A 72089-nucleotide genomic window follows, 5' to 3' on the forward strand; every position below is an offset into this window, starting at 1 on the left:
CCATTTTTCTTTTTTTCCTTTTGCATTTCTTTACTTAGATCTTTTACTCCTCCACAATTCCCCCTTGTGTATGTTGTAGCCTACTTACCTCTTCTATGTGCCTATCCATGTCCTCAAGGTCATAATTCATGTTCAATTCTTCAGAGGCTATATAGTGTTCTGTCTCTTTATCAATATCTTTTTTTTTTTTTTTGCTTTTTGGAGGGGGGAAGGCAGGGCAGTTGGGGTTAACTAACTTGTCACATGGCTAATAAGTGCTAAGTGTCTAAGGTTGGATTTGAATTCAAGTCCTCCTGACTCCAGGGTTGGTACTCTATTCACTGCACCACCTAGTTGCCCCTATCAATATCTTTAGAAGATATGAATATGTTTCTTAAGGAAGAAGCCTTCAATAGACATCTAGTAAAACCCAATGCAAGAATCCTCCCATAAGCATCCTTGCCAGGACATGTTGCCAATCTCTGCTTAAACTCCACTCCACCCCCAAGATATGAGAAGCTTACTATTGATTATTAGAGCAACCCATTTCATTTTTGGAAGGCTCTAGCTGTCAGGAAATTTTTCCGTACATTAAGCCAAAATCTGATTCCTCTTTTTTTCCCTCCACCCACCTCACTATTTTTATGCCAGCCTATGAGAATCAAACATAACAAGTCTAATCCTTCTTAACATGTGACAGCTATTTAAATACTTGTAGACAACTATCATATCCTTCCTAAATCTTCACATTTCCAGGTTAAACCATCCGAAGTTTTTCCAATCAGCCCTCAGTATTGTAAGGATTCCTGTATATTCTACTATCATACCACCACCTTGGCTCAGGCCCAAATCATCTCCTGCCTGGACTACTGTAATAACCTGCTAATTGATCTCCTTACTTCAAGTCTCTCCTCAATCTCCATCATCTTCCACTCAGTTGTCAAAACGGTCACAGGTCTGACCATGTCACTCCTTCCCTATCCAATAAACTCCAATGGCTCCCTATCACCTCCAGGATCAAATATGAAATCCTTTGTTTCTCATTCAAAGTCCTCCATAACCTGGCCTGTCTTACTTCTCCAATCTTCTTATACCTTATTCCCCTTTGTTTACTCTGTGATCTTTTGACACAATAGCTTCCTTGCTGTTCCTTAAATATGATAGTCCATCTCCCCACTCAGGCCATTTTCACTGACTGTCCCCCATGCCTGGAATTCTCTCCTCATTTATGCCTTCTGCCCCCCCCCCCTTCCTTAAGTCACTTTCTACAAGATGCCTTTCTTGATCTTCATTAATGCTAATATCTTCCTTCAATTGGTTATCTCCAATTTTCCTGTCCATATCTTGCTTGTGCATAATTGTTTATATGTTATCTACCCCATTAAAATGTAAGTTCCTTGAGAACAGGGACTGTTTTGAATTTGCACAGTACCTGAAGTAGAGCAGTGGATAGAGCACCAGGCCTAGAGTCAGGAAGACTCATCTTCTAGAGTTCAAATCTGGCCTCAGGCATTGCCCTGGGCAAGACACTTAACCCCATTTGTCTCAATTTCCTCATCTGTAAAATGAGCTGGAGAAGGAAATGGCAAACCACTCCAGTATTCTTGTCAATAAAACTCCAAATGGGGTCACAGAGTCACAACTGAAATGACTAAACAACAAACTGACATATAATAGGTGAATAATAAATGCTAGTTGACTGAAAGACTGACCACTCTCTTCAGGACAAGCTCCAGTTTTACAGCCTTCCACCTAGAAGTAGAATGTTGACCTAGAACCAGGCACAGTAATCCAGGTAGTTCTTCTCTCCTCAAGGCAAAGTATAACCGATTGCTTTCTTCCAGAATTGAGAGGCAGTATAACACAGGGACTAGATATGGAGAATTATTTGGAGTCACAAAGAACTAGGTTCAAATCCTACCTCAACGATAGGATTACCTCAGAGCCATTCTCAAACCTGCTGTTTATATTTAAGAAATCAGTTAACACTACAAAATAGGATTTGATTTATCATCTTATTGATTATCTAGACCTAAGAAAGTGTGGGAGAAAATGGATAATACAGAATAAATTTTAAAATGTGTCAAACTTTTTTGAGAGAGCCAGTTACTAAACATTTGAATAATAAAATATAATAAAAATAAAATAAAATGAGTCCTATCATTTTTTTCTGATCCTACATCACAGTCATTTCCAGACCCACCATTCCCTCCCTCCCTGTAGCCCAGCACTGAACCCTTTCCAGTAACAAAGAAAAACAGTTAAGTATAAGCAATGACCACATCCAGCACTATAACTATTGCCCCACAAACTCCTCTCCCCCAAACTGTCTGTCCTTTGTCGATATGGAAGAGAGAGAGGTCTGGCTCATTAACTGTCCTTCAAAACCAAGATTTTGCTCATTACAATGACTCAGAGTTTGGCTTCCTTTAGAGTTCTTTTCATTTATATTATTGAAGTCATTGTGTATATTATTTCCCCTCTCATGTCTCTCTGAATTTCTCTTATTTGTCATTTCTTACAGCACAATAATTTTCCATTACAACTGTATATCATGGTGTGTTCAACAATTCCCTCATCAATGGGGTCCCACTTTGTTTCTAGGTTGTTGCAACCATCAAAAGTGCTGCTATCAATGTTAGACACACATGAAGTAGTAACTGAGTTTTGAGTTGGGTTCTGAAGAGAAAAACAGTCTAGTGAGGAGAGGAGGGTGTGTCCAGGTGCAGAGAGGTTATCTTTCTGTATACACAAGCATCCTCAGCATAAAGTGGTCTCCCCTCACCAGTGTTACATTTTGCAATTGGATACTTCAATTTTGCAAATATTTATCAAACACCTGCTGGGACAGAGCATCCCACTTCAAACACTGGGGGCAATACAAAATTTAGAGAAGACAAAATGTCCTCTGAGAGCCAACAATCTAATGAGTGATAAGATATAAACACAAATCTTGCTAATGTACATAATAAAGTGCATTAGAGATTTACAAAATAAAGTTTAAATTGGATTATAAAAGGGAAGATCATTCCATTATCTACAGGGGGAGAATTAGAGGAGATTTCCTATGAGAGATAGCCTATGAGTTGAGGTTTAGAGGATTAGTAGTAATTCAACAGGCAAAGAAAGGGAAGAGGTACATTCCAGATATATAGAATAACAGAAATGATGTGCTGAGAGCATGGAGCAGAGGAAAATGGGAGAAGCCTTGAATCATAGGGTGGTGCCAGATGGTGGAGGACTTCGAATGCCAATAATGACAGAATAGCAGCATTCATCATTATAACCAAACCTCAGTGCTAACATATAAAACCTTGCTTAACATAATCCTCAGCCAGGATGTAAATCAGAGAGTCAGTAACAATCTGAGCTCATGCCCCATCAGTAAGTACTCTGGAAATTATTCTGCTTAATATTCCACTTAGAGCATTGTTTCTATGGAATCCACTGCCTCCTGCATGGCTATTTTGCCCTACATGTGCCTACAGAATCAATTCATGAATTAAAGGGGCAGGGGGAGTATGTCTGTATTTTATGATCAAATATTTAACTACTAAGCCATATGCTCTGTAAAAGCATAGAACAGTCTCATGGCTCTTTGCAAACCTACATAGTACCTTCCACACATGAGACAATATGGTGTAGTAGTTTGAGTACTAGACCTCAAATCAGAAAAAACTGGGTTGAAATTTCACCCCAGGTATCTACTTAAGTGAATGTGGGCAAGAACCTTAACCTCTCTGAACCTTCATTTCCTTATCTCATAGGTTTGTTGTGAAAATGTGGATATACTGCTTTATAAGCGCATTATATAAATTGTGGCTACTGTTATTTTAGCAGGTGTTTAATCTGTTGACCTTTGAACAAATCATTTTTAAACTCAGAAGAAATGTAGTAGCTGCTAATCACAGCAATTTTATATTTTGGGTGTCTACTCTAGGACCTAAGTTTGGCAGTTGAGGATCAATCTACCTGCACCTTCTAACACGTAGACTTTTTACTACAGGAAATAATCCACAACAGATCAGTGTTATCACCAGGAACCAGTTTGCTATGAACCCCACCTGCAGCAAGAGGCCATCAAGTCCACCACATGCCTGGTAAACACTGGAAAACTTTCCTCTGAGCCATGAGGGTTCTGTAAGATCACAGAGATCCTAGAATCCAACATGCCCAAAATGGAAGCAAGACTCTGGAATCTGGAGAAGATGTTATTAACAACATAATTGAGGGCTGTCGCTGATTGGTTCTGCCATCTGAAGCTAAAGATACTGAGACATGAGATGGTCCTAGGTTAGTTCCCACAGTCCACAAGAGCATGTGGAGATGAATAGTACTGACTCTCAAATTCATCCAGAAAGATTAGTCATTCTAATGAACCACAAAACTGATTTATTACAGTCATGGGAAACATAAAGGCCCTGATTAAGTGACCCAGTGCCAGTTGTCTTTGTTTCCAGTTCTGGAACCCTTGTCACATAGTAGGGACTAAGCCAATGACCACTGATTGATAAATTGACTAAATCTTCCTTCTTTTTGAAAAAAATCAATTTTTATTACCATATTAATTATGCTGTGGAAGTAGACACAAACCAAAAGGGAAAAAAACACAAAAAATACAGAAAGTGAAAAACAGTATGCTTTGATCTGCCTTCTGACTCCACCTGTTCTTTGCCTACAGGTGGATAGCATTTTTCGTCATGAGTCCTTTGGAATTATCTTAGATGACTGCATTGCTGAGAATAGCTACGTCATTCACAAGTTGATCATTGTACAATGTTGCTGTTCTGGTGCTACTCACTTCACTTTGTATCAGTTCATATTAAGTCTTTCCAGGTTTTTCTGAAATTATTCTGCTCATCATTTCTTATGGCATAGTAATGTTCCATTATAACTCTATAACCACAGCTTGTTCAGTCATTCCCCAATTGAGGGGCGTCCCCTCAATTTCCAATTCTTTGCCACCCCAAAAAGAGCTGCTATAAGCATTTTTGTACAAAAAGATCCTCCCTCCTCCCCCCTTCTATTATTTCTTTGGGGTACAAACCTAGCAGCAGTGTTGTTGTAAATCCTCCTCCTTGAACCTAGAGACTTTGGAGCTACAGACTGTGAAGGGTTTTATTGCAGGATCATAGCTATAGACCCAGAAGTGACTTTAGAGGTCTGACTCCTTCCTTTTATTTATTTATTTTTTTAAAGCAATCAGAGTTAAGTAACTTGCTCAAGGTTACACGGCCAGTTATTTCTGGGTGTGGTGCTGAGTATCCAAGCCCAGATTTGATCCAGGTCATCCCGGCACTGGAGACGGTGCTCTTACTCGCTGTGCTACCTGGCCGCCCCCTAACTCCTTCCTTTTAAAGATGAGGAAACCGAATCTCATAGAGATGAAATGAGCTGTCCAAGGTCACAAAGGTCCTTTGGCTCCAGGGCTCTTTTTATGATGCCATCTTACTTCTCATTAAAAAAGCTTACAGTATAATTTTCTACAACATGTTTTTATGAATGATGATTTAAATCACATCTTTCATATGATGATAGCTACCTCTCGTACTTTTCAATTTAATAAAGTAAACATTTATTAAATACCTACTGTTTGCAAGACCCTTGGAATACAAAGATTAAAAAAAAGTCTACCATCAAGGAGTTTACATTCTCCAGGGTAAAGAAATTATGTTCCCTGGATTCTGAGACTGGTTGATACACTAAGAGTTGGGTTGTGGAAAGGCCCGATCCTTATCCTCACATGAGTCACTGGAGAGATAAACAGGAGCACAGGAAGGAATGACTTTTCATTCAAGGCCTAAGCTGGGCCCACTTTCTTCCTTCTTCCTCATTCTTTCTGGCAGCCTTTCATGCAATTACATACACAAGTCAGTATGGATACAAGATGCTCTTCCTGCTTTTCCTGAATGGAGCCCATCTGGGGAAGAGAAGCTGCATCTCCATGGCTATCCAGCTGTTGAAAAGTAGCTTTGATGCTTTTATGTTGCAGCTGTTCCAAGCCAAAGTAATCGAAGCTGGGACTCAAGAGGACCAATTGTTTCAAGAATGAAATAGCAAACAGTTGTGTAAATATCCTGCCCTAGTTGAACTCTCAGATTTATCAGTAGTGGAATTTTCTCTCAAAGAAGGTTCAGGGTTATTCTATGTCACTCAATAAACATTTATTAAGGGCCTTCTGTATACCAGGCACTGTGCTAAATTATGTCTAGGGGGAAGAGGTGGGGAGGGATTTGGACTAAGGGGTAGAACTGACAAGGAGGGATATCTTAGTTCAAATAGAAAAGAACTCTTTAATAATTTGAGCTGTTCCAAAATGAAGAGGGTTGCCTTTATAGGTAGTGAGCTCCCTGTCATTGGATATGTTTGAACAAAGGCAAAATGACCACCTATTATGGATACCGTAGATTTTATTTCTGCACTAGGTAAGAGGTTAGACTAGCTAACCTCTGAGGTCCCATTGAACTTTGAGCTTCTGTGACTTTTCCTGAGGTCCCACACACTAAATTATTTTTGTGTTTGCTGAATGGTCTTACAGCCATATAAGAAAGGGCAAGGGGAGAGGAATGAGGAAGAGGAAGAAGAGGATAGGGAGCAGGCAGTTGAACATATATTCCCAAACCATAAAGCCCCATTTCCCAAGATAAAAAGAAAACAAACTGTGGCCTTTTGTGCTCCTCCTGCCCTCCAGCCACTCCAGAGTCAAAAAGAGAAAACAGACAAGAGAATTAAACACACACTGTGTTCTCTTTTCTGGTGTTATGTTTTATTATTACTTTAAGATAGAGAAACCTGGGCAGGGTGGCTAAGGAGTATTGGCAGGATGAGAAGTGGAATTTGGAATATAAAATTTTGGCACTAGAAGCTACCTTAGGAAATATCAATCAAACACTCAGTCGACAAGCGGGTGAGTGCCTACTCTCTGCAGGCGCTGCGTTAAACACTGAGGAGATTCCCCCACCTAAAAAACAAACCCCAAACCAACAACCTGAAGGATAGAATGTTAGAGCATCAAAAACTAGAAATGGAAGGGACTTAGGGGTCATCTGACAAGAGCAGAAATTCAGGCCCAGAGAGTGATGGTGGCTTGCTCAAGGTCACACAACAATCACCATGTCTTATGAGTCCCAGGGCAGCATAATTCCATAGACAGGACCCTACGTCTTCCTCTAAGCAAGCCCTGGGTCCTCAGGAAGCAGGGTGCTTTCCATGGCCCTACTTGCCTATCTCCATTTCCATGGAATATACTTCTCATGTGGGCTTCTCTTGTCTCCAGGTTATAAGGCACAAGGACCTGCTGGCTATTTCTGACTGAGGGAGACTTGGAGTGACAGGTGAGGGGGAAAGGCAGTTGGCTGGTAACTGCTTCCCATCTGTATAGCTCTTTATTATTTCTAGGCACTTTAAGGCTTCATTGTATTCCCCCCAAAGCCCTGTATGGGAGGTAAGACAAGTAAGAAAAATGAGGCTCAAAGCAGGGACTAACCCAATAGAGGCTTGACTTAGGAACACCCACACACAGAAATACTCACTAGAGAACTGCCAACTAATCAATAAGCATGAATTAAGCACCTGCTAAATGCCAGGTAGTGTAATAGTCATGGAGATACAAAGACTTACACAAGTATATACGCTTTGCATATTCTCCAGGGAAGGAGCTAAGTGGTTAGGTCCTGGACCTGGAGTCAGGAAGACCTGAATTCAAATATGGCCTCAGACACTCACTGGCTAAATCACTCTGTACCTCAGTTTTCTTAACTATAAAATGGGAATATACCTCCCAGAATTGTTAGATAAAATGAGATACATTTGTAAAGTGCTTGGTGCCTGGTACATAGTAGGCTTTTTAATAAAAGTTTGTTTCCTTTTCCCTCCCCAGAGGTTATCCTCTCAATTCACACTCATGGGCTACGTCCCTCTGTGGGCTGCTACTAACCTTGAGTTCAGAGGCATTATGGGAGTCCACACTCTCAGATCTCTGATGAGCCCCCACCTGTAGCCTTACCCTTAATAATCAGCCAGTCTAATCCTTACATTTTAGAGAAAAAGAAACTGAGTCCTAAGGACTATATCTAGTCCATAATCACAGAATTAGTAAGTGATAGAGCCAAGATCTAGGTCTTACAGTTCAAGGTCACTACTTTTGCCACTCCATCATGCCACACCACGCCACTTCATGCCACACCACACCACCACTCATAGCTACAGACACAGACACATAGACAGACACAGATCAACATAAAGAAACATTACAGAGACACAAACATATAAATATAGGGACTTGCACACATACACACACACAAGTACCAACCTAGTTCATTTGCACAGCTCAGTTGCTATTGAGTGTGGTGTGAAGGAGTTAATGGGGTGAATTTTGTCATATATCAGAAAGGCTGAGGAAAGAAAAGGGACACTCCTCTGCATTTTCATTAGAGATTTTAGTTACTGAGCGTGTCAAGGAGACCTAGACTGAAGCCAGCTGGCCAGGCTTGGGCAGTGACTATCTATTGGTGAAACGTGTTCTCGATCTTCTCTTTGACTCACATGTGGAAATCTGCCAGGACAAGATTTTTTTTCCTAGCCAAAAAGAAAAAAAAAACCACCTCCTGGAGTTTCCTCTATCTGTAATTTATGATCATATTTTAGAAAGTTTCCTCCCTCTCATCATGGTAATTTTGTTCTGGAACTTTTGCTAGCTTGAGAGACCTTATCCTTTCATTCCCAGGACCCCTAGGCCCAAATCTAAGGGAATAAGTTTTAAGTTTCTACTGAATATTAGCCTTGGATCCAAATCTGAGGAACAACCACAGCTTTCCTGAAAAACATGGACATGGAGTAACTCCCACATCTTATGGGGAAAGAACACTGACAGCTCAGCTCCAGACAAATTCAGGAATGATGATTGTCATCCTGAGGACCCACTTAACCCTCAGCACCAGTGTAAACATGGATATACCCAGAATCCCAGGGAAGTAAAGGGACCCATGCACTCTAGGCTACCCCAAACTGATTTCCACAACTTTAGTGGATAGGATCTCCATATGGATATGGAAATCGGGTTTTTATAGGCTTTTATTGATAATATTTATTAATAATAATAATCTTATTGTTGGGCTTTTATATTATTTTATAGGACTAGGCTCCCAGTATTTAGAGCTTAAAGCGACCTTAGAGGTTATCTAGTTCAATATCTTCATTAATAGATAAGAAAACTGAGGCCCAAAGAGGGGAAGTAGCCCAACCAAGTTCACATCAAACTTGGTCCTTTGAGCCTAGACCATTTCATCTCCCCTCCAACCTCTTCCCAACCCTGAGGGACTGAGAATTATGTTTCATATTTCACTGAAAAAATGTGTAGAGTGCTCCCTCTTCATCCCTCTTTCTCCTCTCAAGTCATTCAGATGCCTACTGCAACCATCTCCTCCTTCACCCCAGTCTCACACGAAGAGGTGGTCCCTCTTGCTAAGGCAAACCCTTCTACATGCAAAATGATCCCATTCTATCCCATCTTCTCCAGCAGATCACCACCTTTTTCATCTCCACTCACTTGTCTTCAATCTCTTCCTCTCTGCTGGCTGCTTATATCCCCTCCTCCCTTTATCTGTCCATCTCCACTAGCTTTCATCCCATATTGCCTCCCTTTTGTGGCTAAACACTTGGTACCTCCACTTCCTTTCCTCTCGCTCTCTTCTTAAATCTTTACAGCCTGGCTTCTGACCTCAGCACTCAACTGAAGCTACTCTTTCCAGAGTTACTGATGATCCCATAGCCTAGAAGGACTGGAATTTAAGAATGCTTCAAAGAATCAAGCTGTATTAATTGACTCTGCATTTTTTTATGCATAAGGCAAAGAAAATAGAGATAGTAGGATGAAAATATCTGTCTATAGTTACTGTGCTTACAATGCATTTGCACAGATAAGAGAAAGTATTTATTATCAAATATATTTCCTTGTAATTGCTTATTTAGGAATTACATTTTGCATACTTTTCATCATGTATTTGCTACAAGTGAGCCTTTTGCAAATGATAGTCCTGTCCTGTATGTAACATCATTTTGTAAGCCTCATTTTGAGTGAAAATAGTCCTTAACTTCAAGCATAGCTGCTCTAACCTTTGATTTGCTGGTTAGACAATCTCCAAGAAGCACCTCACTTCCCTTTGGGGTCCATTCTCAACAGCGGTTTGAATTACAAGCTTCTTAATACATTATCCAGCTGTCGATGAGGGCCATATCTAGAACACTGCAGAAAAATGCATAGACCATCTCCTGCTTGCCTCTTTAACTGAGTAACACCTTGTCATTTGGTCAAGAACTCTAACTCTTAACCTTATTTTTATTGTAGAGTAGGATAGTATCCAGCTTTTGCTTTGGGTTGTTGTTGGCTAGAATCTGGACATCTGGAAGGAGGGAACTCATAATAGTTATAGATTTGGATCTCTTACACTGGTATGAAGTCACTGTAGGCTTCTCTGTCCATTTCAAAACCAGACTTTCATGCAGTGGCCCTGATGTTACTTAATTACTTCTAGAAGTTCTCTGGTTTTGATGAATAGTCCCAACTATTCTGCACCCTTGCTTTGCAAGTCTCAAAGAAAAGTCAATGGATATAAAATAATTGCCACAGGTTATATTATGGGGCAGCTAGATGGATAGAATGCCAGACCTGGAGTCAGGAAGACTCATCTTCCTGAGTTCAGATCTAGCCTCCGACACTTACTAGTTGGGTGACCCTGGGCAATTACCCTGTTAGCCTCTGAACCTCATGTGTCAAATAAGATGATATATATATATATATATATATATATATATGTAATAAAATACAAAATATAAAATCCTCCATTTGGCATTCAAACCTGTCCCACTCTGACCTTTCCAGACTCCTCCACTCTCCCTGTGATAGTGACAGTGGCCTCTTTGTCACTCCTTGAACAATATACTCCATCTCCCCACTGATTGTCCTCCATATCTGGGACTCTCTCCCTCTTCCTCTCCTTCAAGTCCCAACTAAAATCCCACTTGCTGCAAGAAATCTTTTCCAGTCCCGCTCAAGGCCAGTGCCTTTCCTCTGTCAATTATCTCCAGCAGCTTGTCTCGTACAGCTTATTTGTACATGGGTCTCTTTGTGGATGCCTTGACAACAGGGACTCTCTTTTGCCTTACTTTGTAATCCTAGAATCTAGTGCAATGTCTGGCATATATTAAGTACTTAACTAATGCTTACTGACTTCATAGAAAAGTGGGAAACAATAGGTGTGGAGTATTGCAAAAACTATCGGACATAGTTGATATATTGATTGATTTCATTGAACTGCTTTTCTTCTCTTTGCTTTTTAATCTTTCTTATAAGGAAGAGATCTCTAGGTTAGGGGAAAAGGTATATATTTAGAAATGAATTTGAAGTCAAGGTAAAAATCATCAAAACAAAAATTGAAAAATCAAACAAAGAAAAAGTTTTTCCTCATACTGAACCAAAATCTCCCTGGTATTTGTTATATAGAATGGCTTTCTGGGAGGTAGAAGGGGAGGGATACTGGGGAAAATTATAGTGATTAAAAAATAAAAGACATCAAAAAAATTTTATTTTTAAAAGTAGAACTATAATAACAATAATATATTCAACTACACTCTTTTTCCTTTCAGGAAGCTTTTGTTATCAGGTTCTGCTCTCTTTCTGGGTCCACAATCCCTCCCTGCCCATACACAAATATCCCCTAAACCCACCAGACTAATTGTTTGCCTGAAGGGAGACAAGGAGGCCCATCTCCAGTATGGATGAGCTCCAAAATCTGGTTCTTCATATATACATATATACACACTCTCACACACACACACATTTATACATACACATACACACACATATATGCCTCAGTAACAAAAATGTCAGAGCATGTTTAGTTCACTGGAATGTACAGAAACTCCCAGACAGCCCTCAGGCACTGGGGAAAGGCGACAGAGGCTGCCTGTCCTGGGTGGCCTCAGACTCAATATTCTTCATCCTTTACCAAGCTCTGTGACACTCTTTCTTCCCCATGAGACAGAATCAGAGGCTTTGGCTCCTGGGGAAATGATTTCAGGCATGAGAGAAACACAGGAAATCATCAAAATTAGACAGCCTCTGACTCAGTCCTGTCCCCTCCTTCTTTCCCCTTATCCCTCAGCTATGACAATTAAAGAAGTATATAAGATGTTAGAACCAAGAGGGGCCTTAGAAACCATCTCCTGCTCCCCCAGATTACAGAGGCCAAACCTGAGAACCAAGAAGGGGAAGTCACTCGTCCAGACTGTCAGTCCCACCACCCCTGGTGCCTCATCCAAGGTTATTTCTACCACTCAGTGCTGCCTCTGGAGATCTGGAACATTTTGAGTCAACCGGTGACTAAACAACACCAATTGGACTTTTTCAAGGGAGGATTGGTTCTGAATGCTAATCTCCTAGCTGGGATCAGGGAAGGGAATCCCCAGGAAGGAGAAAAGCATGGAAGGTACCCTAAAAATCACAGGATTTAGAGATGGAAGGGATTTCAAATATAACTAGTCTAACTTCAGCAACTCTGATCCCACTTTACAGATATAGAAATGTTGCTGTTCTTGTTGTCTGATCTCTTTGAAGAGGACCAATGACATCACAGGGCGATGTCTTGACTTGCTCCTGAATTGGATTTAAGTGAGGCAGAGTTGCACAATATCATCAGCTTCACTCTCTTCCTGAGTCATCAAAGTCCAATGACAGGACAAAAGTCAAGATGACTGGCAATGACCGGGGATATAGTTGGATGACTTTGGCATCTTCAGTGTTTGACCAACCTCTAGGCATTCCACAGTGCCTGCTTCAGCTGCCTTCATGGACCTTGGAACATTGTTCCCATCTGCCCATTCTGCTGAGGGAAGTCTTCACATGCTTGGGACAGACAACTCCCCCGCCCCAACTCATATATATGGGTTTGAAGCCTGTCCGTTACTCTCAACCTGGTTTAGCCCATCTGGCAGAAAGTTATGTCTGCTACTCATACTACGGCTTCTTGGAGCCACAGATAAGAGTTGGAAGGTGGATGGACACCAAAGGTGGGTGAGCAGCTCTGAAAGGGTCCAGCAAGCCCTCATACCAGAGGTGCTAGGCCTCCCTGAACACCCCATGCAACCCATAAGGCATATGAAGAAATAGAGGACCAAAGGAGGGAAGATGAGGTCACGCAGGTGAGCCAGAATCCGGACACAGGTCCTCCAACTTTCTGTGCCCTGTGAGTCTTGGTGGGACTGTGGTAGTAATCTCCCTTCCTGGATGAACGCAGGTCCCTTGTGGCCAAGATAAAATTAAGGTGTAGACAAAGCAATTAAGTGTTTACTATGTGCCAGGCACTGTGTAGGCATGCAGATACAAGCAAAAGGAGAGAGAGCCTCTGCTTTCAGGGATTTCTAATAGAGGAAAAGAACATGTGAAGGAGTGAGCATAAAAAGGACAAAGAGGAAGGAGAGGAGCTGGGTTAAAAGAGAGCATGGCAAGTCTGAGTACTGCTGCAGATAGTGGTTCTGGCCAGGAACTCAACAAATGAGCTGATCTGTTTCTTTTGTAGGTTCCTAGAAAATGTGTCTTATAATTCATAGCCTTGGAAAAGAAGAGCAGTATTTTATGAATTTGGAGTCCTGAGGACCTGGGTTTGAATTTTGCCTCAAGGCCCTAAGTCATCTGTGTGGCCTAGGGCAAGTCACTTAACCACTCTGGACCTCCATTTCCTCATCCATATAATGAAGGGTTTGGGTTAAACAGCTTCTGAGATTCCCTGCAGCACTATGTGTATGACCCTATGAAAAAGCAAAAGATCTTTTGTTGAATTTCTTTTTTCTTTTTGAAGGGGGAAGGCAGAGCAATTGGGGTTAAGTGACTTGCCCAAGGTCACACAGCTGGTAAGTGTTATCTGTCTGAGGACAGATTTGAACTCAGGTCCTCCTGACTGCAGGTCCTGTGCTCTAGATATAGCCACCCCTCTTTTGTTGAATATTGATGTCCATGAATAGCAAGTGTAGCAGGTTGATAAATAACATTGCTTTACCTGTGTATAGAACTATTTAATCAATGTAGAATCACAAAATATCATATTTCAAAGGGACTTCAGAAGTCAACCAGTCTAAGCCATACCTGAGCAGGAACCCCTTCTACAGGAGCCCTAACCAATGGTCTTTGAGCCTCCACCTCTGCCAGTGACAGGAACTCAGTACCTCCTAAAGCAGCCCAGTCTAATCTAATTGCATTGCCTAGAATCTAAATCTACCTCCTTGTAACTCCCCTCCTTGGTTCCTAGTTCCACACTCTGCAGCCAAGCACAAAAAATCTCTTCCCTTTTCCAAAGAATGCTCTTCAAGTGCTTGAAGACAGCTCTGTTCCCAACACATCCTCCTCAAGTCTTCTGGAGATTAAGCATTTCCAGGACTTTTAATACACACATAAAATAATAATAAAATATGTGGTATAGTAAAGACAGAGCTGGCCAGTTAGGAAAACTAGGTTCAGGTCCTACTATTTGAGTTCCTTTGTGACCATGGGTAAATCACTTTCCTGTCTGGGCTTGGGTTTCCTCACCTATAAATCAGAGGTCATAATGACTGCCCTGTTTCCCTCTCAGGGTTGTTGCAAAGCTCCAGGGAGGGTAACAAAATGAAAGCAGTTTGTAAAATGTAAAGGGCTCTCTGATTGTAAAGGGCGCACGAACACACACACACACACAGTCACACACAGTCATATATACACACAATCACATACACATGATCTGAGTAAGGAAATTCCAATATGCAAAAAAAATCAGCTCTAACAGTACAAACTGGGGTGATTCTTAGTATGTGAAAGCATTATTCATTTCACAAAGAGATTCACCACAAGGGAGCTGTAAATAAGGTATCCCATTAATTTGCAACAGGAGAAGCAATATATGGCACAACATAAAAACTCACTGGCCTGGGAACTGGGAGGCCTGAGCGCTAGTTCTGACTACCAGAAATGTGACTGTGTGAGCCCCAAAATGCCCCTCACATCCATGAACCCCGGTTTCCCCCCTTCCAACCAGAAGAAGTTGGCCTAGACAGTCTCTAAAGTTCCTTCCAGTTCTGAGCACTAGCTTTCACTCTCCCTAGTGTCTCCCTGGGGGCCCCTTCTCTGCTGCACTGGGGAGATTCTTCATGGTCAGAGACGAAGGCCCGGCAGAGGGCGCTCCGGGAGAGCCCTTCCAGAGAGTCTGTGGAGCGGGGAGGGGGAGCCAGACATCATTAGAGTGGAAAATATGAGGCCAAGCTGCTACTTTTATGAGTCCCAGACTTTGAAAAGCAAAAGTGCTGAGTTGTCTTCCTGAACCTGATAGAATAGGACCCGGCAGCTGCCCAGTAATTTCCAGGAAACCATCAGCTAAAGTGCTGGCAAATACTCCAGGGGAAACTGCCTGGAGTCCAAGCCCAGTTTTTGCTGCACTGTAGGCTCTGAGAGTGTATTTATGTGTGCTCATGTATGTGTGTGCATGCACTATGCGGGGGCCTCTCTGTGCACACATGCATAGGGAGGAGGGATGTACTTGTGCTTGTGTGTGGGGCACACATATGTGCTGTACATTCTGGGTACAGATGCTTAGGAACGGACTGGGTGCTTTCACACATGTGCATGCACACATGTGTTGGCTCATGGTGCATAACATGTATCATGTATATGCATAGATGGTGCATGGTATGTAGGGCATTATATATACCTTACACATGTGGGCATTCAGGTATGGAGAAAGAGTTATGCGTATTTGTGTGCGAAAAAGTATCTGACTCAATATATGATGTCCTTTCAACTATACTACAATGCATCTACATTTTCTGTATGTCCATGGATATGTAAGCATGTACACATGTGTATCCAAGCATGTGTGTGGTGCGCGCGTGTGTGTTTGTACGCGTGTATGTTGCATGTGTGTGAGATCTTCGTGTCAAAGAATCCCTTCTGACATGAAGGACCCATATACACTTTGGAGACGTCTTGCTTATCTAATTTATTGTTCCCAACACAAGTGGGTCATGGGGACTGCAGAAGTTGATATTTCCTCCATGGTCACAACAAAGTCATTCAAGCTCAGGTTTACAAGAACTCAGAAGAGAACAATTTTATTTACATAATTGAGCACACACTAAGGACTCATTTATGAGCTGATAGAAAAATCTAGAGAACACCACCCCACCATCCCCAATGGGTCACAGTCCTCGGAGAACCTAGACAATACCTGTGACCTACAGTTCTACCCTAGGTGGGTCCCAGCAAGAGGGAAGGTTGGGTTCCCTCCTCCACTCTCCTTTCACTACCCTTTCACCAATAACTCTCCTACCATTTGGGCTTTGCCACCAGAACAGGGACAGCAGAAATACATCTGGTCTCAGGGGTGCTTCCTTCTCACCACTCTCACTTTCTCTACTGTTCTTCAGCTGCTCCACATGTCTTTGATCTCTTCAGCTGAAGGCAACAGTGAGACATCTCTTTCCCACCTCCAGAGCCTTCAGACTATTTAGATCATGGTTTGTTTTATTCATGGCCCCCACAGCTTCACTTCCTACAAAATGGTCTTTTGGGGTCAATGTAGGAAAAACTCTTTTTGGGTCCACTCAAACAGATTGTTGTTTTCCACTTTGGGGAGTCCATAATTATTCAATGCCTCCTTTTCCTGCTTGCCAGAATGTGTGTTTCCCATTCATATCAGCCCTTCTTACCAAGTCTTCAGAGGTTTAGAAAGGCAGTCCTACTCTCTTTACATTTTTCTTTCTATCTCTCCATCTTCCTGTGGGCAGTTGGGTGGGTTCATGCAAATTACCTTGGGATGCTTCTTTTTAAGTTTTCTAAAAGGGAGGTAGAAAAGCAGAGCTAGAAGCTTCCACCAGCTACTCCTGGTACAGACCTTAATACTCAGAAAGAGAAGGGTAGCCTCTCTCTAGATGTGTACTAAAATGTACATTTATAAGTATGTATGCACAAATGCATATGCAGATTTTTTTGTGAAACAGATACATGAATTTTTGGGACCACATTTGAACACGTGTGTTTCTGATTCCCATCAATGGATCTATTCATTCTTAACCATCAGAGGAGAACAGTCCATCCTAAACACAGTGCCTGGCATATAGTAAGCACTCAATAAATGTTTACTGATTGATTGCCCAGACTATTGTCCTTCAGGGGGAAACACCAATGTCCCTATGCTTCACTCAAGGCCCTTTCTATGTTTGTCTCCAATAGGAAGTTTCAGGACTGCTCCTGGAAGTTTGTACATACGCTTTTCTTTATGAAAATCAAAGCAAAACCAAACCACTGATGATATCATAATGTACTTCTGACTTCAAAAGAGGACTCCAGTTTCTGTAGGAGACTGTCCATGGAGATCTGTCTTGACTTCATGATACATTTTTGGTTTTTAGATGGAACACTTACTGTACAAGATGCCATAATACCCCAAGTAGAAAAGAATGCATTTAAATTAAGAGTGATTTCTGAGCCAGGATCATCCAGCCAACCAATATGGAGAAGAGATGATCACATCCATAAGTCTTTACAGGAAATGCAGTCTGCTACCAAGAGTTATTATGATGGTATAGCATAAAGCAAGCTGGACTTCACATTAGGCCAAATCCTATTCTTTGACATTTGCCATGTGACCACAGGCAAGTTACTAAAACTCAGCTTCTTCCTCTGTGAAATAGGCACAATAATAAATTCTTGCACTACCTACCTCACTTGGTTGTCTTAAAGAAAGTGCTTTGGTAACCTTAAAGTCACTGTAGATACTGCTAAATGAAACAACCAGATATTTTGGAACTCTAAGTATAAATGGTCTGTCTGATTTCCCTAGAGCTTGTCATAATGGTTTTTAATTCCTCAGAAAACATTTATTAAGTGCCTACTCTATGCAAAATGATTTCATTGCATACTAGTATGAACTTTAAAATAAATCTTGAAGGGCAAAGAATGTCTTTCTATCTGCAATATTCTAAACTCTATGGATCTGAGTTCTATGGGTCTTTTTTCTTTCTCTTTTTACAAAAAGACTGCCCTGGAGACCAAAAGAGTAGAGTCCAAAGGAAAGCCTTCTATATATCTTGCAGAGATTCCTAAAGCCTAAGTCCAGAGCAAGCTTTTAAGTGGGTAAGGTCATCTCCCCAACATTCATGTCTCTGGGCAGATTTTATCTCAAGGTTGTATTCATTCAACAAACGTGTTCAGTGCCTAGCCTGTTCCATGCATAGTCCTTTCCTAAGATCCAAAGAGAATCCTGAGTTGACTAAGACATGCTCCCAGCTCTCAATCAAATTAGCAGCAAGGATAAAACATGGATGCAAATAACTTCAATATAAAGTAGGTTTTAATGTGTGCTTAGGAGAGGTACAAACCAGGCACTACAGATATACAGAAGAAATAGAAAGAAGTTCTGACTGGATGGGGAGGGGAGGTGATGAATAAATTTCAGAAAAGGTTTCCTAGGGGAGATAATCTTTGAATTGAGTCTTGAATGATAGGTTAGATTTCAAGAGATGGAGGTGGGAGAAGGCATTCTAGGTATGGAGAATGACATGAGCAAACATATAAAAGCCAAAAAAAAAAATTAAGAATGTGCTTGGAGGCAAACTGAACGACTTTCCAAATTATCCAACAATGAAACAACCTGCCATATGAAGTAATAACTTCTGGTAGTGTCCACGCAAGCACTGGATTGTCAGGGGTGCTACCAAGGCAATGCCTGCATTGAATGTAAGGATGGGCTGGATGAGAGAGCAGAGTGTAATGGAAAGGACCCTGGGTTTGGAGTCAAGTCACCTAGATCCAAATCCCTATTCTTCTGTTTATGAACAGTGTTACCTTGAGTAAGTCACTTCTCAGTCTCAGCTTTCTCACCTGTAAAATGGGCGGATTGGAGTCAATCACCTCTATGATGCCTTCCAGCTCTAATCCTATGATAATCTGATTTCAGAGGCCCATTTCATCTCTGAGTCTGCTCCCAAATCTAACATCTCCTCCACATACAAAGATTTCTTGTAGAATGTAGACCATGAGACCCTTTCTACTTTTCCTAAATAGGTGCCCCACCTAGCACAGAACAGAGAGGTGCTCAATTATCAGAGCTCACTATAGCCACAATGACATCTTAATCTCTTTATAAGCCACATCCTGTTTTTGGTTTACTAAGTTTATGGGGAGGGGGAGAGTGGGAGGAAATTTACCAGAGGAAATAGTTTAATTTTGGAAAGTACCAAAAACTCATGTTGAATTTCTCAACTTAATTTGGGGGGTCCTTAAAATAGAGGGTGGTAAAACAGGAGAGTATCAAAGACCTCAGAGAAGGTATGGCTTATAGAACAGAAACTGATTCCCACAGGAATGACTCAGCAGAAGCAGTGACACTCTTAGGATGTCCCCTAATAACCATAATTCACATTTCTATAGAGTTTTAATATTTACAAAGGGCTTTCCTCACAATAGCCCTATGAAGTGGGTAGAGCAGACAGCTAGCATTATTCCCATTTTACACATGAGGAAACTGAAGCTCAGAGAGCTGAAGTGATTTGCACAGGGTCCCAGAGCTGATACTTTCAGAACCAGAACTTGAACTCAGGTCTTCTGACTCTAAGTATCTTGACCACAGGTCTAGCTAGCACTCTTTGCACTCTACCACTGATTGTCATTGTAGGAGGGCATGTGAAATTGGAAAGACCAGTTCACCTGGACTGGCATAAAGTGGGAAGGTCTAAGGACTGAAGAACCAAAACAATTGAGAGATAGCAAAGTTTGATCCCCAAACCCTGGCTTTTTTGTGATCCAGTAGGGGTCCAATCATATTTTATAACTTGCCATGTTACACTTAGAGGCATAACTATTTTAATAAGCAGGACTGTAGTGATAAGGCAACATTTAATTCAAAAGAATGAATTTATATGGTTAGAATTTTAGGCATGGATGGGATGCACATTTTGAGGTGACAACTTACCAGTGCCCTTCAAATCCAACAGTAATTGATAACTTACTTCAACCCTTATTAGAATATAATGATCTTAAGGACAGGGATTCTATGCTACAGCACAGACTTGCATGTGGTAGGTACTTAATAAATTTAGAGTAGATGAATGGATGGATGGATGGATGGATGGATGGATGGATGGATGGATGGATGGATGGATGGATGGATGCTGATCCAGCCCAACCAGCTCTGTACAAAGTTGTGAAATTGTCTACATTTGGTTTTAGATACTCTTCTATCCTTGTTTATATGCTTCTCCTGTCCCTTCCAGAAACTAGGAGTCAGAATTCTAATGTCTGTTAGAAGGTAGCTCTTTCACCATCCTGCCTAAACTTTAGACATTTGTTCACTCTATTTCCTAAATCTGGAAAACTCTTCCTTCCCAGTGTAACCTACTTGTTGAAACCTTACATTTTCAAGACCCAGCTAAAATCATACTTTACCCAGGACATGTTTGCTGATCCCTCCACCTAGAAAAATAGGAAATTTGCTTCCTATTAGTTATGTTATCTTAGATTATCAACCTTTCTGAGCTTCAGTTTCATAATCTATTAAATATAGGATAATACTACTCACTTTGACTTCTCCACAGGACTTTTGTGAGGATCAGATGAGAGAATGGAGGTATTTTGGATACTCTAAAGGGTTGCAGCAACAAAAGGTACTAATATTAGACTTAGGGTTCTAGTGAGTCTAAGATCCTAGCAGTCCCTTCCTCCCACCCTTCACAAGCTGGTCCTCCCTAAGAACCCTTCTATGTCACAGACCTTACCTTTGTCCCTTTCCTTTTCAGCTTCCTTTTAATGTATCGTCCTCTCTCATTAGAATGTAAGCTTCTTGAGGTCAGGGACTGACTTCCTTTCTGCTTGTATTTGTATTACCAGTGCTTAGCACAGTGCTTGCCCTATAATAAGCACTTAAGTGCTAGTTGACTAACTGGGTTAGAGTTAGTGACACATAAAACAAAAGCATTAGACTAGAATTGGGATTCTGAGGTCCATGAACTTATTCTTTAAAAAATAATATTATAGCTGTATTTCAACATAATTAGTTTCCTTGATAATCCTTGGTATCTTATTTTATGTATTTAAAAATACTATTTTGAGAAGAGGACCATATGAGTTCCTTGACTGTCAAAGGAGTCCATGATACAAAATGTGTTAAGATTTTAGGAACCTATATTCACAGGATCATTCTGACCCTAAAATTGAATGCAAGGTAAGGTCTTGGGGATATAAAAACCAAATGACATACTTCTTGACTTCTAGAAACTTACCTTCCTTCTATTAGAGAGGGATGATATGAGTTATTTTCTGGTAAGTAAACACAAAATAATTTAAGGAGGAAGAAAGCATAGAGATAGCACTCCAGATGAACAAGTCAGCTTGGAATTTGAAGAGATGGAGGAGAGGAGGGAAGGTATCCTGGACATTGGGCACAGCTTATGCAAGGGCATAGAGCAGAGACAGGAAATGCAATGTCAAATTCAGGGGACAGCTAGTAGACTAGTTTGGCTAAAACACAGAATGTGTGCTTGGGGAATAAAATGAAATCTATTGAAAGGTAGTTAGGAGGAGCCAGGCTATTCAAGGCTTTAAAAGCCAGTTTGTACTTCATCTGAAAGAAAAAGGTAGTTGGGAGACAGCAGGTCTGTGTCCCTGGATGGCAGATGATATGGAACAGAGGTAGGGGGGAAGAGTGGAAGGGGAGAGGAAGGTGTAAGACTGGAAAGGGAGGGAAAGGAAGTTATGGAGGACCTTGAATGCTAACCAGATGATTTTATATCTGACCCGGGAGTCTTAAGAAGAGCCAATGAAGGTTTCTGAGGATGGAGAAACATTGTAAGACTTGTGTCTTAGGAATGCTCATTTGTAGTGGTTTGGAGGATCAGTTGAAGAAAAGATGATCTTCCAACTCTTATATTATATGTTCTAATATTCTATAGTCTAAGGTTCCTTCTAACTATAACATTCAATGTCTTAATATTCTGTGTTCTTAGGTCCATTTCCAGGTCTAACATTCTATGATTGTATAACCTTGATATTCTGTAAATAGGCTATTTATAACTCTATCTTAAAAGCAATTGTTGCTTAGGAGTGAATATTAGAAAGTTCATTTCAGGGGAAAGGAAGGAAGGGAGGGAGGGAAAGAGAGAGGTAAAGAAAGAGAGAGAAAGAAGGAAAGGAAGAAAGAAGAAAAAAGAGAAAGAGAAGGAAGAGGGCAAAAGAAGGAAAGAGTGAGAAAAAAGGAAAAGAAGAAGAAAGAAAGAAAGAAAGAAAGGAAGGAAGGGAGGGAGGGAAAGAGAGAGGAAAAGAAACCAGTTGGCAATCTGTTTATGTTCTGGAAAAGATACACCATCCAGTTCCCCATAAACACTTTTTATTTGGTTTGGTTTGATGAATGTTTTTCATCTCTAGTGGATGTTGAAAGAACCCAGGGCCTTTGGAATACCAAATGGATTCTCTCTGACCTATTTTCTTCTCTGTTCCTATAAGAAATGGAAATGGTCAAGGTATTTTGATGACCTTCCAATATCTATTGCCTTACACACTAATGAAAATTGAAGACATCATTGTAGTTCCAGAGATATGATGTGTTTGTTTGTTCCTAGTTTCCAAAATAAACATAGAATGGGGATCATTACCCTGGCTTTATTTATTTATTACAAAGCAGACAACATTCCCAGTTAAATGCTAGGTCTCAGAGGCGGGTGCAATTGTATTTCTTAACCCAAGGATTTTCTGATCTGATGAATTCACAATCTCAGTCTTCTATGATTTCAAAGAATTATGTAAAATTCTCCAAAATTCTCCATCTCAAAAAAAATTATTTAATCATGTTCATTTTTTAAAGCCTCCATAATAGTCCTCCTCCAGGGGCTGTGGGAGATGTATTGGACCCCTGAATTAAAAGGATTGCAGATTTACAGTTGGAAGGAATCTTAGAGGCCATCAAGTTCTCTATCCACTAAGATGGTGCCCCCCCCCCCAACACTCATACAGTGCTTGTGTGTGTGGCAACTAGGAGGTAGTGAGCAGAGTATTGAACTTGGCATCAGGAAGACTTCAATTAAAATTCTGCTTCAAATATTTACTATCTCTGTAACCCTGAGTAAGTCACAGCCTCTCAGTTTCTCACCTGCAATTCAGAGATTATCAATAATAGGACTTCTTGCATAGGGTTGTTGTGAAAATTAAATGAGATAACATATGTAAAATGTTTTGTAAACCTTAAGAGTGCTATAAAAATGCTAGCTAACATGATGATAAATTTTTTTGCTTTTTTTTTGAGGGGGGAAGGCAGGGCAATTGGGGTTAAGTGACTTGCCCAAGGTCACAGGGCTAGTAAATGTTATGTGTCTGAGGCCCAATTTGAACTCAGGTCTTCCTGACTCCAGGGCTGGTGCTCTATTCACTGTGCCACCTAGCTGTCCCCAACATGACCATTTTTAAGGTTTGCAAAGCACTTTTATATATATATAATTTTTTATTTATAAATAAATATTTTATATTTTATTTACATATATTTTACATATATTTGCATATATTTTACATATATTATCTCAAAGGCTATGCCAGAGGAGCTCAAGGTGGGCCAGTATCTACCAAGTAAAGACTTCATAAACAGGCCTGATGACAGGCTGGATGTCTGTCCTTTAAGTTCAGCTAAGTGTGAAAACAGCCTCAGAGAACTGAACTCTGGGTGAATTTATTTAGCCACAGGCTGTCATGATGACCATCTATTAAAGTTTGGGGGAGGGTAAGGGGATGGGGAAGTGTTTCCTATCTGCCTAGCCAACAGGAAGATCCACACTAATTTAACCATGGCTCCTTGGAAGTATTGAAAAACATAGATGGGGAGACAGAGAGGGCACTGGAGTCAGATGACCTAGCCAGGGGTGGAGAACTTGTGCCCTTGAGGCCACATGTGGCCCTCTAGGTCCTCAAGTGTGGTCCTTTTACTAAATCCAAACTTCATAGAACAAATCCCCTTAATAAAAGGATATATTCTGTAAAACTTGGACTCAGTCAAAAGGCCTCACCCAAGGACCTAGAAGGCCACATGTGGCCTCAAGGGCACAAGTTCCCCACTCCTGACAGTTCAGCTAGTAAATGACCAATTTTCTTGATTCACTCTCTTGACAATAAGTCATAAAAATAACTGGAATAAACTTTAAAATGTTTGTCATGGCTAGAAGAACCTGAAACATTTGCTGGTACAATCCCAACATTTTACAGATGAGGAAACTGAGGCCCAGAGAGGGGAAACAATTTTGCCCAAGATCACAGGGTTAATAAATGCCAGGACCCTGCAGAATCAAGTTCTCTCCTGGCTCCTAGTCTAGTGAGATCTGCATTGCAGTCAATTGCTTAGGCAACGAGCATTTGCCGAGACCCTACTAGGTTCCTGGAGCTGTGTTTAGCGCTGGTAATACACAGCAAGGTAAAAAGCAGAACGCTCTCTAAAGGACGTCACAGTCTAATGGAGAAGACAACCCACAAAGAACTAGGTAGGAACCAGACAGAGGCAGGATACGCCGGAGATGGCCTCAGAAGGAAGGCACTATATAGATAGATTAAGGAAGGCTCCTCGCAGACGGTGGAACTTTAGTTGAAACTTGACGGAAGCCAGGGAAGCCCCACAAAGAATCAGTTCGTGGAAAGGGGTATTTCCCTGGGGGTGGCAGGGAGTTGCTATCCACTAATGGGGCCAACACTCCCTCCTCCACATTCCCCAGCCCTTCCCTAGGGTCCCACCAGGCTCAGCCTCCCCTTTTTCAGGCCGCACCCTCCCGGAAGGGGGTTGAGGTGTGGGGGGAGGGGAAGGTCCACGGGAGAATCCGCCACGAGCTGTGACAGGCAGAGGGCTGAGATGCAAATGCTCCAGGTAAGGCCGATCCCTGTCGGGGCAAAGGGTTGGGGTGACAGCTCCCTCGGGACTCCTCCTTAGTCTCCCCTATCTGCTCTCAAGGCCATTTCACAACAGCTGGCCTTCCCTTCAATCCCTCCTACTGCGCACGACTCCCCTCAACTTCCTCTCAATTTCCTTCTTACATCTGGACCCTAGTGGTCGCTCCCAGAGGCCACACCTGGACCCATGTTCCCCGGTTGAAGGCGTCCTCCTACACATCTGGACTTCTGCCTCTCTCGCTTGACTTCCCTAGCTGCTGAACATCTGGTGTTCTTCCGCCCACTGTCGACCCTCCCCCCGCCCCCCTCTCAACTTCCAGATCGTGTCAGAGTGACCTCAATCTTTGATCCTGTGTCCTCCCCGAGACTGGTCTCCTGAGCTACCCCACTCTCGATGTGGATTAGGGCAGCTCCTGACATGTGGTTAGGACCTCCCAAACCGGCAAAAAAAAATAGGCTGAAATAAAACGAGTTGGTTTTTCTCATCGCCTGTGAGAACCCTCTTCACACGATCACAAGGACGAATAATTACTCTGCGCCCCCCACCCCCACACCCACCCCCAGCTACCTCAGAATCTTATGTTTCAGCTACATGAATCTTTAAGTTTTTAGAAATGGGAGGAACACTGTCAGTCGACTGAAAGGGAAACCAAGGGTCAGAGGAAGGCAGAAATTTGGCCAAAATCACAGGGGGAACTAGAGCCAAAACTGAGAATGGAGCTCACTACCCCCGCAGTCTTCCCTCCCCTGTGCCACAGGAGTGTCTCTTGTCGTTCAGCACTGTTATTACATTGTTAAAGTTTTTCCTATAATGATTTAATACATTTTATCACATATATTACTTAAATACAAGATGTCCCCAAAGTCTTAGTGCAGTTTGAGGCTTTGATAGCCATCAAAGCCATTCAAGCTTTATTGTATTTATTGCATTTACTGTATTTGAGTAGATGTTCCAAGGCGACGCATGTCACATTACTCACAAATCAGGAAACGAGGCAAACAGGGTTAAATGACTTGCCCAGGGTCACACAGCTAATAAGTGTCTAAGGCTGGATTTGAACTCAGGTCTTTCTGACTCCAGGCCCAGCACTCTTATCTACTGTGCCACCTAGTTGCCTATAGGCACGCTACTATAGGCACGTGTACAAAATTCTGATTATCAGAATTGGAGAACCAATAAAATTAAATTGGCACATCACCCCTATCAGCTGATCGAGAGAGGATTTTCAACTTGTTCTACCACTTGAATTTTTTAAATAGAACACAATGTTAGATCAGTAAAGTGCATTAGTACATAGAATGTTAGAACATGGAACAATAGAGAAGGAGGGGACTTGAGGAGGCTGTGACTGAGAAGTAAGCAACTCTTCAGGGTTCCGTATAGCTCCTAAGCCCAGAGGGCATGAATAGAGCACATTCCCCCTGGGGAAGATGCCAGGACAGACGAAAGATATCAGGTGATCATAATATCTACGTCAGACCAACGTTCCTTAGCTCTGCAACTCAACCTTTCTCCAGAGGGGTTGGTTCAATTCTCCAGCTCTGAAGAGTTGCTGTGGACCCAGTGTGACCTCTGCCACCTCAAAGCCATGCTGCTTTCAATGGGAACGGGGAGGAAGCACTGTCTTCATCTTTGTCTGGGTTATTCCCCCTCCTCCACTCCGTGAGAAGCATTAGAAAACAATGTACTCCCCTCTGAGGTTTTGTACTTTTTTGGAGAAAAAAAAATTAAGATTTTAATCCAGAAAAACAAAGTAAACAACCAAGGGAGAAAGTGTTTCAGTCAAACTGGACAGCTAGATGGACCCTGAACTTGACATTCTATGTCGTGTGTGATGCCCAAGCCTGTCTCCCTCCACGCCTGGAATGTGCTCCCACTTCATCTTTGTCTTTCAGAGTCTTTATCTTCCTTCAAGGCTGAGTGCAGGTGCCATCTATGTTAAGAAACCCTCCTTGATTTCCCTGCCCAACTTCCTCCTCAAATTTTCTTCATGCACTCTTAAATCTTGTATTCCATTTATCTGCATACATTTTATATCCACACCTCCTTCTATCCCCAAAGAATGTAAACTCCTTGAAAACAGGAACTGGTTACTCTTAGCTTCTGTATGCCCACCCATAACACAATGTTTATGCTTAACAAATGCTTGCTGAATTGAATTCAAACAGAAAATATTAGAGTTATGAGAGATTATAAAACAAAATGTCATTGTGGGTAGGGACAATCATTAGAATACATACTGTCAGATCTGGAAAGGATCTTATGATATAGAATATTAGAACTGAAACAGACTTTAGAGAATGACTGTCAGACCTATAAAGGACTTGAGAAAACAGAATGTTAGAATTTTAATGTTAAGCACTCAATCCAGAAGGGACTTTAAAATACAGTTACTCACAGAATCACTATTTTAAAATATTCTTACTGCTACAGCCCCACTGGTGAGATCACCTTGGCTGGAAAGTTCTCTTGGGTTACCTACTGGGTAGTTACCAGGAGTTCTGGCCTGATGTTGTCTGGGACTTTCTTAGCCCAGCTCCTGTTCAGGGGAAATGATTCTGCTGAAGCAAGGAGGGGCTCTGGTCGAGGTTCTCAGATGGTACGACTCTGTTCCTAAAGTCTATGACAAATTTCTTTGTCTTTTTTTTTTTCAATCAGGAGGACTGGACTTTTTTTTCTTTTTTTAACCATTGCAATTCAATGTCCAGGGGACTTTTCCACCCAGCAGGGTAATTTCTTACTCATACTCATTCAGACTCCCTCCCCCTTCCCCCCATGACATTTCACCATAGGCTAGGACTCATCAAGTGGCTGAATAAAGACATCAGCATCTCACCTCACAAGAGAGAAGGTGACAGGAATCACCTCTCCTCCAAGCACCTGCTTGCCTGCTCCCTGGGACTGGTGGGAATCAGAGGACCTATCTCCATTTGCCAAGAGCTCTGAAGATGGCAGAGAACCCTACTGATAATGCCTCTGTGGGCCCCCGGCTTACCCCTGATGAAAATGAATTCCCCTTTGGATACCCTACCAGTATTTGCCAAAGGACCCCTGAGCCCAAGTACTTGTGTTGTGGTTGCCACAATGTTCTGAAGAAGGCCCAGCAGACCCCATGTGGCCACCGCTACTGTGCTGCCTGCCTCTCCTGGATAGTGAGGTGAGGGGGGAGGGGAAGGAACAGAGGAGGAACGGTTTGGTCTGTCTCTCTGGGTCTGTCTATCTCTTTAGGATGCTGGGTATCAGGGGAAGGGGAGAAAATGGGCTGGCTTAAGGTTTTGACGGAGACAACGCGTTGAAGAGAGACACTGGTCTCCTTCCCCCATTCTACATACTTGAAATACATACTACATACATGCTTGAAACCAATACTGTAGTTTAACATTCCATGTTCTATATTCCAACATTCTTTGTCTTTCAGCTGCTTCCAGCTTTGACATTCTGTGTTCTAACATTTCATATTCCAAGGTCTTTTTCAGCTCCATAATCTAGGAAATTCAAATGTCTCTGAGAAAGGGAACTCACTGACTTTTATTCATACTCAGATATATAAATGTCTGGTATTAGCTGTCCTCCTCAGAGCTGAAGTCAAGAGATCTGTGTTCTAGCACTGGCTTTACCACATACTGTGTGGCTATGAGCAAGTCATTCCAATTTGCTGAGCCTATTTCCTCTTGTTACAGTTCTGATAAACAAGCGAACATTCAATGCTCTAAGTAAGGTCTCTTCCAGCTCTAACGGTCTATTTTCTAAGGTTTCTTTGTATTCTGACTGTGTTCTAATGTCTCTCTAAGCTCTAACATTCTGTGTTTCTATAATTCTATGGAGTGATCAAGAGCCAGTCTTGATTCTGTGCTCTGTGTTATGAGTTTAAACCTTCAAGTTGGATAATAATAATAATAATAATAATGAATATTTATATAATGCTTACTATGTACCAGGCACTGCACTTTACAATTATTATCTCATTTGATCCTAACAATCCCATAGCGCTTTTTGGCCCAGAGTTTTGTTTCATAGCTTTGGTGCTTTTAAATCTTGTTTGGACAGGGCCTGGAGTGGTAACCCATCTTTTATTTGTTCCAGAGAATGATTTCTAGGTTTTCCAATTTGGGATCAGGACAGGTAATGAGAAGGACAAGCTGTCAATGTATAAACCAAACTTGCTGCATGTATTTTGCCAGGATCAGCAAGAACCCTATATGTTCAAGATGCAAGGAAGAGAATCCACAGGCTGTGGGAGATGAAAGTTTCTTATCAGAAGAGAAGGTATGCTCATGTAAAAAAGATCCCTATGCTACCCTTGTCTTGCATGGTGAAGGGAATGAGATAGGTCTTCCTTATCCCATCAAGAGTCACAGTGCCTAAACTGTCACTATTTATTCCTTTGATAATCAAAGGTTTTTTGTCCCTTATTAAAATACGAAGACCTCTGGAGGGGAAACACATCAAAAATGAATGTTTAGCTGAGAACAAAGAACATTTGAGAATGGGAGCGTGGTATTGGTTTCCTAAAAGAGAGAGAGAGAAAGTACAAAGAGAGAAGGGAGCACTGAAGGGGAGATGAGACATTTATAGCTGCTTCTCAAGGGAACTTTTCAAAGTTTATTTGTCTTAAGAGCAGGCAGCGTCTTTTCAAATAATCTGTTCCAACTCCCTCATTTTGCAGATGGGAAAACTGAGGTCCAGAGAAGTGACATGGCTTTCTCCCTCCTCACTATCCTCCTCTGCACACACGTTAGAGTTCATACATTAGCCTGTTTGGAATATAGCTTCTTGCACATAACTACGGCCCGTGTCCAGGTTACCCCAGAGGAGGCCAGATTAATAGACAGTGGAGCTTAGAGTTAAGTGGGAGAGGGGACTCTGACAGAATCAGAAGTAGGGTCTGAGTCTCCCAATTCACACACCAGACTGCTAGCAGTGCTCTGCTCCCTCCCCATGCTCTGGACAGCCATCTTATGTCATATTCTTTCAAAGCCTTTCTAGAGGACTCAAGACATTCATGTGTTAAATTATCCCCATGCTGAGGACTAAGTGACTAGTAATGGGTTGTTCTTCCCAGGTAACCCAGTTGCATTTTGACAAGGGCCTCCCCCAAAGGTGACACTAATGGGGGGAAACCCAGGCACTGTGGTCAGATTGGTCAGAGAGATATTTTGAGTGTGGGGGTAAGGAGGAAAGGGATAGTTTTTGAAATAGAACCCAAATGACACTCAAGTTCATCATTCTGGATTGAGTGAGTATGAAGGAAACCAGTGGTGCAGTCTTAGTCACAGACTCTGGGGAAGTACCAGGGACTTCTCTGGCTCCTGACCCAGGCCTGTACTTGGGTGACACATTTAAGGATTTGAAGGCAACAAAACTATATTACAGTATTTTGCATGATGGATATTTCTTGGTCTCTAGCCTGTGCCTTAGAACAAGACACAAAATGGAGGCCATCTCCTCCAACTGCCTCATTTGACAGAGGAGGAAAACTGAGGCTGAAGCAACTTTCCAATGTTAGTTACTCGCTAAGAAGTAGCTGGAGTAATCTTTAAAGCCAGGGCTACTGTCTATAAGCTCAATTCTTCCCATTACAACTTCTAAGCACAGAAAAGTCCACATACATGTGGCTCAGACTAACCTCTCTGTGAAAAGAAATAGCTTACCAGCTGGTTATCAGTCTGTCCTTATCCTCCTATCTCATTAAGCTGATTCTGTTCTAAAGTGTACTTAGGATTCAGGAGGTGATTGGCTGAACAGAGGACACAGACATGGAAGGATTCATTTTAGGCCTTGGTAGAAGCTTAGTTTGCCTGAAATGATGTTCCAGTAGCTGATAGGGTATACATTGTGTAGAGATGTGACCAGGCCAGGTGATGAACTGCTTTTTTCAAGATAGCCCATACTGTTCCATGTATCTAAGACATGTGACTCTTCTTCATCCCCGTCCCCACTTCGTGTGGCTCACAAAAGAGACAGTGTGGTACAATGGAAAGACCACAGGATTTGGAGTTCAAATCCTGCCTTTGCCATTTGCTACTTCTAGAATTTTGAGCAAGTCCCTTTCCCTTCTCTGGACCTCAGTTCTTTGATCTAGAAAACAAAAGAGTTGGACTAGACCAAAGGTTCATAACCTGTGATCTGAGCTTTTTTAAAAAATATATATTTTGATAACTATTTCAATAGAATTGGTTTCCTTTGTAATTCTATGCATTTTAAGCATTTAAAAATAATAATAAAAAATATTATGAAAAGCTACCCCAGAGTGCCAAAAGGGCCCATTACATACACAAAAATGTCAAGAAGCCCTTGACTTGAGGCAGCTAGGTGGCACAGTGGATAGAGCACTGGCCCTGTAGGCAGGAGGACCGGAGTTCAAATCCAGTCTCAGATGGTGACACTCAGTAGCTGTCATTTAATCCTGATTGCCTTGGGGGAAAAAAAAGGAATCCCTTGATTATATGATCTCTAAGGGCCCTTTCAGATCTAAATATCATAAAATGGTCAAATGATGTTGAAAATTTGTTCGCAAAGTCGAGGAGCCTTGGCTTCCATCAGGGAGGGCACCAAGTGGTAATGGAGAGCTCTAGGATGGCCATTAGAACATTGGAATCCTGATCTTCCAATTCAGTCATTGCCTAGTTGTGCAATTTTAGACCACTCTCTCTCTCTCTCTCTCTCTGGGCTTCTGTTTCCTTATTTACAAAACTGGGCAGTTAAATTAGGTGACCTTTTAGGTCCCTGTGATTCAGTTTCCCACATTGGGGCTTGGGGCATTGGAATGGACAAGGTCAGGACTGTCCTCTGATGGTCTTCCAAAGTTCTCCCTCTGAAAACTCAGTTGAATAGTGAGAAATTACTTTGGTCAGATTGTCCAGTTTAGTTTTGTTTGTCATTAAATTGTTTCAGTTGTGTGATCCATTTGGTGTTTTCTTGGCAAAGAGAATGGAATGGTTTGCCATTTCCTTCTCCAGCTTATTTTATAGATGAGGAAACTGAGGTGACCAGGGTTAAGTGACTTGGTCAGGGTCACATAGCTAGTAAGTGTTTCAGCTTGGATCTGAACTCCCAAAGACAAGTCTTCCTACCTTCAGATTTGGCATTCTATCCACTTCACTACCTAGCTTAGTTTTAGGCAACAATTAAAAATCAGTCTCTGAATTAGAAAAACAAAGGTTGGACATTCTCTGATCACTGCCCCGCTAGAGGCAACTAGGTGGTGTAGTTGATAGAGTGCTGATACCAGAGTAGAGAAGACCTGAGTTCAAATCCTGCCTCGGATAGTTCCTAGTTGTGTGACCATAAATAAGTCACTTAACCTCTATATCTCTCAACTGTAAAATGGAGATAATAATAGCACTTATCTCCCTGGATTGTTGTGAGGATTAAATGGCATAATATTTGTAAAGCCCTTAGTGCAGTACCTGGCACATAGGAGATGCTGAATAAATGCTTATTCCTTTCCTTCCTCACAGGCAAGAGTACCACACATGGCCCTAGAGAAAGCAGAGGGAAAGAGATAGGAAGACTTGAGAGATTGTAGGGGGAAAGAGTTTATGTAGAACAGAAGGGAAGCACATTTAGGCAGAGCAACTTCTTTTCAGAGGTTTTTAGAACCAATGTGTTGTGGCAGAAAGAGTGCTAGATTTAGAATCTGGCTTTGAATACTACTTCTGCTACTTACTATTTGACCTTGGGAAAGTTACTTTATCTGTTTTGGCCTCAGTTTCCTCATATATAAAATTATGAAAGTGGACTAGATCTCCAAGGCCCCTTTAAGCTTTAAATCTCTCCTAGGATAAGTATTATGTCAGTTCTTAAGTATGATATAGTTCTCTGTATAACAAGATGTTTTTTCTACCTCAGTAATTAAACTCCCTTAGACAAGATTTTTGGGAGCAGGGTCTATTCTAATAGTGCAAAGCATTATAATGAAGTCTAGTAAGCTATTCCACCAAACCTGACTTGTGATTGACTCCATGGGAAGACTGTAGTATCCTAGGAGCATGGGATGGTAGAGTGGGAGTGGAGCTTAGAACACAGGTTATAACAAAATGTTAGAACTAAAAGGGACTTTAGAACATGGAATGTTACAGCTGGAAAGGAACTTAGAATGTGGAATGTCAGAGCTAGAAGGGAGCTTACAACCCACAATGTCAGCATATAGAACAAAGGGCTTTAAAATAGAATGGCAGAGCTGGAAGAGAGCTTAGAACCCAGAATGTCCATGCTAGACGAGAGCTTAGAATATGAAATGTTAGAACATAGAATATCAGTTCTGGAAGGGATTCTGGAGTTTGTTTTGTCTAACCCCTTAATTTTATAGAAGGAGAAACTGAGTCCTCTAAATGAAATGTCTTGTCCTGGCTCATTCAGAGATTACTGCAGAGCCATGACCAGAGATTACTGCAGAGCCATGACTAGAACCTCTCTCTCGATTTTCCTTCCACTTCATCAGGTCATTTTATAGAGGAGAGGAACATTTAGCCAGACCGTACAGGATAGGTGGGATTTTGCTGGGCAGAGGAGAACAAGGTTGAGCTTTCAGGGGTCCGGGTGGAATACCAGTGAAGGTACACAGCTCTCCTGGAGGTCCTTTGCTCTTGAAATGGCACCAAGTTAACTCCACTGGGGCTTCCAAAAAGGAGAAGTCCTTACAGCCTTTGGCAGTTCCCAAACAAAGTAAACAACTCTGGAGATACAAATTCTCAGGCAAGGGACCAAGGAGCCCCCTACACCCACTCCACTCTCTTTGGGGACAGGTACTGTTGCTAAGTCTGTACAAAAGCAGTACTGACACTCCCTTTACTTTATAATACTAGTATTCATGAAGGCAACAGCCCTGCCCTAAGCAAGGCACTCCTGGTCAACCCCCTCCAGCAGACACTGAAACTGTAGCTTTCTCCAGGACTGCTAAGAACACACCGGTTACCTGTCATTCAGAATAACCTAGACAGAAGAATAAGTGTTTTCCATATGTTCTTGTGTGTGTGTGTGTGCACGTGCATGCATGTGTGCATGTGTGCTTTCACCTTAGAAAGTCCACCCAGACTTTTATTTTTAGTGATTTCCAAAATGGCATTGGGCACAACCCCCATTGACATAATGGCAGTATCTGTCCTGGAAAAGATCCAGAAGCCTGAGGCCCTTTCTCCTAGGGCAAAAAACTCGATGTCTTCAAACTTCTTTTTTTTTTTTAAGCAATTGGGGTTAAGTAACTTGCCCAAGGTTACATGGCCAGTTTTTTTGTGTGGGTGTTAAGTATCTGAGACTGGAACCGATCTGGGTCCTCCCAACTCCAGGGCCAGCACTCTTACTCACTGCACCACCTAGCTGCCCCAGTACTCAAACTTCTACACCCCAAATATTATCAGAGTTAGAAGAGTCCTTAGAGATCATCTGGTCTAGAGAGGAGGAAACTGAAGCCCAGAGAGAAGTTCACAAAGCTAATAAATCTGGGACCCAAATTCAGGTCTCCTGAAACTCAGTCCATCAAACTAGGCTGCTTCCTTTCAAAACTCTGTCTAAGACAACAATATCACCAGCAGCAGCAGCAACAATCATTACTGACACAATAATAACTGGTTCTGGAGTTTCCAATGCATTTTATACACGTCTAAGGCTTAGAGTGGCATTGTAGTGTAATACAAAGATCATTGGCCTTGGAAATGGGCTCTGATACTTACTGAGTGACCCAAGGCAAGTAACTTCCCTGTGCTTCTATTTCCTCCTCTGTAAAAAGGGGGGGGGGGGGGGGGCGAGTTGCGTGTGATTAATATCTATATTATTTACCTCAAAGGGAAGTGAGGAAAAAATTTTATAACTTGAAAGGGCTTTAAAATGTGAGATATTATTGTAATCTACAGCTCAGAAAGGTATGTAAAATACTCAGTGTTTACTTGAGTACATACATGAAGTATCTTCCCAGTAGAATGCAGGTCCATCAAGGGCAGGACCTGGTGTCTGTCCTGGAAAGGATCTGTCCTGGAGAGGATTCAGAAGCTTGAGGCCCATTCTCCTACGGCAGTGTCTTTAAATCCCCAGCACCCTGTGCACCTGTATACAGCAAGAACTTATAAATGTTTGCTCAATTGAACTTTAAATTGTTGAATCGAGGTAGGTAGCACATTTTCCAAAGAAGGAAACTGAAGGTCTTGCCCACTGTCACATGGCAGTGCCCACAGTAGAAGCCTTTCCCCTTCAGATTCAGTGCCCTGCCACCCTGCCCTGCCCTCCCCTGCCCCACCCTGCTGTGCCCTGCCCCACCCAGCCCTGCCCTGCTGGGGACTGAATGTGTATCCTCCACCCGGCCCTGCTTCCTCTGTCAGGGTTCTGCTAAGTATTCAATGTGATGCAGAGGTGTTTTAAATAATATAAAAGCATTCATGCAAGGGGTTATATTCTTGTAATGGTTGCTTCTATTCTCCAGGCTTTTGTTGATGCTGCTATTAATAAGGAGATCTCTGAGCTGAGCGTGCATTGCGTGATTTCTGGGTGCAGCTGGACTGGCCTCATGAAGAATTTTGAGGTTGGTGGAGTGTGTGGGTGGGTGGTTCAGCATAAGTTCCAGAATTCCAGGGTCTCATAATAGAAAGGGATCTCAGAGATAATCTAATTCAGTCCAGTCCTAAAACAATTCCCATCTACAGTGGGCAAGTAACTGTTACTCCCAGCCTCCTCTTGAAGACCTCCAGGGATGAGAACCTCCAATTTCCTAATACAGCTCATTCACCTTTGAGGTGCTTCCTGCACTTTTCACCGCTCACCCCAACTGTCTATCAGTGAAAATAGCTAGCATTTACATAGCTCATTAGGATTAGCAGCTTTATGAGCATTATTTCATCTGACTACCACAACAACCCCTACAGGTGAAGAACGTGAGTTTGACAAAATTCCAGTGACTTGCCCAGGGTTACACAGCTAGGAAGTATCAAGGGCAGAGTTTGAACTCAGGTCTTCATAACTCCAAGCCTAGCAGGCCATCTAGCCACCATCAGAGAAACTCCTGAATGCTAACTGCTAGCAAAAGCAGAGGAAGGCGGGGTAACAAAGTAGACAGCCCTGGACTTGGGTTTAGGGTTAGGAAGACTTGATTTTTAGCCCCTCCTCAGACACGTACTGTGTGACCCTCCATATGTAACAAAACCTTTCATCTGGAAAATTTCAGGGCTGGACTTAATGACCTCTAAGATCCCTCCCAACTTTAAATCTATCATCCTATGGGAATTCTTAGCCTTGTCAATAGGAGGCTTCTTTTTGGCTCAGAGTAGATGTATGCACACATTGATTTATCTAACCTGAAGGGTTTAGGGAAAATTCACTTGGGTACAGACATGGATCACGTAGGAGGTTGTTTCCCCTGCCTGGAATCTCTCCCTTTCCTAGCACTTATCCACACCCTATTCAGAGATTGAAGTCCCCTATTCCATTCTCCATCCCAGTGCATAACTCCTCCCTACAACATCCCTCAGCAGTCCACAGTCAACCTCTCTCTGACCCTTTCCAGGGACATGGAACTCACTGTCTCACAGATCATCCTATTTGCTTGTCTACAGGTCTAATTATTAGCAAGTTCTTCTTTAATCTCAAGGAATGACATTCTAATAGTAAAATTTAAGCTAGTATTAACATCATAGGGAAACTTGTAATAGGCAGGCCTTCTTGGAAGTCCTCAAATCATACCATATAGACTAAACTGAATTATCTATCAATTAGAATTATTTGTCAGTCAGCAATCATTTTGAAAGCACATACTCAAGTGTCTGGTACTGTGCTAGGATACAAAGACAAATATAAAATAATATCTGGCCTTAAGGAGATTGTAGTCTATCAGGAAAGACAGCAGGCACATTTAATTATTGTTGTTTAATCATTTCAGTCACGTCCTAATCTCTGTGAACCCATTTGGGGTTTTCTTGGCAAAGATACTGGAGTGGGTTGCCATTTCCTTCTCTAGCTCATTTTACAAATCAGGAAACATAGCTAGTATCTGAGGCTGGATTTGAACTCAGATCTTCCTGACTCCTGGCCTAGACTTCTAGCCACTGTACCACCTAGTTGCCATATACATGCTATATACCGAACAGAAACAAGGTAACCTTGAACAGGAAGGCACAGTTCTTGCAAACAGGGTGCTTAAGATTAGTCTTCAAGGAAATTATATATTCCAAGAAGTGAAGGTAGGAGGGAGACCTTTGCAGGCATGGAAGATAACCAGTGCAAAGTTGCAGAGAGGGGAAATTGAGTGTCTTGTGTGAAGAAAAGCAAGAAAAATAGGTTATTATGTTTCACAAATCTGGAAAGGTAGTAGCCAGGATGTAAGGAGCTTTAAATGCAAAACAAAGGAGTTCATATTTGATCCTAGGGGAAATAGGGAGCCACTGGAGATTATTGAGGCATCTTGGTAGTTCAGTAGATAGAACACTAGACCTTGAGTCAAAAGGACCTGTGTCTAAATCTGGTCTCATATACTAAGCAGCTGTTTGGCCCTGGGCAAGTCATTTAATTTCTGTCTGCCTCACTTTCTTCATCTGTAAAATGGGCATAATGATAGCACCTATCTCCCAGGGTGGTTATGAAGATAGAACAAGATAATATTTGTAAAGTGCTTTGTAAAGTTTAGCATGCTATATACATGCTGGTTATTAGTAGTTACTATAGTGATATAATCAGGCCTGTAGTTTAGGAGATTAGCTTTTCTGACTGTGGAAATGAATTGGGGTGGTAAAAGACAGAGGCAGAAAGATGAATTAGGAGGCTCCTTCCATAGTCCAGGCAAGATACAGTAAAGTAGGGTGTTGGCTGCATGAATGGAAAGAAGGGGCCATGGGGGAAAATGTTGTGAAGCTAGAGAGGACAAAATGTGGCAACTGTGATTAGATATTTGAGGTCAGTGAATCCGAGGGATTGAGGCCGATACCATAGTTACCAACCTGGGTGACTAGAAGGATAGTATGTACTTAATAGATTCTCGTCCTGGTTCTGACACCAGCTAGTTGTATGACCTTGAACCTTAATCCCTCTATGTACCTCATTTTCCCCATTTGTGAAAAAAAAAAGCATTATGGACTAGAATATTTTAAGGCCCCTTCCAGTTCTAAATTTTATGTTCTGTGTTCTGATGTTCTGTGTTCAAAGGTTTCTCCCAGCTTTTGTTATTTGATAACCCCCTCCCCTTTTAAAAATACTTAGCTCTTCTACTAGTCCCCAATCCCTCAGTCTGATGTTACCGCCTACTACATTTTTTTTTTATTTATTGGTATCTGTGGTTTCCTGTTTGAAAAGGTAAGAGGCCAAGCCTTCTTGCTCAGGAATCAAGCTCTGAGGCTTGTGTGCCATAAGCACAGTACCCAAGAAAGACATTTTTCCTGCATATGCTCCAGGTGGCTTACAAGAGAAATAATACTCACAGGTAGCTGCAGATGAACATGTAGCACTCCAGAGAGCATGGCCACGGGAAGAGCCAAAGAATAGGGAAGAGAAGATGGGGCCCACGGGAGTATTTTGCTCTAGCTAAAAGTCAGAATTTCTTTGGTTTGGTTTAGAGCCCTCCTGAAAGATTATAATAATTTGAATCAAAAGCTACACCATTCTCCAAAGAAGGCTGCCATGTCACTTCCATACTGAGGAAACTTTAATGGCTCCCCATTACCCAGAGGATAAAAATCATTCTCTGTCCTTCCTCTTTCCCTTTTTTTTAATGATTCCATAAACTTTTTTTAAGGACACATTTGGCTCACTCTTTTCCTCAAAAAATTTTGACCCCCAAACTTCAAATATATCTCAGGATATAAAGGAACAAGTATTTCAGTGTTTTCTCCTCTTCTCTTGGCAGAGACAAATGATCTGGGGTCTAGGGTTAGAAGGGATCTTGGAGATTCTCTAGATAAGCCCTCTTACAGAGGAAGAGCCTTGGCCAGAAAGGTCATAGGGTCATGGATTGAAATCCTAGATTAAGAGGACTCACCCTTCACTTTAGAGATGAGGAAAGTGAATCCTGGAAGTAAAAAGACTTGCCCAAAGTCACACAGACAGTTAATGTCAGAGGTGGGATTTGGGCTCAGCATCTCTCACTCCAGAGTCATTGTTCTGCCTCCCCTATGGGAAGATAAAGTCCCTTTGCCACAGATCACAAATAACTAGTGTCGGAGCCAGGACTAGAAATCAAGTCTCCTGACTCCCCTCTTTCCAATATAACACACTGCCTCATATCTGGCAGGTACTTTCCAAAATGTGTACCACTATCATTTTTGGAGGCCTGTGGTACAACAGATGAAGAATGGTGCTAGAGTTAAAGGCCCTAGATTCAAATCCTGTCTCCCATACTTCCTACCCACGTGACCTTGAGCAAGTCATTTCCCTCTGAGCTTTGGTTTCATCATCTGTAAAATCTAGGTATTGGATTAGATAGCCTCTAATCTACTTTTCTACTTGAGTTCTGTGATTCTATGATTCTGTTGCCTACCAGATGAAACATATACTCCTTCCTCTTCTGGCTTGTAATGCAATGCCCTCTCCAGTCTGGTGCCAACCTCCCTTTCCAGCCTCATCTCATATTATTATCTGTCACTCACTCTAGACTCAATCTAAATTTAAATTACTCTGGCCCCCTGAATATGGATCAAGCTCTCCCACTGTGATTCCAGCAGCTCTTTCAAGATGCTCAGTAGAGATGGGTTTCAGGCTTTCACCTGAAGCAGTGCCAATGATTTTTGGAGGGCACAAAAAGGTGCCTTCAGAATTTTGTGCAGTGACTCGGGGGCAAAAACACATTAGTGCTGCTCACGTTGCTGGCATCACCTCTGGAGGAGGGTACTATCTGGATTAGCCTCCAGTGGTACCTACATCTGTCTCCACTACCTGCCAGGATTGGCTGAGGCATAGCAGACTTTCTGCTTTGGCTCAAACCCCGCCCCCTCCGACTGCCCTCCTTCTCTGCCCTCCTCTTCCCTCCCAGTCCGAACAGCTGTTTTGAGCTCCCTGCTGTTTTCGGCTCCTGCGTTGGGAACAGCATGTCCCTGGAAGGGGGAGCCAGGCCCACGGGGAGGCACCCAAACACGGTTTCCTGCAAGTTAGGCTGGGCTGGGTTCCACATCCTTACCCATTTTGCTTAATTGTCCACAGAGCTTTTTCCTTATTCCACTTTTGAAGGAGAACTAAGTGTTGCTACGGATTAGTTCAAATTAAAAGCCTATAAAATATTTGGTTCCTTTTCTTTCCTCCCCACCCCTTCCATTTAAATCCTTGTTTAAAATCTGCCCCAGAGGCTCCTTGTCCACAAATATTTACAGAGGGCTCGCTATGGGTACAACCATGTGTTGGGCATTATAGGGGATACAGATGAGATGTGAAAATCACAGCCCCCCTCCCTTCTAGGAGCTTACAGACTGTCAGAGAGACAAGACATGCTCATGGAAAATTAAACAAACAGGCAGACAGGGTATAATCTAGTACTCAGTGAATGCCACAGTAAGCACTATAGGAGTTCAAAGGAGAGAGAGAGCTCAGTGGGGTGGAGGCATGGCTGGTCAGGGATGACTGCACAGAGGATGTGGCATCTGAGCTGGGCCCTATAGAATGAGTAGGGCTTGTCTGGACTGAGAGGAGAGCATAAGAGGTGGAGGGAGGCATCATGGGAGGTGGATTTCAGCAGATAGATGGGAGCTAGATTATAAAGGGACTCAACATCTCTAGAGTTCCTATCAGTTTTTAAAGCACTTTTACAAGTATCTCTTATTTGATTTTCACAGCAGGCCTGGGAGATGGTTAGGGCAGAGACTGTTATCCTCATTTTAAAGATGTGGCCTAGGGAGGTAACTGTAAACTTGCCTGAGGCTACACAGCCTCGGCTGTGGCAGAGTCAGGACTTACTCTATCCACTAGATCAGAACTTGCTGGAGAAGTCAGATCCTTGAGCATCCAGACATTAGTATCTCAAAGAGCACTGAATGAGAAGTCAGAAAAAGACTAGCTCGAATCTCAGCTTGTCTATTTACAAATAATAGGTTTGCAAAGCACTTTACAAAACATTATCTCATTTGATCCACATGATAACCATATAAGGTAGGCACTGTTATTTTACCCAATTTACAAATGGGGAAACTGAGGCAGGTAGCCGTGAAGTGATTTGCCCAAGGCCACACAGCCAGTAAATGTTCATGGTAGGATTTAAACTACAGTCTTCATGACTCCGAGTCCATTTCATCACCTAGATGCCCGTAAGATCTCTGAGCCTTCAACAAGTTCCTTTCCATCATTGTGTCTCAGTTTCTTCATCTATAAAATGAAAATTGGACTAGATGATTATTGTTGCTATTCGGTTGTTTTAGTCACATCTGATTCCTTCATGACCACATTTGGGGTTTTCTTGGCAAAGATACTGGAATGGTTTGTCAGTTCCTTCTCCTGCTCGTTTTATAGATGAGGAACCGAGGCATGTAGGTTAAGTGATTTGCCCAAAGTCACACAGCTAATAAGTGTCTGAGTCCAGATTTGAAGTCATGAAGATGACTCTTCCTGATTCCAAGCCCCAGTGCTTTATCTACTGACTAGATGATACCTTAAGTTATTTTCTGTGATGACTGACTCTTGGTTATAAACCTGGTATTAGCAACCCTGTGTGTCTTGGGTGCAAGACACAACAAATTGTCTAAAGATGACAAGTATGGGATGGGAAAGAGGGAAGGCATCTTTGTTCCTAATTTTCAACAATTTTCTTTTCCACGATCCCTCTAGTGAAATGGTCTCATTACAGTCTCCTTTTCACCTATGAACAGACACATGTATGTGGAGGAATCTCCTTGAAGGACCACAAGCAGACCGCAGCCAACGTCAGCACAGAAGAGAAGGTAGATAAGAACATTGAAATGCCTTTTTCTCTTCCTTGGATCCTTCACACTGCCAGCCTAGGGCTGGACATCCAGGGAGCACTTGCTCACTGAGAGCTGCCTCCAGCTTGCCGCAACCATTTCTGGAGGGAGAGTTTCATAATGATTCGGCCTGTGTCGTGAGGGAGTCTGGAATTTCCAAAAATGCAAAAATAGTAGCTCTTTCTGGTGATTGCCACAGACTGGGGAGGATTTGTGAGAAAATTATCCAAGTGATGGAACTTTGTTTTTTCCAGGATGATTCGGAGCCAGCAGAGGTCCAGAGTAGGTGCTCCTTTGCAGACATTGGCTGCTCCTTCAAGGTAGGCATCATTTTGAACTTGGGTTCCAACATAAGAATAGATAGGCTGAACAAATAGCATTGACCACCAAGCCCGATTTCTTTCTCCCCAAAGCTTCCTCCCATCCTTCTTTCACATGCCACCAGATTGATCTGAAAGTATAACTTTGATGATGTTCCTTCATTGAGAAAGAACCTTTTTTAATGTTTCCCCATTGACCACAAGATCAAAATGACTATATTTTGTCTTTCTATTTCTTTCTCCTTTTCAAGTAATTCTATAAATTCTTTCTTTGAAGCCATAATTGGCTCACTTTATCCCAGAATTTTGGGTGGGATTTCCCAAATATCTCTCAGGGTATCATGATGAAGTCTCTCTTCTGGGAGACAGCACTTTGAATATTTGAAAGCAGTGCTCATGTCAAGTCCTTTTATCAGTAGGCTGAACATACCTGATTCCTTCAAATGGCCCTTGTGGCATATTCACAAGCCGTTTAATGTTTTCAGTACTAGTCTGGAGTCAGAGTTTAATCAGAGTCAGAGTATCTGGGCTCAGACTCCAACTCTGCTACCTACTACCTATATGACCTTTGCTAATGTCATTTAACTTCTCTGGGCCTCGGTTTTCTTATCTGTAAATTGGGTAATTTACTATTACTCTTTCAGATCTTTTGCAGCCGTGACCCTCTTCTAGCATCCCTTCACTTTATCACTGTCCTTAAAATGTGGTACCCAAGACTAAACTTGGGTGGTAAATAATACTCTAAATGTTGAGTTTATTTAAGATTCCACTACTGCTTTATTATCTAAAAGATCCCACATGGCATCACTGCTTTGTTCTAATTGTCTCATTTTGGTGGGGGGGGTAATCTTTTAAAGATCTTTTAAATAATGAAAACCTTTGGTCCATCCATGTCTGATGTGATGTTCTGTATTTGACATTCCTAGAATTTAACATCAGAGTGTCTCACTCCCCCTTTATTCAGACATTCTTCTGCATGTTTGATGATCTCCCCCCCCACCCCATTTCAATAAAAGCCCCTTCCCTTTGTAACTTTGGAAGGAGACACAAGTTACTGAGCTACCTCTGCCCTTAGGGTTAAAGCAGCAAGCTGTTTCTCTGGGGATCTCCCCAGACCTGAGTTGTCTCTCAGTCTTCTCTTGACCTTGACCACCTCCCTTGCCTCTCTCGACAGGGTAGCCAGGAGATGGTGAAGGAGCATGAGGTTTCCTCACTGAGTGACCACCTAAGGCTGCTGTTACAGCTCGTGAGCCAAGTGAAAGCCCAGGCAGATCCCAACAGAGGGAAAAGTAGATCAGGCCTCAGTCATACCACACCAAATGTGAATCCCCTGGAGCGAAACCTGTCCGACCTACAGCTGCAAGGGGCTGTGGAGGTCAATGGTGACCTAGAGGCCGACTACTTCCATGCGGCCTCCGATACTGAGGAGGAGCTGGCCCTTCAGAGGTTCATGAAAGAGAAGCTACTTGCTGAGCTGGAAGAGAAGCTGCATGTGTTTGAGAATATTGTGACTGTCCTGAACAAGGAGGTGGAGGCCTCGCACCTGGCCATTGCTGCCTCTGTGCACCAGAGTGGGCTGACGCAGGAGCTCATCCTGAGCTTAGAGCAGAGGGTGAGATGCCACGGGCAGCCCAGTCCCACAGTCTGGGCCAGCCAGAGACAAGCTAGAACAGGCCAAGTTCACTGGTTCTAGACACAGAAACATTTGTTAGGTGCCAACAAGGTCTTGTGCCAACCACTGGGGGAGACCCAGAGATAAGGCAGACCAGGGTTTATAATCTAGTGGGGGAGATAAGATATGGACAGAAGTAACAATTCTATGAGTGTGTATACACATGCATACGCCTGTATGTAAGCAGACGTATGTTTATATAGTGTATGCCATTGTAATTAGTATGTGTTATATATTATATTATTTGCATGTTACTAAGTCTAGCAATGGAAAAGATTGCTGGATTTGGAGTTAGGTGATCTGGGTTAAAATCCTGATTTACCTTGCGTAAATTACTTAACCTCAGTTTCCTCATCTGGAAAATGAGGTGATAGAATTAAATCTAACATCCATTCCAGCTATAAAACTAAAATCCTCACATGATAAAGTTTATATTATTTTAACTACATATGATGTCTTCTCTCATCCCCTCAGTTGGAAACCCCTTCCCCTCTCCCTTCCTAACACTGACTTTACATAGTACTTTCTTTTTGGACATTTTTAAAGCATTTATCATGTAGTATCATGTATAATAGTTATGCTTTGGGGCAGCTAGGTGGTACAGTGAATAGAGCACCAGCCCTGGAGTTAGGAGGACCTGAGTTCAAATTTGACCTCAGACACTTAAGACTAGCCATGTGACCTTGGGCAATTCACTTAATACCAATTACCCTGTATTCCCCCCTCCAAAAAGCCCCCCCAAAACAAAAAACAATAATTATGCTTTAAATTCTATTAAACTATTAATGCCCTGAGGAAAGAAGCATATTTTATCTAAACTTTGTGTCTTCCCCCAGTCCATAACACAGCAACCTAAATACATGTAGTGCTTGTAAAATAGTTGGTTATGTGACCCTGGGTGAGTAAGTCACTTCACTTCTCCATGCCCCAGGTAATCCCCTAAAACTTGTTGCAGATGAGCTGCCTCTCTGAATGGACAGAGTGAATTTCCTTACTTAAAGTTTCCTACACCAATGAAATCCAAGGCATAGACTCCCAAAAAGTTATATAATAACTAACAACTGGAATGATACAACTCTTGGAGAAGTTGGGAAGAAAGTACTTTTCAAACCTTAGAGTGCTCCTACTATGATACAAATTAGGCTCTGTGTGTGTCAGAATAATAACAGCATATGCATCTATGATGATTGAAGACTCATCTCCACAGGATTATTTTAAGGTATATAGTGAAGATATTATTCCCATTTTGTGGATGAGGACACTGAGTCTCAGAGTGGGAAAATGATTCTCCTAGGGTCACACAGCTAGAAAGTAGCAGAGATAAGACTAAACCTAGGTCAGATCCAGCACTTTTTCCATTCCACTTCTAATAACTCACATTTTCTTGGTACTTAGCTCTTTTTTTCATAACAGTCCCACAGGTATTATTTCCCCTGTTTTTCACATGAGGCAGCTGGGGCTCAGAAAGTTAATTAAAACCTGTCCATGGTCACATAACAGGTGAGAGCCAGGACTTGAACCTAGGTATTTTCACTTCCAAGGACAGTATTTTTTTCCCACCACCTTGTTGTTGACTTCTACTCTGCTCCCAAGAAGCCATGGGGCTCACCAGATAATGGATAGTATTGGAATGTCTCCAGAGTTGCAGAGGTTGATCTGGAGTGGGGTCCCTATATTCCAGGTCATGGATTTACAACAGACCCTGGCCCAAAAAGATCTTGCCCTGACCAAGTTGGAGCAAAGCCTCCATCTCCTGGAGGAGGCTTCCTATGATGGTGTCTACCTATGGAAAATCACCAACTTCACCAGGAGATGTCATGATTCTGCATGTGGAAGGATGGTCAGTCTGTTCTCACCAGGTAACAGCTTCATTGTTTTTTAGTTTGAAACACAGACACAGGCATCTATCTTAGTGCTTCTAAAAGAATAAGGGCTCACATTCCCATAGTGCATTAGAGTTCACAGAGTGCTTTCCCCACAACGACCCTATGAGATAGATGATGCAAATATTATTATACAGATGAGGAAACTGAGGCCCAGAGGTAGTAAATTATTTACTAAAAGTGATGGAACCCTAACTCAGGCCTACCTAAGTCTTCTGATTCCAAAATACCACACTGCGTCATCAATAATAATAGAACAAACCAAGTATCTCTGAAGTGCTTTTCTAACATATGTGGACATGTCCACGGTGGCGTTAATTGGAACATATGGACAGAACAGAGCATGATGATGTTTTTCACTGGGAATGTGCTTGGTATTTGGGGAAGGAGAAGGAAGAGGAGGTAATCCTTAGCTAATAAGTTTTCCCAGGAGTAAAATTTGTCCCATTAGAAATGTGGTTAGTGAAATGTTTATGGACTGGCATGATTCCAGCTCACTAATTGGACATCTACACCTACTGTCCCATGAGCTTATACTTTAAACTAAACATGTTCAAAACCAAATTCATTACATTCCTCCAATAATCCCCCTGTACGCTACTGCTAAAAAATAACCCTGTTTCTTCTTTTCATTTCCCTAGTTTTCTTTGTAGTGCCATCCTCCCAAACACCCAAGGTTAACATTTCAGGGTAATTTCTGATGCCTCTTCCTTTTAGTTCCACATCGAGTCATTTACCAAGTTTTATTGATCTATCTTCCCCTTCCCTATCCATATAGCCACCACCCTAGTTCAGACCCTCTTTACTTCTCACCTGGACTATTACACTAGCTTTCTGATTGGTCTCCCCATTTCTAGCCCCTGCCCCTTCCAATCCATCCCACATACCATGCTAGATTAATCTGCCTAATATGAGGCTCTGATGGCCTCATTCCCTTGTTCAAGATTTTCAGTGGTTTCTCATTGACTATAAAAGTCAATAATTCAGAGATTGACCTTCAAGGTCTTCTAACTGAATTATATTGTTATGAATCTGTTGTATTTGCAATCCCATTTCTTCCAAATGTAATATATGCCTTTCCTATCTAGTGAGTCATCCCTTATAACAAAGACAAGAAAAAGAAAGAGATAAAGCATTTCAGGAAAAGCTAACAAAGATACCAACCAAGTTTAACAATATATGCAATATACCATACCCATAGTCCCCCACCTCAGAAAGGAAGTGAGGGTGATACATTTTCTAAAGTCTTCTCCAGGACCAAGCTTCTTGGTCAATATAATTATAAAATCTCAGTTTCATGTTTTTTATTTGTTTGTTTTTTCTTCATTGCTGTAATTGTGTTTATTGTTATCCTGACTCTGCTTATTTTATAATTTCTGATGGCATTAGTAATATTTCATTGCAGTATAAATGTTAAATAATAATGCTACCTTAAAGAACCTGAGAATTTCAGAATTTCAGGTTATATACTACTCCACTGCTTTGTCTGTCCTCTGAGCAATGTAATTGATCGAGTCCTTAGACTTACAGACATTTAGAGCTAAAAGAGTCTTGGAGGATCATTGAATCCAACTCTTCCATTTTTTATAACTTAGATAAGTTACATAACTTTGGGTGAATGTTTCCTCATCTGTAAAATGGCCATAATAACACTTTCACCATCCACCTCACAGGGCTTTTGTGAGAAAAGCAATATGCATTTTCTAGATGAGGACACCAAGATCCGTAGGGAGGACATGACTTACACAGGCTAATCAGTGGAAGAACCAGAGTCTTCTCACTCCTAGCCTATTGTCCTTCCTACTATACTATACATATGCAGTCTGAATGCTATTGTCTATATCTCTGTGCTTGTATAGATGTATTCATATGTGTGTATGAGTACATATATTATATATATGTTTATATAATGAGTGTGTGTATATGTGTGCTTTTATGTTTCTCTCTAAAACTAGGGAAAATATTCTAGGAAAAATATTAAGCACCAGGAAACCTTAGCTTTAGAAATGCCCCACTGCTGTCGCATACAAATATATGTATATATGTGTGTGTGTGTGTAGATATATATACGTACTACATACACACATTTTGTGTATATGTCTGTATGTGCATATACACATGTATAGAAATATATTAGTTTATATACATGTACTAATGAATGAGCATACGACTTTGTATGTGTGTATATACATATATGATCATGTATGTGATCATAGAGCTGGAGCTGAAAGAAGTCATCTTAAATATAATCTAGTCCAACACCTTCATCTTCAAATGGAGAAACTAAGGCCCTGAAGGGTAAGGGACTTATCTATGGTCATCCAAGTATAGTTGTAGCAGAATAGGGATTCAGCCTGAGTCTCCATTAATCTAAATTCACGACCCTTTCCACTGCTCTCTGCTCCCTATATATGTATTTTTATATAGAAATGTGTATGAGGGAACCTGTAAGCATGCGTGTGCACAAGTCCATGGTCCTGCCAAGAGAGCTAAGGGCAGCTCCAAGCTTGGGGTAGGAGGCCCCAGCAGCAGGGACGGTACAGCCTCAGACAGGACACAGCTCTAATCCCCACACACACAGCTTTTTACATTGAGTTTTGCCAAAAAGGGAAAAGACAAACTGTGCCTCAGGCTTCCTGCTATTCAAAAACTAGAGAGAAGAGATGAGTCAAACCCTCGCCTGGGTCTCTCCTCTGGCCTCCTCGCCTCCTCCCTCCCCAAACTCACCAGAGGTTCTGCCCCCAGCCCTCCAGAAACTGCTATTTACAGTGACATCTGTTGGAATGTTTCTCTAACCCAAGTCCAAGAGGCCCCATGCTGTCTTTCTCTCAGGCTAGTGCAACAGCCTCTTTTCCAATCCATTCTTCATTTAACTGCCAAAGTAATCTTTCTAATGTATAGGTCTGGTCATGTCACTCCCTTTCTCAAAAATCTTTAATGGTTCCCAATAGCCCGTAACATAGAAATCCTTTAGCTTGGCATTTAAGACCCTTCCATTTAAGGCCTTAAGCCTTGGAACTTGAGATTTGTCTGGATCTCTCCTTTCCTCTTTGTATATGTGCCATACCACTGTACCCCTCCCCCCTTAATTAGATTGTAGGCTTCCTGACAACCAGGATCTAATTTCTGTATCCCTGCCCCCAAGCACATCTTCTGTGTTATATGTGCTTAATAAATGTCTGCTTAATGGTGCAATGGACATAGGTCTGGACTTAGAATCAAGAAGACCTGAGTGCAAATTCTACATCAGATACTTTCTAGCTGGGTGACCTAGGCAAGTCTCTTCTGTCTGCTCCAATTTCCTTATCTCTAAAATGGGGATAATAATAGCACTTACTCCCCAGGGTTGTCAAGTGAGGGAAAGCACTTTGTAAAATTTAAAGTGCTATGTAAATGTTAGCTATTATTAAAATTAATTTTGCTTTCTTATGGGAGATTATTTGAATATTATTGGAAGGAATATGGGAAAAACAAACATCCACAAAACTAACCCCATACTCCTTTCTTGATTTCAGCTTTCTACACTGCCCGATACGGCTATAAATTATGCCTTCGGATCTACCTGAATGGAGATGGGACAGGAAAGGGGACACACCTTTCACTGTTTATTGTGATCATGAAAGGGGAATATGATGCTATCCTGGAGTGGCCTTTCCGGAATAAGGCAAGTGGTATAAGAAGTGAAGAGGGTCTGGGAGCCAAGTAACCGGGGTTCTGGCCCAGCTCTGCCAGTTACTTTCTATGCCAGCCAGTTGCTTGGTCAGATCACTTAACTTTTATGAATCTCAAGTGATTCACTGGTGAAATGGGGGTGACAATGGTTTCACAGTTGTAGACAAGATTGGACGAGATAATGTTCAAATCTCTTCCAGGTCTAAGTTCTCTGATTCTGTATGTTTCTTCCGTTTACTCCAAGCCTATCCAACAAGTGTTGATCCCATGTTTAATTTGTGTAGCTAAGCCACCTGGGCTTGATGCTGTTGAAGGATGAAGAAAAAATATAGCCCCAGACTTAAACTCAGGAGATAAGGCTCCCACTAGTGTGAGAAAGAGAATAATGTAGAATAGATGGCAGATAAACCCCACAGATAGTTGGTGCATAGGGTTTCAGAGGAAGGAGAGAGAAAATCACTCAAAGTTGGGGTGGTCAGGGCAGACTTCACAAAGCAGATGAAACCTAAACTGTCCCTTATAGGATGTGTGAGATTTGGATAAGCTGCAAAAAGATAGAAAAGAATAGCAGCCATGTAATGGAGTGAAAACACATACACACACACACACACACACACACACACACACACACACACACATGAGCGCACGCCATCAGGGAGACTCCTAGAATGTATAGGGGACAGTTTGGTTAAAGCAGAAGATTTACATGGGAAAGTCATAAAAGATAAGTTTGGGGCTCATAGAAGGTCTTGAATGTTAAGATAAAGAACTTAGCCTTGACTCAATAATCATGAAGACCAATAATGATTCTTTGACAATGTTTCTTTGATATGTGATACAGACAGATAGACAGACAGACAGACAGACAGACAGACAGACAGACAGACAGACAGACAGATAGATAGATAGATAGATAGATAGATAGATAGATAGATAGATAGATAGACAGATGATAAGGATATAAAGATAAATAATAGGCAAAGAGAGACAACAGAGACTTTCTATTATGTATCTTGTCTTTCTTTAGGCTAGCCATTGGTGGAACTATGGCCTGACCAAATTCAGCTCACTACCTATTTTTGCATATGCCTGGGAGCTATAGTTTCTACATTTTTAAATACAATAAAACTTTATTTTAAAATATAAAAACCATTGTTAGCTCACAGGCCTGTAAAAAAAGAGCCTTCAGGCTGGATTTGGCCCTCTAAATGTAGTTTGCCAATCCCTACTTTAGACTGTAAGCTCCCAGAGGTAAAGGCAATGTCTCCTATTTCCTGAATCAAGCATCCAACCTGCCTGCCTCCCTGCTATGATGTGGCCTGCCTAACTGACTGATAACTGACTTGGTCTTCTCTTAGTTTACCCAAGCTAAACTGCCCCAGGAGTCCTTGAGGACAGAGAACACAAAACCTTAATGTTAGAAAGTCAGACCTCGTAGGTCAACTAGTTCAACTGATAGTTGAAGAAAGAGTCCCCTCTGCAGAACCCTCAGTAAGGTTGTGTCATCTTTCAGACTTTGTCTGAAGACTTCCTGTGATAATCCACTCATTACCTCCTAAGATAGGCCGTTCCATTTTTGAGTAGTTCTTACTATTAAGGCCATCTATGCAAAAACGGTCCTTATCATCCTAGTTAGAAAATCCCTTAGGACAGCAGCTGTCAGGGTAGGACTGACCATATAACATAGAATACAGAACACAGAATGTTAAAACTGGAAAAGAATCTTAGAACATAGGCTATTTAAACACTAAATATCGATTCCCAGAGATAAAGGGGACCTGAGTGTCATCTAAATCAGCCCTTCCCTGAACCAGTCTCAGAGGACTGTGCCTCCCTCTGTCCCCACCTCATCCCGAGTCCTCATTCACTGAGCAGTAACTCCCCTTGCAGCAAACCTGGCTTTTAGCCAGAGATCAGCATTGAGCTGAGAGCTCCAACAAAGTACCTTACATCCTTTCTCTCATCATTCTCTAGGTCACATTCATGTTACTGGACCAGAACAACAGAGAGCACGTTACTGATTCCTTTCACCCAGACCCGACCTCAGGCTCCTTCCAGAGGCCTCAGGGAGAAAGCAACATAGCCAGTGGCCGCCCAATGTTCTTCCCACTGAACAAACTACAGTCCTCCAGACATGCCTATGTGAAAGATGATACAGTCTTCCTCAAGTGTATTATAGAAACTAACTCATAAACCTGAGATACAGAGGACCTTAGAGGAATGCTAGAACAAGAAAACACTTAGAAAGAAGTTGATGCAAAGAATCACTCTCACTGTTGGAAAGAACCTCAGAGGCCATCTACCCTGCATAGATAGATCTCTTCTTTAGCATTCCAGACAAGTGGTCATCTGGGCTCTGCTTGAACACTTCCAGTGATGGGGAACTCACTACCTCTAATGGCTCAGCCCATTCCATTGTTGGACAGCTCTGTTACTGGGAAATTCTTCCTTAAACCTCCCTTACCACTCTTTGTTCTTGAGCCACACAGAATAAATTTACTACATCTGAGAGAGGAAAAGGGCTTGGTTCAAGGCAGAAAAGTCCAAAAACCTGGGTTCAAGCCCTATCACATGTCCCACAAGCTATATAATCAATGGCAAAAAATGATTGAACTTTCTGAAATTCAATTTACTCACTTCAGGAATCTCACAAGTCTGCCCCCACCACTACCACCAGAACTTTTTGGGGTCCAGTGAACTGGCTACTACCCATGGGATGGTTTGGATGGAAGTATTATCCCCACCCCACCCTCAAACCCATTGTGTTGTTCAAATTCATAGTTGCTCTGTGCTCTCTTAAGCAATCAGATGTTACTTTATGCTAGCTTGGTATACTCTCTGTCCATTGCCTGGTGGCCTGCTTGACCAGATAGGAAGACAGACAGATAGATAGATATAGACAGAGTAAGCATTTAAGTGCTTACTGGAGAAGAGGACCAGATAGTGAGTTAAGGTTGGAATAAGCATGGATCCTCCTGAAATGGCAGTCCTAGGGACAATAGGGTAGTAGAAATGACATTTCTCAGGAAATAAGCAGACCTGGGTTCTGGTATCTACTTTGCCAATAACAGTTATGTGAAAAAAGTGCTTTGTCAATCCTAAAGTATTAGAGAAATGTGAGTTTTAATTACAAGGTCCCAATTAGTACAAATAATGAATGAGTGGTCTTATCATTTGAATTTGCACTGCATTATTTCCATTGGTCTGGAACTAATGACTGAATTTTAACTTTGAATTTTGAACATATGTAGCCAATTTATGGAATTCATTGTTTACACTAATTGGGATGTAGCTGTACATACAATAGACAATCCATTGATATAGATGGTGACTCATATCATGAGGTTTGGGAGTTCTTCAAGGCTAGAAGGTCGTGATGAAGGGCAATTGGAAAGGAGAGAAGAAAGGATGTGGAGAAGGAAGACTGAAAGGGAAGGAACAGAGTAGGCCCACAAGTGAAGTGACGAAGAACAAGGTAAAACTGTCCATGGAGGTAAGGAAACAATGGAAGGGCCATTTGGAAAGAAACAAAATGCCACCAGAGACCATCAGAATTCATTTAACCAAGGTAGAGCTGCCAGCTGGGGACGGCTTAGGAAACATTTCTGATAGGGTATTGTGATGATTGTGATTGTGATAATTGTGCTAATGTTTTCCAAAACCATGTGACCATACATATAAAGTGCTTTGCAAACCTTGAAGCACTATATGAAGTAAACTATTTTTATTATTTTGTTGGATTCTGATGAAAGCTCTTTGAGAGAGGCTGGACAGAGATGATTTAACCTCATCTTATAGAAGGGAAAGCCGAATCAGAATCAGAGAGGCTGCCCAATGTCATTGTCCAAGATGAAACTTGAACACAGTCCTGTCTTCTGTTTCTAAGTCCAAGGTCTTTCTATTATAATGTGTGTAGTAGATAATTGTAAAAAAAATAGCCCTAAAAGCCAAATCATAACTTGTATACTACCAACCTTCCCTTCCAAGTGTATCCCAGTGGAATCAGGTTATAGTGAGGCCCCAGGACAACCCTGAAACAGTCACCAAATCGAAGCCTGCGTAAAGCTAATAGACAGAAGCTGGAAGAGTTATTTATTTTGAAGCTGATCATATTTTAACCAGAAGCACCCACACACCTCCACCCCCTCCCCTTCCTGCTTACATCATGTAAGCAGGAAGCAATGTTAGACAATCTCCCCTATTGATCCAAGGAGAGAAAGAGTGACATAAAGACTGCATAAGAATCTCAGAACATTTTTTTCAGCTACAGCTGGTAGAACCCTTCCTTCATGTTATTGGGTGTATGCTTAAATTATACCCATCACTACTAATTTATGTAAAGGAAGCTCATAGTCTAGCGCAATCACTTCAATTGTCAATATTCTTCATTGCATTCTAGAAGATTATGTTGACTTTTTGTTTTTCCTTTTATATTAGAGATACAGCTTTTTCCCTTTTGTCTGAAATCAGAGAGGTCAGATATATAAGCAGAATATTTTTCTTGTGTTTCAATTTTCTGAGAAAGAAACAAGTAAGCCAACTTACTAGTAGCAATGGTTAATTCAAAAGATCAACTTTTCAGAACCATTAAATAGAACTGGAAGGGGGCTTAGAACTTTGCAGATTCAAATACCACCAAACCTTAGAGCTAGGTGTAACCTTAAAGATTATATAGGCCATCTATATTTTACAGGTGGATAGATTTCTGTCTCTCAATGATCTTGGTGTACTGACACTATAATTACTCTTTAGAACCGATAGCCCTGGGGCTGATATGGAGGGTCCTAACTGACAATGAGAGTGGGGGTTAGGACGGTAATATTTCCAGTCCAAGAAACGGTAAAGTCAGAGGAATAAAGACGTGGCATATCACTGGGAAAGTCTGCCAACCCCTGTAACTGAATGAACAGATTCTGGGGGAGATATGAGGGGTAAGAGAAGGGGAGCCTCCTTTGTAGATGCTTTGCCTATGGCAGGGGGCACAATATGGAACAAACTAAACTGCAGCTGCCTCTTGGCATGAGTTGACCCTGATTTTCAGTTGATGCTCTCCCGCCCCGCCCCACCCCCAATTCCATCATAAACACATAGTTACACTGGCAACTGCCGAGAAAGCATGATTTAAAAAAAAAAAAACTCAGCCTATATTCACGTGGCGAGGAGTCAGCTTTCGGTAACATTCCAAAGGGGGATGGATGTTGCAATCGCCTGAGCTGGGATGTTTTCTTCTTTCTCTGCAATGATTTCTTTGACTTTTCAGGGGGTTTGTTGAGTCTTGGGTTGGGTCAACTCTCTCCTACTGAGCTGCATCTCTTCTCTCTTCCCCCCACCTCTGCCCCCAAGAACTTACAGACGGAGTGAACCAGGTCAGGCCAAGCTGTTTCTCTGCCCCTTCTGGTCACCCAGGATCACAATTTAAGTGACTGATTATTCAAGTTATTATAATAGTAGGAAAAATGGGGGGCAGGTGACAGGGTCCCAGCTTTCAATGCTAGTCTTAAGTCCTTTTCAAAGGTCAGACAGACTAGGCCTGAAGTAGGCATTTGTTGAATTGAAGGGAATCCGCTTATGCCCTCTCCAGCCTTCTTAGCACACATCACAAAGCATCCCACTAGGTGACCCCAAAAGGGGTGATTAGAGAGTGGGAAAAGGCCAGCAGAGCCCAACCTTATATGATACAATGCTAGATTAGGAATTAGGAGGTCTGTGTACTAGTCATGTTCTGTCAGCATCTACTTTACGACCTTGCACAACTCACTTACTAATCTGGGCCTTAGTTTCTGTAAAACAATAGGTTGAACTAGGTGACCTTAAGGTCCCTTCCAGTTGGAACGATCTGTGTGTGTCCTATGTTCTACTCTAGCTCTGACATTGTATGTTCTAAGAAGCCTTCCAACTCTAATATTTTATGCCCCATGGTCTAATATTCCATGTCCTAAGGTCACTCCCACCTCTCATGTTCTGTGATTCTCTAATTCTGTGACCTATTGCAAACAACTGGTTTTGTCTTTCCCTCCTACCCCACAGAGGGCAGCTCCCTCCATCTGGCAATAAATTACCCCCAGACAGCGTTAATAGGATCCACTTGTGAGACAAGCCACTGGCTCCCAAGTCTAAGGCAATCCTGCAATAAACACTCACTCAGCTGTGGCTGCGGGTTTGGGTGTGCACATGTACTACATGGAGAGGCAGCTGCAGCCCCACTGACCAGCTGTGAACCAGAGAAAAGGAAAGGTGATAGTAGGGGGAGGGGAGGGGAGGGATGACGAGGATGATGAGGGGGTGGGGATCTCATGGTGATGAGAGGGCTTCTGGGGAGGACTCCTGCCCCCTGGCTTGTGGTGCTCAGGATTCTTAGGAATTCAGATGATTAGCATCATTTGTAATGATAATAATTATTCTAATACTCTACATTGTACAGTATTTTACAGATGACATGGAACTTTCTTGTACATTAGTTTATTTAATCCTCAGAATCTTATGAGGTCTGCTACTAACTCACTGTATGTCAAAAGCAAGTGACTTCCCTCTTTGAGTCTCAGTTTCCTCGTCTGTGAAATGAAGGAAGATGTCAACCTAGATGATGTCTAATGTCCCTTTTAGCTCTGTTGTGGTTCTCTTCCAGTTCTACCACTCTGGATTCTAATCTTCTATGTTCTAGACTCCAAAGTTCTAGATTCTAGAATTCTATGATAGGCAAGAGGAACAACAAGATTTGACAGATGATTGTATTTGGAGTTGAGGAGAAGGAAAAATGAAGGCTGAATTACTCCAAGGTTATGAACTTGGATAAGTGGAAGGATGGTGGTATCATCAACAGAAATGAGGAAGTTTGGAAGAGAGATTGGTTTTGGAGAAAACACAATGAATTTCAATTTGGTGGTGTTGACTTTGAGATGTCCAGGTCAAGATATCCAGGAGAAAGCTACTAATATTGGACTGGATATCAGGAGAAAGATTAGTGATGAGAGAAAGTGTCCTGCCCTGCCCAGGGAATACTTTGGTAAGGGTCTTCTGGAGACATCTTAATCCTCTAGAACAAAGCCCATGTTCCCTCTTCCTACCATGCTGCTTTGAATGCTGTTCTCAACTAAGACCATTTTCATCATGGTAGCATCCTAGACATTAAAAACTTTGGACTGAGTGTGATGGCGCACACCTGTAGTCCCTGATAACAATAATACCAACTAATATTTATATTGCACTTTAAAGTATGCAAAGCACTTTACAAATATTCTCTCATTTGGTCCTTACACTAACCCTGGGAAGTAGGTACTATCATTTCCCCTATTTTACAGGTGAGGAAAATGAGGCAACAAATGGTTAAGTAACAGACATCTAACAATCTTTTTGACTCCAAGTTCAGTGTTCTACCTACTGTACTGCTAGCAGAGAGGCTGAGACTACTGGAACATTTTTTCTTCTTTTTTTTTTTTTTTGAGGAGGGAAGGCAGGGCAATATGATTTACCCAAGGTCACACAGCTAGTAAGTGTTAAGTGTCTGAGGTCAGATTCGAACTCAGTACCTCCTGACTCCAGGGCCAATGCTCTATTCACTGCGCCACCTAGCCACCCCTCCAGTCCTTATTTTTTCCCTGAATTCTGGTCCCTTGTTACCAGCTCTGCCTGATGAAAACTTCTAGATTTTTCCATAGATGTCTTAAATTAAACATCCAGAATGGAACTCGTCTTTCTCTCGAACTCTACCCCCTTCCCAAACCTCCTTTCTTATGACTAAAGTAGCACCATTCTCCAGGCATACAACTTTGAAACCATATTCTTTTGTGTTCTCCCTGGCCTCTCACATTCACTCAGCTAATATCTCTTGATTGCATTTCCTTCTAACCTTTCCCAAAGCCACCACCCTAATTCAGGTCATCTCTCTCCTAAAGTATTGTAATAGCCTCCTCATTGATTTCCCTGAGATCAGTCTCTCCCTCTGTCCAATTTAACCTTTCAAATAGGAGTGAAAATTATTTTTTTTTAAAAGCCCCAGACCTGATCACATCATCCCTCTATTCAAAATACTTTAGTAAATCTCTATTTTCTCTAGTACAAGCTCCTCAACATGGTGCTTAAGACCTTCCATAATATAGCTCCAAACTACTTTTCTCAACTTACTCCATATTGCTTCCCCACATTCCAGCCAAACAGAACTAAGAACTGTTCACTTAAGAAAGCCACACTGGATCACTGCATCTCCCATCTGCGTCATCTGCAGGAGTCACTCCCCATGCCTGGAGTATATTCCCTCCTCTTCTTGGTTTCTGAGAATCCTCATCTTCCTTCATTCTCAACTCAGGTGCCAGCACTTCTGTGAAACGCTCCCTGAGATTTTCCCTTGGCCCTGCTTCTGCCAGATGTTAATTCTCTCTCCAATCTCTAATTATTTTGTACTTACTTAATCTATGTATGTGCTACTCACCCCAACTCGCACTCCCAGTAGGATAGGAATCTCAGTAGGATTCCGTCTTTGCTAAAAATCCCAGTGCAAATGTGTTTGTTTAATGAACTGTTAGAACATAAGGCGTTAGAACTGGGAGGGATTTTAGAACAGGGAATGTTAGACTTTTAGAAATCACCTACTCCTGGGGTGGCCAGGTGGCTCAGCGAGTAAGAGCACCGGTTCCAGTGTTGGGACGACCTGGAGATTGAATCCCGGGCTCAGACCGTGATAATTGGCCGTGTAACCTTGAGCAAGTTACTTAACCCCAATTGCTTAAAAAAAAAAAGAGAGAGAGAGAAATCACCTACTCCAGCACCCTCATTTTTGCTGATGAGGAAATTGAGGAAGGTAAGTGACTTACCCAAGGTCTCAAATTGAGTTTGTGGGAGAGCTGGGGATATAACCCAGTTCTGCCCAGTAAAGTATTCTTTCCTCTAAAGCAGAGCCTGAGAAGCCGTCTTCAGAAGTGCCTGTAAAACTCAATCATAGGGGAACGGGGTGGGTGGAGCAGAGAAAGGGTTAATCGCTTAGCTGCCAGTTTCTAGGAAACTGCTGAAAGTCCAACTTATAAAAAGAAGAACCTGCCTTTGGCTGCTTTTCAGGCTTTTCTCCATTCTGGAGTGGGGGAAGGAAAAAAGAGAAAAAGCGGGAACAGAGATTCTTGGGAAATTCACCATCTGCCTGCCGGGCCCCAGCTCCTGGTCAGGATCCAGAGTGGGGCCTCAGGCCAAGGCTCAAGAAGCAAAGTGGAGAGACTGGGGTGTGTCATCTGTCTCATCTCAGCAGGAATATAGAGAACCTGAGCTGCTCAAGTCTAAGCAGCAACAGAATCCTTGCCTCAGTGGCACATCTGTCTGGGGCTTTACAGTTGTCAAAGCCTTTTCATATCTCATTTGCTCAGGAGGCAGATGTGAAGCAAGGGAAAAGGCATTGGATATAAAATCCAAAGACCTCATTTTGAGATCCCATTCCAATACTTACTGGCTTTAGGTCCCTTCTTTCTGAGCCTCAGTTTCCTTCTCTAAATAAAATAGGAGGGAAAACTACCTCCTTCACAGGGTTGTGGTGAGAAAATTACTTATAGTTCTTCTGGTACTATATGAATGCAAGGATAATAATCCTTGCACTCCTTAGCTCACATATTTGGAAGGAAAGCGATTTGTAAACTTGAAGGTGCTGTATCTATCTATCTATCCTTATGTCCATATGTAATATATATAATAATATATAATATGTAGACTAGTAATATCAGCAATAGTAAAGTGGGGCTAGTAATATCAGCAATGGTGATTCACATATATTATGTATTTATATATGAACATATATATGTAAATGTGAATTAGTATTGCTGATATTATTGGCCCTATTTTAGAGATGAGGAAATTGAGACTCAGTGAGAAGTGACTTGCCCCAAAACACACAGCTGTTTAGCAGCAGAACCAGGAGTCGTTGTCATTTCTTCCAACACCCTGTAGTGCTCTTTCCCCCATACCGAACTGCAAGACAGAAAAAATTCTATTCCTAAGAGTTTTTGCCCCCAAACAAATTCTCTGATAACTCAAATCCTGGCCTGCTTTTCACTTCTGTGTCCTCGCCCACAGAGCCTTGCCCTCTTTGCTTGTCTCCTGGCCCCCTGAGCCTCAGGTGGGGCACAGAAAAGGGATGTACAGTATAAACCCCAGTCCTGTGTGCATCTGGGAACACAGAGAGTGGGGGTGGCTTCTGTGCACAGCACATCTGCCTGGACCCACACCCACAGTTGGGCCAAGACATGCCTCTGTGAGACGTGGTGTTTATTTTTAGCAGCTCTCCTGACTGCTTCCCAATAACTGGCTCAGGGACTCCCCAGGCTTGGGCTGTGCCCTCAGGGCCCCTGGCTTCTCTGTCTGCCAAGACTCCAAGTGTCTCCGGGTGCTGGAGCTGTGAGTGGCTGTGTAACTGATCAATATGGCAATTATGTCATGGTCACATGCTGCAATTTATGTCATCTCCACACAGCTGGAAGAGCACTTAGTCTCCCACACAGACCTGACCAAGAAAAGAAATTTAAACAAAAAAAATAAAATAAAGGGAGTTTATCTAAGGGGGCAAAGGGTGGGGGAGAGACAGAATCAGGAATACAAGACCATGTTTCTAATAATAATATTAAAAATAACAACTCACAATTCTTCTAGGGCCCTATAGTTTACAAAACACCTTCCCTACAAAAGCCAAATATAGAATTTTATGGATAAGGAAACTGAAGGTAAAAGAGATGAACTGACTGTCTCAAGGTCACACGAATAATAAGTAACAATAGAGTCAAGACTTGAAGACAGCTCTTGTGACTCCCAGACCAGTGTCCTTTCCCTTTTAACTCTGTTTCTCAGTATTATTCTATTAACAAAGAAGATGTGTTAAAGGAACATACTTCACTGTTAGAAACCTGTTTGTCAGAGGTGTTGATGTGAGGGTAGAGAGAGTTAGAGGGGAGATGGGGTGTGGAGAAAGAGACCAGCATTTTATCTTCTCAGGATGATTCTCCATCTAGTAACCCTGAGAAGCAATTAACCCTAATTCTGATGTACACTGACTTGGGGGTCAGGAAATCTCTCACTTATGCAGCTAGATATTGTAGTGGATGGAATGTTAGCCCTTGGAGTCAGAAGTCAGACCCTGAGTTCAAATATCAAACACTTACTAGCTGTATAACCTTGGGCAATCATTTTAACTGTCTGCCTCAGTTTCCTCATCTGTAAAATTAGGATAATAGCACCTACCTCCTAGGGTTCTTGTGAGGCTCAATGAGATAATATTGTGCTTTAATAACTACTTGTTTCCTTCCTTCTTTTCTTCTCTTCTCGGTCACCAACTCACTGTATGTCCTTAGACAAATTCATTTCCCTTCTATGAAGCTGTCTCCTCATCTGTAAAATGAAGGTACTAGAAGATCTCCCAAGTCCTTTCTAGAACTAACATTCTGTATTCTAAGGTTCCTTCTAGGACTAACATTCTATATTCTAAGTTCTGTTCAAGTGCTAATATTCTAATATCCTTGTGGGGCTGCTCTGAAATTCTCACATGGATCTGTGCTTTCATTTATTTAAATGCTCCCTCCAATAATACAGCTCATCTGTATCTCAGCCTTTCTGCCCAAACCATGAGACTCCTGTTCATACCTCCCGGAGGCTCATCACGGATGATTCACCCAATGTGCTTCCTCTATACTCCAAACATAGCAAGGATAACAGTAGAACCCTCAGGCTGTCCATCTGTTATCTTCTGCCCTTGACTAGCCCATCTTCTCTTTCTATAATACATCTCCCTGACAATATAATTCACTTGTGTTCTTTGAAGTTCCTCATTGGTCATGCTTTGCAGCTGGCTCACATCCACCATGCACCTCTCCATTTGCTCAGTGTCATAGACCTTATCTCCAAGTAGGGACTTCTGGAGGACCTCACCATCTGCCAGATTCCCTCTTCAGCTTGGATTCTGCACTGTGTCTTCTCCATCACATTAATACACCTTTAGTCAGCATAATTTTCCCTATTTTATGCCTTATCTGATGTTTATGATCAGAGAGTTTTCTGTTGTTACACCTTTCAGTGAACCTTGAATGGTTCTAATGTATACACACACAATGAATAGAGTCACACAGTGAAGAGAGGCTTCTAATGTAGAGAGGCTTCTTTCTCTCCCAGGTGACTGAGCCTTATAGTTAGTTACTCTTTCACCCAGGTTTGGGTCCTGACTTTCCTAAGAGACTTTTGTACCTGAAATAGATGGTCGATTCATCAAGGTATCATTGTGTTAAATATAAGCAAAAAAAAAAAGAGAGAGAGAGAACCTCTCTGACCAGGTCATCCTTGAGACACAGCTGGTTTGGAAAAGGGAATTACTTAGTTGGGCCTAGTTTGTTACAGTGCTCTGAGATACTTAAAGTTCAAGTCATTTAAGTCTCTGCAGGTAGGTCTTTTAGGAAGAGGACTGAAAGGAGAGAGAGGAGTTGCTGATAAAGATATGAAAACCATTTTTGGGATAGTACAGGGGAGCAGAGAATAGAGAAAGGCATAGAGAGAAAAAAGGAATAAGGTTTTGGCTGCTATCTTGATGTTCAATCTTGAGCAAGTCACTTCTACCTTCCGGGTTTCACTCTCTCTATATATATGGAAAAACACAAAATTATTTCTAAGACCTCTTCTAGCTTCAGAGTTCTAGTATCTATTTTATATTAGAGCTGAAAAGTACCTTAGAGCATAGTATATAAGAGTTAGAAGGGGGTCTTAAAATATATAATTATTTAAAAATAAAATGTTAAACCTAAAAGCAATCTTAGAGCATACAATTCTTTTTTTTTTTTTGCTTTTTTTTTTTGGAGGGCAATTGGGGTTAAGTGACTTGCCCAGAGTCACATGGCTAGTAAGTGTGTCAGAAGCTGGATTTGAACTCAGATCCTCCTGACTCCAGGGCCAGTACTCTATTCCCCAGAGCATACATTTCTTAGAATTTGAGAAACTAGAATGTGAAAGCCAGAAGTAACCTTAGGGCATATCATGTTAATATATTAATTATTAATTAATTACATATTCTAAATATAGAACACAGACTACTGGAGCTGGAAAGTATTTAGAGCATAGAACACACAGACTATGAGACACTTGGGACAAACTCAGCTTCCCCCAGCCTGGCTCCAGAGTATGGGGAACACTGCATAGCATGATGGTGCTCACATGGAATGCATTGAGTGAGTGGTAGTTGCATTCCAAACATAAAGATGTTTCCTGGGCTGGGGTTCCTGGAAGGAATGGATCATGTACAACCAGAAGTCTTCCATCGGCAGACCCCACTGTGTGGGGTTTGATAAGATAGCTGCTTGTGTTACAGAGGAGAGAAGCCAACACAAAAAAGACCTGGGTAGTGCCAACAAAGAAAGTACTGACCCTTGAGAAGGTGAAGAAACTGGGTTTAACCATGTAAGTCACATCAACACAGACCAAAGGAGATTTAAAAAACTGGAAAAGAAGTCAGAGTGGAGGAAGAGGGTTTTATTTATTCACATTTGTTACCTTAATGCCCAAGTGGACAGACAAGGTGATCAAAATCCCAATGGCTTTGCTAATTTGCTAGATAGAAAGCTGCAAAGCAAACCACCAATGAGTTCCCATTGCCTACCAGAGGAAGCATAAGCTGATCACCTTCGCATTCAAGGCCCTCTACAAAGTTGCTCCACATTATGTCTTCAGCCTTATTTCCCACTGCCCTTCTCTAGCAATAGTCCACTGCCTACCATTCAAACATGCACATTCCTGCTTCTACCACTTTGTTCATAACATTCCCTTTTCATGCCTTTCCCTCTATCCATGTTCTATGCATCTTTCAAAGGCTAGATTGGATTTTTCCAGCTTCCTCAAAGAAGTCTTTCCCAGTGGCTGTGCACAATAATTTCTCTGACCTCTGAAGTTTTATAACACATACCAGCTATACCATTCATTTACTGATTTGTGAAATCTCTCCTATGGCTATTTAAGTTTATACAAGTATGTCTTATCTCTCCAGCTAGACTATAAATTCCTTCAGGGCAAAGACAGGCTAATTGCACAGTAGCCAGCCATCAACAGAGATTCCTTGTCATCATTACCATCATCATCATCATCACCATCACCACCACCATCACCATCATCACCATCATCACCACTATTACTAGATAGCTGCTGAGTCAATCCATAGACACACACGCACACACACATACACACACACATACTTTTTTTCAAACTTTGGCCTGTGATTTCACTGGCACAGGAAACTTCCTTATATGGAAACTCCTTCCATTGGTGCAGACTAGCAATTCATCTATAATTTCTAATCTTAGCTAATTGAATGGAGCACTGAAACATCAAGTGACTTACCCAGGGCCATACAGGTAATATGTGTCAGGAGTATAATTTGAACCTGCGTCTTCCTAATTCCAAGGTTAGTCCTCTATCCACTATGCCACACATTGCCTCTCATCTATATATTCATATGTATAATATAGGGACTGGCTAATGAGAATACAGTCTTCGAATATGCATTATCTAACCTGTCCACATAGATGCTTGCAGATCCTTCTTCCAAGCATGTATACCTTAGAGTATGCTGCCCTCCACTTCAGAGTATATGTCTGACTGTTTCCAATCCACTTACTTTGTGGTATAGATAGGGGTGAGAAAAGCAGGCTACTGGAGCTGCCTCTCTCCCCACCTGGAACCTGATAGCAGGCCTTGCCTCAATCACTACCAGGAAAGAGGGTCAGATTTGACTTGCCTTTTTGTATGCACACTTAATTCTGGTTCAGTAGTAAATACTGAGAGCTGAGTCACTCTAAGCCAGTGGTATCAAACTCAAATAGAAATAAAGGCCACTAATCATACATAAGGAACCTTGTGGGCCACATATTGACTTAATTTTAAAATGTGATATTGTCTATGTTTTCTTGTATTTTTGTTTATTTTGTTAAGTATATATCCCAATTACGTTTTAATCTGATCTGGGCAGCACTATTGTAAGCTGCTGCATGTTTGACACCTCTGGTCTAAGCAATAGCTACCATTATACTTTAAATTTAAACCCAGAGTCATTGCACGTGCAAAGAAAGTATGGGGAGTAGGAAGCAGTAGGGAGAGACTTTCTCAATAAATCTTTTTTTCTAAAAATGAATAGAGTTCCACTGGTTGTTTAATAATGAGGAGTACACAGGGGCTCATTAGCAAAGTGCTAGAAACCTGCAGCCCCTCAGGTTTACTCCCAGCACTCTGAAGGGAGAGGTAAACCCTACAGAGACACAATTGGACAGTGGGAGTGGGAGCTAGAAGAAGAACTGCTACATGTTATTCTAAGATCCCTACCTGCCTAATACTATACATTGCGTGTTCTAATAGTCCTTGAAATTTTTTTTAACAAAATGGAAGATTCAATTTAATTCAATTTAATTAAGTAACTACTATGGGCACTCTGCAAAGTGCTGGGGCTACAAGGACAAAAAAAAAAGGAAACAGTCCCTGGCCTCAAGGAATTCATATTCTAGAGAGGAAAAAATATGGAAAGGCGAGAGAAACAGCAGAAGGAATCAGAGAGGCAGAAGAGAAGAAAGGAAGAAACACTGATTTTGGAGGCCAAAGACCTGGGTTCAAAATCTGCCTCTGTTATTTACTCATTGTGTGACCTTGTGCAAATCGTGTCAACTCTTGGAGTCTCATTTTCCTCATCTACAAGAAACAAGAAGTTTAAACCAAATTGCCTCTAAATTCCTTTTCAGCCCTCAATTTCAGAGCCTGTCAGGAACTCAGAAGGATATTCACATAGACTGCTGCTTCTGCTATTTGTCACCTAGATGTATAAAAGGAGGATAATAATAGTTTACAAAATGCTTTACATATATCATCTCATTTGAACTGTGCAACAACCTGCAAAGGTAGGTTCTTCAGACATCACTGTCCCTATTTTACAGATGAATAAACATTTAGGAAAGTTCATTGGTTTGCCAAACGTTCCCTGTTCTGAGACCCCTTCCATTTTCTGTATTTACTCAGTGCCTTGACGAGAGCCCTGGGGTGGAGGGAGGGAGCAGAGAAAGAAGAGGTGAAGGTCCATCTCCAATATCTCCTAATGACAGGTTCAGCCCCTCTTCCCATCTCCTTGGACTGTCCATGGCAGGAGGTAGAAGACAAACATATTTCCAGTGTGAAAACAGACCCAAGGGAAGCAAAAAATAGAGCCTTGGCCAGCACATTACTGGGCAAAACTGGCCCTGTGCCCAGATGTGAATGGTTCTGACTAAATTCATAGATAACTTCCCATCTCCTGCCAAAGATCTGAGAATATGAACTATGAAAGGAAAGGTTATGGTCTAGATTAGAACTGGAAGAAACCTCTGAGGTCATGTAGTCCAATATCTTCATTTTATAGAAGGAAAAACAAGGTTAAATGACTTGCCCAGAACCACAGTAAAAAGTGAAGGCAGGGGGTGGCTAGATGGCACAGTGAATAAAGCACTGGCCCTGAAGTCAGGCTTTCAAATCCAGCCTCAGGCACTTCACACATACACACACACACACAAAGCTAGCTGTGTGACCTCGGGCAAGTCACTTAACCCCAATTGGCCTACCTTCCCCCCTCCAAAAAAGAAGCAAAAAAAAGAAGAATTGAAGACAGCTCAGTGGTGCAGTAGACAGGAGCCTTGATGTAGGCTGACAGATATTAGTTCAAAACTGACCTCCAATACTTACTGGCCATGTGACCCTGGACAAGTCCCTTAACCCCTGTTTGCCTCAATTTCCTTATCTGTAAAATGGAGATAATTATAGCACCTATGTCTCTGGGTTATTGTGAAGATTATATGAGATGATAATTGTAAAGTATTTAGCATAGCACCTGGCACACAGTGAACTCTATATAAAAATTAGCTATTATTATTATTAGGTAGCAGAGCTGAGATGTGAACCTAAGTTCTCTGTCTCCCAATTTAATGTTCTTTCTACTATATCACCAACAGCTAGGTAGCACATTGAATAGAACACCAGGCCTGGGGCAGGAAGACCTGAGTTCAAATTTGGCCTTAGATACTTTCCAGCTGTGTGACCCTGAGCAAGCTGTGTTCACCCTGTTTGCCTCAGTCTCCTCATCTGTAAAATGAGCCAGAGAAGGAAATGGCAAACCACTCCATTATCTTTGCCAAGAAAAGCCCAAATGGGGTCATGACAAGTCAGGTACAATGGAAGCAACAATAACAAAAACCATACCACACTGCCTTCGTTTTATCTGGGTGAAGAAAGGTGGGACACAAATTGTCTTTGTAGAGCTGTGACTCACAAATCATAGATTCTTAGAGCTGTAAAGGACCTTAAATATTACCTAACCCAAACTCCTACCAATAAAGGAATTTCCTTCAGTTCATGATAATATCATGAGTCACTAAAAATTTGGTCAGAGAAATTTTTCAAGGATCTTTCTGGGAATAGAAAATCTCAGAGGCATGATGTTTGTGGTTTTAGGAAGCCTTCTTATTTGATGGTCCCGTTTGGTTGGACCATTTGGTTGGAGCACCTGTTTGTGGTCCACTGTTTGCTTTTTAAAATTTCCCAAGGAACTAAAACAAAACCCCATAATGACCACAAGACCAAGCTATGCAGAGATGAAAAGGTCAATGGACCTGAGTTAAAGTTTAGGCTCCATCATTAATTCCATCTTTGAAAGCTTGGGCAAATCCCATGGATTCTTTGTGTATCAGTTTCCTCATTCCATAAAATGCAAGTTCTTTGGTGCCTTGGTGGCAGACACCATTCCATTTTGTGTTCGTACCCCTATAACTTCTATGAGTGCCTAGCAGATAGTAGGCACTTAATAAATTTGGCTGATTGATTAGAATTAGAGGTGGGAAAGACCTGTGAAATCATAGTCCAAAAACCTCATTTTACAAATAAGGAAACTGGAAAACTAAAGTGATAGGGTTCTGTAGACAGTGCAAGAATCTGTGAAAAGGGCTAAATTGGAATGAGTTCCAATCAGGCATTAATTAGGGAGGCACCTTTACTCCTTTTTCTGCCTTTCCCTCCTCCCCTACCAACCCTTATTCCCCATTACCAGGGCTTTAAAATGAAGGGGCTGAACTAGACCAGGGGGTGGGAAGCCTTAAGGCCACACATGGCCCTCTAGGTCCTCAAGTGCGGCCCTTTGAATCCAAACTTCACAGAACAAATCCACTTAATAAAAAATTTGTTCTATAAAACTTGGACTCAGTTAAAAAGCCACACCCAAAGACCTAGGAGGCCACATGTGACCTCAAGGCTGCAAGTTAGACATAATCTAAGATCCCTGGAGCATGTGATCTTACTAGCTATGTGACATTGGTAGGTCACTTTCTCTCTCTAAATCTCAGCTTTCTCAGCATCAAGGTGGCACAGTGGATAGAGCACCCGCCCTGGAGTCAGGAGGACCTGAGTTCATATTTGACCTCAGATGCTTAATAGCTGTATGACCCTTGGTAAGTCACTTAACCTGGATTGCCTCCCACTAAACAATTAAATCTCAGGTTTCTCATCTATGAAATAGAGACAATACTTTACTACCTAAAAGGATTGCTGTGAGATAACTTACATTTATATAGTGCTTTAAAGTTTACAAAGCCCTTGATTCCATTTGGTCCTTACAATTACCCCCTTAAGCAAGTATTACATATATTATCCACATTTTCCAAGTAAGAAAACCAGGCTCAGGCAGTCAAAGACTTCCCCTAGTTAGTGTCTGATTTCATCAATCTAACTAGTTAGTGTCTGATTTCAGTAGTTGATTTAAATATATCTTGGTTCCAAGTCCATCCCGCCCCTTTATACAAAGCTGAGATAATGCATATGAAACATGTAAACCTTAAAGCATCATACAAATGTAAGCTACATAATAATAGCTAAATAAATTCAAATTGATATTTTAAGAGCTTTTTTTAATGAATACTTATGTTAAGAGAGAAGAATAAAAATTTGTTAACCAAAAAGGCAAGAAGGGTTGCATATTTGTCTCCACAATTGACAATTAGCTTCAAAGAGGCCTTTTAAATAAATAATAATAAATATATTTTCCTACATTTCAGAGAGCTTTTATACACAATATCATTTAATTCTTACTGCAAGCCTGTGAGATAGGCAGAGGGCAGGACTATGATTCTTAATTGGCAGATAAGGCAGCTGGGGCCCAGAAAGGTAAAGTGACTTACTGAGGAAGTAAGTCTGCACTGGTTTCATGGCAGGAAGTCCTCTAGTCAGGGCAAGAGCCCAGCCAGAATTCTTAGTCCAATGTCCTTTCCACCACACTAGGCTGTCTCTTAACATGTCTGTATTTTAACAAGGAGCCTTCTATGCCTTAAATTATAGAAATGAATGGTGGGAATTTCAGGCATATGAAAGCAGTGATCAAGGAGATATTATTGGAGGGAGTTTCTTGCAAGGCCCCTCAAACCACAAAATGTATCTAGTGTCTCAGAATGTTGTATCATGAAGGGAGCTGAATAGATGCAGGTTAAAAAAGAATGTTAGAATTGGAAAAGATTTTAGAACCTAGAACGTTAGGAAATAGAACATAGGATGGTAGAATTGGAAAGTGGAGGGGGTGAACCTGCAGCTTCAAGGCCACATGTGATCCTCTAGGTCGTCAAGTGTGGCCCTTTGACTGAATCCAAACTTCACAGAACAAATCCCCTTAATAAAAGAATTTGTTCTGTAAAACTTGGACTCAGTTAAAAGGCCACACCCAAGAACCTAGAAGGTCACATGTGGCCTCAAGGGCACAGGTTCACCACCCTTAAGTTATCTTTCAAATTCAAACTCACAAGCCCCCCTCTTTTATGAAGCTTTCCACATTTAAATGTCTCCAGGGTTTCTCCTTTGCTTTTATCTTACTCTCCCATATTATATGAACTGGTTCTTCCTCCCTCTCAAGTCATAAGCTCCTTAAGACCAGGTCTGTGTTCTATCCTGGTCCATAGCACATAGCACAAGATCCTACAAGGAGTAAGTGCTAAATAAACATTTACTGGATTTCTTTGAATTGGAGGGGCCCTTATGGAATATTTAGTCCAATCCCCTTATACTTACAGATGAGGATACTGAAGGTCATGGAAGGGATGTGGTTTGCCCAAGGTCATAGGAAGCTTTTGTTCAGAATACAGCCTCAGCCTGGGTAAGAGGCCAGCTCATAGATTCATATACCACATTGGTTGAGGGACTTACTTTCCCTACTTTCCCACAGAAGCCACAGGTAAAGGTGTTTATATCCTAGTTGTGCTGAGGAAGGCCATATGCTCTTTAATGAGGCAATGTCTGGCCCTTGCAACCAAGAATTTTTTAAATGGTGTTAACAACCAGACTTTGTGGTAGGACTTTTAAACCTATCAACACCCCAGTGGTGACAAGGATAATAAAGTGATCCATAAATTTAGGCCTATGAAATCTGAGCCAATTTAGTGGTCACCTGCTTGCAGGAGAACATGAAATGCTTCAATTATGCGATTTCGTTTTATATTTGTGATGCCTTTGTAAAGCACTTTTGTTTCATGTTTTCCTGCTTGACAGCTTAACAGGTATTCTCTAAGCAAAATAATATTCTGTGAAACAGGGACTGTATAAAGAGGAAAGAGAATTGATTTATGCAACGTTTGACTTCTTGGTGTCTTGGCCACCCAGTTTCCTCCTCTGTCATCCTTTGGATGTATAGCTCTTTATGTGAAAAGTTAAAAGGAAAAACAAAAAAGGTATCAAGATAGGGCTCTTCATGGACTACATGCAGCCCACAATGCAAGAATGGTAGGCTTAGCAATGTAAACTTCAGACCAATAACAAGAAGCAAATGTTGGCCAGTAACATTCTCACATCATCAGCTTCATTAGGTCTAAGGACACATGTTATTTTGGCAACACTGCTGTAAGTAGCAAAATATTATTACTCCTTTGGGAACCAGTTGTAACAATGTTATTTTTGTGTTGCTGACAATGATGTATTGTTTGATGTGAATGTATTTCTGAACAAGAAGACTGGTTAGAGAATTGGTAGAGAATTGATAGAGAATATGGAAGCGTCAAGCTGGGGATCTTGGAACCCAGGACCTGAAAAGAGTAAGCTCATTGAGGACAAGGGGAATTTCATTTTGCCTTTATAACCTCCCATCATGTAATATAACTTCACATATGTAGTAGATGCCTAATAAACATTGGCTGAATTAAATTTTAATGTTAAAATATTATGAGGAGGGCGGCTAGGTGGTACAGTGAGTAGAGCACTGGCCCTCGAGTCAGGAGGACCTGAGTTCAGATCCGGCCTCAGACACTTAACACACACACACACACACACACACACAAAACTAGCTGTGTGACCTTGGGCAAGTTACTTAACCCCAATTGCCCTCCAAAAAGCAAAAAAAAAAAATGTTATGCGGAATGCATTTTGTGTGTATTGGGGGAGGTTGTTTGGGTATTCATTGGGAAGTATCTTTTGCATCAAAACAAAATGGATCTACACAGATACAAAAGGGGGGAAATGGAACATAGGGTGTTAGGAACACACAACAATGCTAGAGGTATAAGGGACCTTGGAACATAGAGACAGCATGATGTAGTAGAAATAGTGCCAGATTTGGCTTCAGAAAACTTGGGGTCATAACATGACGCTTATACTTTCAGTTGTGTGATCATGGCCGAGTCACTTATTTCCATTCCTTTGAGACTCGGTTTCTTCATCTGTCAAACAGGAATAATAATAACTGTATTACCTACTGGCAGGTTGTGGGGAATAAAATTTGCAAACTTTAAAGTGTTACAGAAATATAAATTATTTTAGAACATTAGAGATGAAGTGACTGTAGAATGCAACCTTCTTGCTTTACAAATTGGAAAATTAAAACAAAAAGTAACTTAGTTACAACTACCTGACTAGAAGTATCAGTTAGAACTATGATTTCAAGCTACTCTCCCATCTGTAGGTAGGTCAAAGTCTTCATCACTATTCCAAAGTCCTGGTACCTTAAGTTGGATGTGATTTGTGAGTCATGTCAAGTGGTAGAAAAGGAGGGAGAAATAAACTAGGGTAGTCTTAACTTCCACCAAAATAGTATACGGGTATGGGGATGGAATCCTCTGAATCCCTTGGTATCCTACTCCCTTGCCTTTCATTCATTAATTTATTCAAGAAACATTTGAACCCTTCTTATGTACAGAATCTTCTCAGCTCCCTTTTATGCCTCCCTCTCCTCAGGCCCCTACTCTCCGTGTTTGTTCCTTTAATCCCCTTAATATCCAAGTATCATGGGGACTTTGGACTAGACCACCTGGGTTCTAGTCCTAGTTCCTCTGCTTAGTGTACCATAAGTCACTAGAAATAGAAGGTACCTTAGAAATCATTTAGCCCAACCTACTCATTTGGAAGGCGAGTTGCCCAGGTTTACAAAGCGGATTTCAGTGGCAGCACCAAGGATAGAACCCCAGTCTTCCACTCCAACTTCAGTCCTTTTCCTACTCAGTTAAACTATCTCTTATCCAAGTAACTTCCTTTTATCTGGGTCTCAGTTTCCACATTTATAAAATGAGTGTATTGGGTTATATGCTTTATCCCCCAGATCCTTTCAAGTTTTGATATTCTATTACTCTAAATCTCCCTATACCATAATCACTCTAGTTCTTAGCACTTCTCTTTACTTTACCCTTTCCATCCCTTCCCCCCACCTTTCCCAACCCCGCACCTGTAAAGAAGAACACGCCCAACACTTTTTTTTAGGGATGCAGGATTTAGGGATAGAGACTCTAGAGTGGAAAAGGAGTGTGCCTGCTCTGGAAAGA

At 41.7% G+C, this 72089-nt stretch overlaps 1 protein-coding gene across 3 annotated transcripts; it reads left to right on the forward strand.

Moving 5' to 3' along the window:
• The first annotated feature begins 24367 nt into the window (after window positions 1-24367).
• On the forward strand, window positions 24368-53038 carry TRAF1 (TNF receptor associated factor 1). Of its 3 annotated transcripts, XM_069073794.1 has the most exons (10): window positions 24370-24884; window positions 27701-28065; window positions 29090-29174; window positions 35323-35421; window positions 41669-41740; window positions 42016-42081; window positions 43256-43693; window positions 45435-45612; window positions 49152-49300; window positions 51283-53038. In XM_069073794.1, the coding sequence occupies exons 2-10, from the start codon at window positions 27857-27859 to the stop codon at window positions 51499-51501; spliced, it is 1515 nt and encodes a 504-aa protein (XP_068929895.1). In that variant the 5' UTR covers window positions 24370-24884; window positions 27701-27856; the 3' UTR covers window positions 51502-53038. The 3 variants fall into 3 exon arrangements, with proteins under 3 accessions (XP_068929897.1, XP_068929896.1, XP_068929895.1); XM_069073796.1 differs by lacking the exon at window positions 27701-28065 and having other exon boundaries at window positions 24368-24884; XM_069073795.1 differs by lacking the exons at window positions 27701-28065; window positions 29090-29174 and having other exon boundaries at window positions 24368-24884.
• The last annotated feature ends 19051 nt before the right edge of the window (window positions 53039-72089 follow it).

The sequence above is a fragment of the Petaurus breviceps genome, unplaced genomic scaffold, assembly GCF_028583685.1.
Source record: "Petaurus breviceps papuanus isolate PSGF00001 unplaced genomic scaffold, PetGlider_PUasm1.0 90879, whole genome shotgun sequence".
Lineage (NCBI taxonomy): Eukaryota > Metazoa > Chordata > Mammalia > Diprotodontia > Petauridae > Petaurus > Petaurus breviceps.

What these genes read in the sequence shown, in the direction of transcription:
- TRAF1 (XM_069073794.1), top strand. Translation starts at nt 27,857, where the DNA reads ATGGCAGAGAACCCTACTGATAATGCCTCTGTGGGCCCCCGGCTTACC. An exon ending in TCCTGAGCTTAGAGCAGAGG is followed by an intron (nt 43,694 to 45,434) that starts GTGAGATGCCAC and finishes CCTATATTCCAG; the next exon opens with GTCATGGATTTACAACAGAC. An exon ending in GGTCAGTCTGTTCTCACCAG is followed by an intron (nt 45,613 to 49,151) that starts GTAACAGCTTCA and finishes TCTTGATTTCAG; the next exon opens with CTTTCTACACTGCCCGATAC.